The 72,089-nt window shown below is 39.1% G+C and overlaps 1 protein-coding gene across 3 annotated transcripts; it reads left to right on the top strand.

Moving 5' to 3' along the window:
* Positions 1-29,262: 29,262 nt before the first annotated feature.
* On the top strand, positions 29,263-70,907 carry PPP2R2A (protein phosphatase 2 regulatory subunit Balpha). Of its 3 annotated transcripts, none has more exons than XM_067312242.1 (10): positions 29,263-29,346; positions 31,882-31,956; positions 60,226-60,323; positions 65,081-65,246; positions 65,865-65,977; positions 66,374-66,551; positions 67,539-67,703; positions 68,288-68,457; positions 69,339-69,430; positions 69,814-70,907. In XM_067312242.1, exons 1-10 carry the CDS (start codon positions 29,340-29,342, stop codon positions 70,091-70,093), a joined length of 1,344 nt encoding a protein of 447 aa, XP_067168343.1. In that variant the 5' UTR covers positions 29,263-29,339; the 3' UTR covers positions 70,094-70,907. The 3 variants fall into 3 exon arrangements, with proteins under 3 accessions (XP_067168343.1, XP_013809979.1, XP_067168344.1); XM_013954525.2 differs by lacking the exon at positions 29,263-29,346 and adding an exon at positions 31,136-31,196; XM_067312243.1 differs by lacking the exons at positions 29,263-29,346; positions 31,882-31,956 and adding an exon at positions 59,773-59,809.
* Positions 70,908-72,089: the final 1,182 nt, after the last annotated feature.

The following is a 72,089-nucleotide window of genomic DNA, read 5'->3' as shown; positions in this document are numbered from 1 at the left end:
ATATGCAACTGCCAAAGCTCAGAACAAGGACACAGCTTGGGAAGCTGGACATTGAAATCACTACCAGTATTATTATCCCTTGTTCAGTTCTGAAGAAGAATGTTGCAAGAAATACATTTGCAAGATGAAGTAAGAAAAGAAGACATAAACAAGAATTTTTGTGTGTCATTAGTCTTGTATAGCTTGCAGCTTAACAAGATTTGTCCAGTTGTTAAGGACACACATTTCAGAGAAAAAAAAAATTTCCACTGTCTCCACTACCACTCAATTTTGTACCAGATAGGGTAAGCAGTATAAGACCACACCAATTAGTTGCAATACTTTCTATAAACCAATAAGCTCTCTTAATAAAGATTTCCTATTTCATACCTCCAAATTAAAATAGCAAGAAACAGGTTTTCTTCAGTGCTTAGTCCAATTGGAGTGAGTGCTTATTGAAGGACTGACCCAGACATTTTGTTTTTCCTCATATTTCCATTTTTCATTTCCTGATTTTTTCTGTGCAAGTGTTGACCACTGCAAACTAGTTTCCATAAAAGTACAATACAGTGATAGTCAAATCAGATGTTTCTTCATTACTCAAATTCAAGTTGACAAAACCCATTATAATGAATAACCAAGTATAACAAACACTTTTCCAGCTACCCTATAGGCGTTTGTTAGAGTGGTTAGCCTGTACACCTAATGCCTTCAGTCAAAGCATCAAGAAGCACTACAAGGTGGGTGGAGGAGACCACCTCCCCCATACACCTGCATTAGGTAAGTGCTATTGTATTATTCCTATTCACTGATAGAGGAAGCAGGAGCACATAGAAGTCAAAGTTGCAACAGGTCAGCTGCAAAGATGGGATTAGATCTCAGGAGCTCCTGGATTCTGGGACAATGATATCCATGAATATGTGAAAGTATTTCCCCAAAGCTCAATTATTGGCACAGTTGCCACATACCCTGCAAAACAATAACATTTAAGAAGTAAATCTGCAACAGCCAAGACACAAACATCTGTTTTAAGGAACATTCTGTGAGCTGGGAACAAGACAACCTTTGCCTTTCCACCAAGAAGTGGTTCAATGAGCCAAATACACTCATTTGTATTTGCAGTATTATCTAAAAACAACTTGAATTTGAAACACATAAAAGCTTTAACATATATACCGTATGCATGAACATATGTGCATTTATAATGTATATAAAATTATATATGCTTAGCTTGCCACTAGAGGTAAGACTTAAAATATTGAGAAAATGTTATTATAGAGTTCTACAATATTATTCAACAGTTGGAAATTTTCCACTTCCACACTTCTTTTTAAAATGGGGAATATAGTTTACAAGTCTTAATATTTAACAGAACTGCTGTTTTACACCTGGTCTTATTATTTTATAAGATAGGAACCAGATATCTGATCATTTGACATGTTTCAACATCTGCACCGATTCCCTTTCCCCTAGTGTCTTAGGTACATTTGTTGTTCATAATTACAGCAGATACAGAATTAGGAAACTGGACCAGCTGTGAAAGTTTTGCCATCAGTTTCAGTCATAGCCAAGCTGCTCTTGGACATCTGCTCGCTGACTTCACCACACACACCAGTCTTGTGCTTTCTGTCACAGTGGAACCCCTGACATAAGACCAGGTCTCTCTTGTGTAAGGTGCTACACAGTCAGGTCCAAAAATAAAGCCTGTGTATCCAAGAATTCATAACCTGTGTGCAAGTCAAACACCAGTTAGAGGAGATAAAAAGGTGTGTTCTTGTAGGTTAAATGTAAAAGCAACACTTAGAAAAGCAAGAGTACTTATTGATCATTCAGTTGACAGATGCCAGCCATAAAATATAGATTTTTTTTTTTTTTTTAATTCTTCAAGTCAAGATAATGTGGTTCAAAGATCCTCACAACACAAATCAGATAATTCTGCCCTGTGTCTTTTTCAGGAAGCTTACCATCTGAGCAAGCTAGAGAATCCCTATCTGAAAGGAAAAAGAAAAGAGATTATTGATCTTGTTTTAAAGTTCCAAAGTCTGAGGAGTTTGGCAGGCAACTTTCTCCTCAGACACCAACAGATGATCTAGATGTAAGAGTGTGTGCAGGGAGGGGGAGAGTGGAACTAAACCTACATCACTGTCAGGGTAAAGGTGATGGCAAACAGGCTGATAAAACAGCACTTCTGATACCACTGGAGAAAGTCTCTAAGAAGCAATGGAAAGATCTTGTGGAGAGGGAGGACTGACTGAGGCATACAAGAAAGAGGCAGTGTAGTTGAACTGATGACCCAAGATGATCCTGCTAGCAGCACTTTCAATGGGCCTGGAGAGATTGCATGGTAGCTGTCATCAAGCCCACAGAAGCAGGAGATTCCAGTTCTAGAGCAAAAGCCTTAACAGTTTGGGTAGACAGACAAGAGCCAGATCTTCAAAATACTATTGAAGTGAGAGTAGCAAGGCTTAACTGCAGTACAAGTCAACAGGTCAAAGAACAGGGCTCAAGCCCTGATCTCAGTATGGGTTGCCCATTGGTGAGCATCTGCAGTGAGCCCCTTTCATTTAATTATTGTTAATGAACCAGTACAAATGATGAGTTGAGTGAAAGATGCTACAGTGTTGCATATCTTAAAAAATTTGGAAAGATTACAGGAGTACTTTATATACTCAAGAAGAGACAGGATGCTAGTCAGTTAGGTTCTATACATACATGCTAAGAGCTGTGCCTAAAGAGGCTGCACTGGATATAAGATGAGATTAGAAGAAATAACTACTATATTCTCAATTTACAGATTGGAAACAGAGGTCTGCAGAGATTAAACCGCTTGCCTGAAATCACACAGGAACCTGGGAACTGAACCCTACTCTCCAAATTCCCAGAGCTGTTTTCCAGAGCACATCGATATTTGTAATACTCTTGCAGGACAGGTAAATGACATTCAGATTGCTTAATAACTGGGATTGGGGGAAGCAGGAGAAAAGGCATTCTAATAAAAAAAAGAGAGAGAAAAGAGTAAAAACTTTATATATAAAACAATGATAGCCCTTCCATCAAAAACAGTATTTTACACTCCTGGTTAGCTATGTGACAGATTAAAATACTAAACTTTTGATTTCCTTTCCCAAAGCAAAGCTAGCTAGCACACAGGACAAACTCTCAGCTCAGAACAAAAAAAAAAAAAAAAACCCAAGGTATTGCATGTACCATTTACCTGTGTAATGCCACCACCTTGTGGTCTGTATAGTCACAACACTACTGGAATCTTAATTTCTCCAATAGTAAATAAACCTAATCCCCTTTTGCTGTTTTCTTTCAAAAGAACTTTGCTTAGAGTTAATCCATGAACAAACTGAATAGCTTTACTTGCCTGGTACATCCTGATGGAATTTAACAATGCATTATTATTTACTTATTGTTATTACGAAGTTGAGGCCCATTCTCAATACAGTTAATTAAATAGAGAAACACTGAGTGAATATTACACCTCCTACTTATATATCCTGAAAAAAGTCTTCACAGCAATGCTATTCTGGTAAAGATGCTTTTTCTGTCTTTGAACCATATTGTACTTCAACAGACTTTCCCCTATAAAGTTTTCCTTCTTTCTTTCTTACAGCATCTAAGTTCAAACTGATGCCTAGAAAATGGAGAGCTGCAAGACTAAGTAGTGCATGTATTTGCTCCTCAAATAACATTTCACAGAAGAAGCATTTGTTTGCTCGGTCTCTATGTTCAAAGCAGAGATGGTGCAATATTTTCTCTCCCATTATTCTCTTTGTCTGGCATTACTGAGGAACAACGTTGTCTTTTGTTCAAGAGAGTAGAATATTTCCTGCCATGCCACATTGATAGATACAGGAGAGCATTTCTGTGCACATACCCCGCGGAATTACTTTAGCACAAGAGGCATAGGGTCAGATAATTAGCACCACAAAAATCAATCCTCCACAAACTGAAAATACTGCAACTTCCAGCCTGTTTCATAATTGTCGCAGAACTCTGGTGCCACCACCTGTTAGTCAACCACTATGTGCAGATAGTAAGCACTTTGTTAGCTGCCAGCCTTGAAAGCAACTGGCAACTTACAGTCTGTCTTGCCCACTGACACCTGCGAGCAAGATGCGACATTCTAATGGCAACCTCTCTGCAAAATGTAAGGCACATCTTTTGTCACTAAAACTACGGACCTGCTGTTTCAAGTATTATCTAATTTACAATGAGCATTTTCTCTAGAGGACAAAGTGTCAGGATCAGCAGTAACATTCTTTATAACATACATGAAAATTCAGCAGGTTAGATGGACTGCTTTTATCCCAACATGAAAGTGCTGTAGGTCAACGGGGGCAACCTTGCCAGTCACTGGAGAAGGATCCCAATTTCATGGCACTAATAGGGAACTTTGCTGACACACAGATGACCTCAGTCAAATCTAAATTCCATAGTGGTCACTGCATAAAAAGATGCTTTCCTCTCCACTGAGCCTCTTTGCCCCTCCAAACACAAATGGCAGTGGAGACTTGAAGTTATGCTACGTACAGAAGCAAGAGGAGGCACTAATCACCCAAAAGCACTTCTGGGTGAGGCAGAATTACCTTCTGGATTAGATTCAACTCAGAAAGTAGACCACATTATTAACAGGTTTGAGCAAGAAATGGAGGATCAACAATCCCAGGCTTTGATATTGAGTTACTCTGCAGCTTGAAACATGTCTGCCTCCATTTCCTCATCTGCTAAATGGGCATAACGTGCCTTTGCATGTGACTGAGGATCCGCAAATGATGAGGAAAAAAATAAACAAAAAAACCCCAGCGGACAATGATGTCAAAATTCTCATGTCTGGCCACAGTGGAGAAAAGTGAGTATATATTACAAAACTACGTTCTACTCTGACAAGAAAAATTTATCTGAAACTTCCATAAAGAAATAAAAATACTATGGATATCTGCTACTGATATAATCAAGGCATCCTGTATGATGCAAATCTGGGCTGCTTTCCAGGATACTAGCACACAAGCATTTACAGCAATTCTTCCTGTGATGACCAACACAGAACTGGTTCAGGGTAATGTTAAAGCCAAGAATAAACCTTCCAAGAATGGATGTTGAGGAGGGTACTGCAGACTGTCAGAGTCAGAATTATATCCTCCACTTGCACTACAACTTCTTGATGCAAGGCATACTACTTTGCTGGCTTTATACCCTTTTTAAAAATTAATTTTGCAGCTCCAGTACTTGGTTTAGTTTACAATTTCCAAGTAGTCAGGGACCTCAGAGATCGAAACCTTGTTGGACTCATTCCAAAATATCAGAAGCTACTACCTTCTCTTCTTCTTTTACTTTTTGCTGCTTTTAGGGCCATGTGGGGTGGCTACAGAACTCTGCTGGTGAAATTACAGAGGCCACAAAATTCCAAGGGGAAGAATGACTGGAATTCATTACAGAATCATTCATTTTAGAATAGCTCTTTTTCCTCCAAAGCAGATTAAGAAAAATAGGAGTTCTGGACTAGCAATATCTGTTTAGGGAAGGATTAAGAACAGTTATGGAGTCATTCCAGTCAATATTCTCACTCAGCTAAACTCCAAGGTCCAATTTCTATAGGCATTTGAGCACCCAAGTCCCTTGAGGTCCTTCGAAGATTTTAGTCCATAAGATCTTTTTCCCCAAAAGCCCACTAACATTTGCTACATTCACCCACTACATTTTATCTCTTAATCTAAATTACAAACACTGTAGTCTCTTTACAGCATTCATAGCACATTTCACACAATAGGATCCTTATTGTCAATATGCATTTCTGCAATTATTAGCAAAAATAATGTTTTTATTTGGGAAAACAATTAAGTGTTCTATTTGAAACATGTCTCATTTGCCAGTATTGTAAATATTTGGCAGAAATAGGAGCCACAGAGAGAAATATTTTAAAGAATGCAACACAGGAAACAACATATATACTACATATTTTACTATATACCTACACTTGTTATATTTGTCTAGGTCTATTCAAAGTGCCCAGAAAAAGAAACCACAACTTGCATAATATATGTCTGTGATAACAATGATAACAAACTGCCCAAGCCTCCAATAGTCTAGGAAATTCACCAAATAGGTATCAGTCTTGCAGAAACCCAGGAGCACAGAAGCATTAGCCTCAGACCACATCATGCATTCAGATGACAGTCTATCTGAAGACTCCTGCCCTCTACTATTTCATCACACAGTGCAGCTAAACAAAGTGTATAATCCTTAGGTTAAAAAGGCTGACTCATTAGTGTATGTTTTCATAGCCAATAATCACTAGACTGGCTACATGACAATCTGCGAGATGGGTCAAGCTGTGCACGTGCGTGTGTGTGAACTGTGTAATTCTTGTTACAGTCTGACATTGGGAATGAAGCCTAGTTTTGTGGACTATTACACAAATGCATCATTTTTCTCCCAGTGGAAGACCTCATAGCATCAAGGTACTACTCCACTGAGGCTTTGAGATTGCTGCCTCTGTTTTGTTGGAAGAGAAGAGGAGGCCCCTAAAGATGCAGGGTGTATGAGTTGCTTTCCCTGGACCTGCCTTGAGCTGGAGTTGAGAGGGAATACAGTAAAGAAAGAATAGCTTTACCAAAAAAAAAAAAAAAAGTCTTGCCAGTGCCCCAGATATCAGGTCATGGCAGATGCTTTGGGAATTAGCACAAAGTTCTGTGATGAGCAGTAAGATCATAATATTTGCATACTACAGAATAAAAGCCTGGGCCTCAGCACACAGCTGTATGCCACATAGTGGATGAGGTGTGCTCAGCATGTATTCCATGTCTACCACTTATGTTTGATGCACAGTGGCACATGCTGCTATTGCTTCTGATTACAGGATCCATTTCTTTATCTCAAGCAGAGGGCACCACTCTTGATGTTCAAGACATTCAGACCTGTAACACCTCCTCTTCAGAAATACGCCTTGCTCCATTCCAAAGAGAAACAGAAACATCCCATTCAAAGTCAAAACAGCCTTAGTTAGCCTCCAGCCCCTGCAGAGCACAGACTTCCCGCTGAGACTGGTCAGATCACCTGACAACACTTGGAAATACCACACACATCCCTCAGGCAGTCCTTGCAGCAAGCATGAAATAAACATTTTCTTGGCTGCAATAAGGCTAAGACATCAAGACATGAAGACAAATGACAACTGTGCTCATTGCATCTTTGATGTTAAAGGGTTATCTTTTCCACATCCTTCAGAAAGGGGCTGATAACTTCTGACTGAGCAGTAGCATACTTGAAGATGAGCTCAGGTATGAGTTTGATGTTTCAAAACAAACAAACAAAAAAACCCCCACATAATTCATAGCAGCACCAAACTAGGTCAATATAACAGCTTATTCTGATTTTCAAATCTAGTTCCATTATACCATAGCACCAAAGAAACTTCAGCAGGAACCAGAACCCTCTTGTGTTTGGGGCAGTACAAGCATAACACAGACTGACATTTCCAACAAAGACGTTTTACCACTTTGTTACTTTTTGTTTGGACACTTCTTGCATTCAGCTTGACACTATGTTGAAAGCTCAACATAATATTGCCCATTTTTGTTACCTACCTTCATATCCTTTGGCTCAGCAGTGCCCTGATTTTTGCTCAAGAGCCTCAGGTGGTGCATAATATAGGACAGCTTGGATTATTATCTTTTTAACTAGAAACTACTTAGTCTGGGTAAGTCTTTAACTTCTTCTAATGAAAGGCTAAGAAAAAGAGTAATCACTTTGCAAACCAAGCTATGCCTTATAATAAAAGGGAGACATCAGTTATGATAACATTTCTGTATAACACATTATACTTCAGGAATACTTGTCTTGATAAATAAGTTGCTTAAAATATTTCAATGTGCAAAAGCGGAACATATGGGACAACCACCCTCTTTGAAATACACTTATGAGTCAGACAGAATTAGGTCACAGCCATACTGCAACATACTCAGTTAAGGATAGTTCAGCCTCTTTCACTTTTATCCTGCCTTTTTTAAGGGTTTAAAAAGGTTGGAAGTATTTAAGTCCCAATAAAATCCTGTTTTTCTGAGGGATGGGGAGAGGAAAGGAAAGACATTTTAAAGGATTTGTCCAAGTCACCCATAAGTGCAGGAATATTACCTACATGTTGCAAACCCCAGTCTGTCTTGCCCAAAGCAACAACTGAGTGCTAGATTTTTAAGTCGACACAAAGGCCTGCACTGGTGATTGCTGAACCTTGTCTTAAGGGCACCACCTGGGTATCAGGACCTTTGCCTCTTGCTCAGCTCTTACTACTGGGCAATGCAACAGCAATGCCCTCATTAATACCAGATTGGACTTTCCTGTGTTCCTCTTCACATTGCCTCCTGTGCTTAAAGCAACAGTGCTCCACAGGATGAGCCAGAGAACAGCCAAAGCACAAGCTATTGAGTGCCTAGTTCAGGAAACACGAAACAGCTTGCAGGATTAAGGCCACCATAAATATTTTCCTTTCAAGAGAGTCCAAAAAGGTATCATTACATATGCACAGTTATCATTTTATACCTCCATTTTCTACTTTTCCCTCCATCATCTACACACATGCAGGTGGGAAGGCAAGAACTTAAGTGCCAAGATTGCTCACAAAAAACTCACCAAATGTGTGGGGAAGGGGGATTTGCTTTTTCAAAATGAGAAGTGGGTTAAAACAAAAAAACTTTATGCTCTGGACTCCACTGTGCCTACCACATTTCCACAGAGCATCCAAAATTCTGTACCTGCTGTTAAAGAAAACCACAGTACAGCTTCACTACTTTTATGTTTTAATTCTCCATGTGCTAACACCCTTCTTTCTTGGCATTGGCAGAGCAAGAAAGATGACCTACCCATGTTACTAGAGTCTCAAAACCATTCCAGCACAACACCCCTTATCCTAGCACTAGCTTATTAGCTAGAAAGGAAAAAACAGAAAAGAAATTGTAGAAAAAATGACTTATCCACAATAAGACGTTAATTGGGGCTTAGATAGATAGGAATGTGAAGCACAATGGCTATACTGAGACACCACACTTCTTTCTGTAGCACCAGTACCTTATTCACTAAGTTAAGCTAAACCTGAACACCCATGAACAAATCTTTGGCAAGCTTTGGTATGTTTGCATTAAGTTATCTATACATACGGTTTGGAGCAGCTTTCACTACTGATTATTTTACTATTACATCACTCACAGTAGACCCAGCTGAACTGGGAATCCTACCATGCAAGAGCCCACAAAGGGAAGAGAACAGCCATTACTGCAGAGCAGAAGGGGCTCCCCAGCCCCACGCAGCCCTTCCCAAACCATTTCTGAAGGAAACACTGCCATTTATACCAGTTTGCAGACTGCAACCATCAAAAAAAACCAATAATAATAATAATAATTCAGGCACCACAGAAAGAGAGCTATATCCTACCCACCCATCCCTCTCCACACTGCCACAGCTAATTAGGCCAGCTCCTACCTGCTATAGGGCTTCACATGCTTGGTTTTTAACAGGGAAAAACACCCAAAGCAGCGAGGACCACAGCGTGGGAGAGGGAGCGCGGCATTACCTCAGCGGGGCCAACGGCCGCTCTGGGTTCTGGAAGGTTCCGCCAGCCCCTCTCAGGGCTCCCCTCAGCAATCAGCCCTCAGTGACGTCACCTGGGGGGTGGGGGGGGAGCTCGCTCCTTCCTCCCCTCACAGGCTTTCGCCCAGCCACCCTGCCTTTCGCTGCACCGCAGAAATAAGGTGAAGCGAAGGGATAGCAGGCTTTCCCCCTCTAAATTCTCCGCTCCGGCCCAGGGCTGCGTGCAGGTATTGGGGGGCCAAGCCGTGCTTCCCCTCTGGGGGAACGGCTCGTGAGGGCGCAGCGCTGCCTCGAGCCTTCGGGGTTGGCTCCCGCCGCCTGCCCGCACCAGAGAAGGGCATTTTCAGCGCTGTGCCGCGCGCACCGGCCGTCCCAGGGCAGCACGTGTGGTTGCAACTCCGAAACACGCCTTTAGACTGCAGAGCCTGCGCCCACAGCCTTGCCCACCCACTTCTCCCCCTGCTCCTCACGCCTAAAATGGGGCCTTTTCTCATGACGGTACCCGATGCACAACTCTCCTGGCAGGGCGCCATTTTGTGAGTGAAAGTGGAAACGAGTCCAGGGCAAGGCTCCGCTGCAGCCTCCGGTGCCATCATGTGCGCACAAACATATCACGTACGTGCAGCAAGTCCAGTGTCTCCCCGAAGCACCAAGTTTTCCTTACGCCTTTGTCGATAGTGGCAGGAAAGAGGGCTGGAAATGCCGCCCAGCACCAGCTCTTTCTGAAGTTTGCGCAGCACTTAGCATAATGGGCCAGTGGTATTTTTACATGGGGGCCTTGAGGTGCCAGTGTCAAGCAAAAATATTGCCTTAAGGACCAATTTCCGGAAGCAATTTCAATTTCAAAACTGATTTATTTGGAAGGAAGAGAATTTGAGCCACCTCGCGTCTAGATTAACAAAGACCTAATAAAAAAACATGGAGTTATATCTGCAGATCAGCGGGGCCTGTTCAAATCCTGTTTTCACAGCTGCACATGTATGAGCTGGATTGCAAAGGTCAGGTCTCGAAATTTTCCATAGGTGGCAGCATTACTGCAGTGTTTCGGCAAGGAGCTGGAGACGAGCAGTATTGCTGCTTCAGCAGCAGCAGCAACCTCGCTTATGGGAAAAGCCTTCTAGGAATGACTTACTTTATACTGCTGTCACCCAGCACAGGCAGCCCTACAAACCTCGAGGAGGAATTAAAAAAAATACCCAATAGAAAGGCTGTAATTGCATCTGAAATGGACTTTATGATGAACTCGATATGAGTATCACTACTTTATAGCTTTGGGTAGGCCTGTTATTGCTAATAAAAGCAGCCCTTACTTTCAGAGCTTTGTTAAGTTTCTATTAAGAGTTAGTATGAGACCCTTGTGAAGGGGCATATTTTTGCCATACCTGTTGTCTTTGGGCTTTCTTTGCCTTTGGAAGGATCTGATTCTTTCCAATGGTAGCTGTTATGTGAAACATATATGGAAAAGCCCACAGGTATGAAGCAATTTGGTAATTCTCACACCCTTGTGTTATATGCCTATATTGTATTTATGGGCTGTTTAAAGTGATTCGCGTAAGCCCCATGAGAAGCTATTAGCAACCATCATCAAATCAGGGTTCATGCAAAGTATTGGCTTAACCACAGCCTAAAGCTCCCTGCTTATATCCATAGAGCATGTAACAACAGAGCAAACTGCCTCAGATCACCTTGCTAGCATATCCCACACCATGCTCTATGGAAAAGATAGCATCTTCCATATGCTTAGGAATAAAATTCTCAGATGTTGGGGGAAGAGAAGAGATCAACTGGGCCATGTTTATACACAGCTGTTTCACATATAATAAACCTTACCTGACCCAAAAATGTCTTGACACGCCACAGTAGTATGCCAATACTCTCAAAAACATCAGTCCAACAATCAGACAGTATTCTTAGAGCCAAATAAAACTGCACTGTGGATTGGATTTGACTGAAGAGCTATGGGTTGAACAGCCCTTTTTTAGGGATCATCTCCCAGAAAGGATTTCCAGGGCTCACTCATTAATTCATTCATTAGTCTTTCCGATGTCTCTAGGAATAAAAAGTATCAGCCAGCATGACAGCTTTTAGTTTCAAGGACACCTGTCCTCTAGGAATTAGACTAAAACCCAGAAAAAGCTCATTCCTTACAGGCCAGTAAACAGTTAATAGATGGCAACAATTCAGTTGTCTCCAGTTTGGGCTAGATTTGGACTGTCAATCTGGAAGTGAAAGATTACATATGCCACTTCTAAACTCCTGAACACTCCTTGTCCCTGAAAAAAATATGGGAGAGATACATGGTGGGGAGGAGGGGAAGGTATATATCATTTCAATCATCATCTTTCAGCTGCTTGAAAGATAACTATCAGTGGATATATTTCATTGCAAGTCTAATGGGAGAGCATAAGGTAACATTATCATTTTTATGGGTCAGAAGACCTCTTGGGACGGGGGGGAGCTAAGCAGTATATATGTCTTTTCTCAGCTGGAAAAGTGACACTTATATATAACATTTTCTACCCAAAATTGAAAGGGTAGCAATAAAATCGCAGCTGAGTCATGAATCTAGCTCTGATTTAGAAGTTAAGCCAGCAATCTGATTGAAGAACTCTGTAAAGAGAAGGAAAAAAATGCTAAAATGCTTTTTCTACTCTTCCTCTCACCTTTGCCAGCCAACTTCATTTCCTATAGGATAGGTTAGCACAGAAGCTTACCTGAAATACAAGAACTTCTGAAGTGAATCTTTTCACAGCATCGGAGAAAAGTCCTGAAAGGTGCCAACCTCACTGGAATCAAGATCACAGTTTGCAGTACTTTAAACCAGTTAAATAGTCATTTTGAGTTTCAGCGTTGCAAGTATCTGCTATGTGTTCTTAAGATCCATATAATAGGCATTAAATTGCCCTGAATTTTATAATCAGTTGTCGCACAGTTCCACTGGTGAGTATTAAACAGGAGTTACTTACATTTTAATAACTGAATATCAACTTCAGAAATGTATCCCCTAGCTTCTTCAAAAACCTTACAAAAGTATCTTTTCAGATTAGCAAGCAAATTAGAGGTAAATTCTGGGATTATGGAGTCTGCTGGGAAAATATCCTGCCAATAACAAATTCTGGCCTCCAAGGCTAGGGTCATCTTTTTACTGTGTTACCAATATAGCTGCTCTCACCAGGCACCCTTAATCAAACTTTCCTGCTTTTTTACAAAAGGAGCATGATATTTTTTCTTTCAACACGAATTAGGTGAATAAAAGCCCTAACACCAATGTAACTGCAGTATCACAACACATGCCTTAAACTGGTACAACTTATTTTGCATTGTGAGACTTGGATTGACTGGATGGCATGCGCACATTTTCAGTGGTATGGCTTATTATAGATGGAGAGAAATGAAGAAAACTAGGGGATACTCCCCTACACCAGCACACCTAAAACTTAACTTTTAACTGTAGACAAAACCAGTGTCCCACTGTAACTCACATGGCAGTAGCAGAAGACTACAAATCAATTTTCCTGAGCTATCCAGTTCTCTGTTTAATCAGCTTCATATGTGCACATGATCCAGAATTCCTGCTTACCCTTTCGCATCTTATATTTAGGATCCTGGTGAAAAAAAAAAAAAAAACGTCCCAAAGGAAGCTGCCTATTATCTCACTGCTGTTGTTTCACATCTGCCTCATCCGTCTGATCCAATTATGCTGTTGCTTCCCTCTCCTGGCTGATTTCATCCTAAAAAAACAAGGGAAAAAATGCAAAAGTATAAACCATTACCTTTAGAGAAGGCTGAGAAGAGGAGACATTCTCTGTTCTACGTGCCATGTTGGCTCACCATTTGACAACTAAGATTTAGAATAGAAATTAACCGTAATTTATGAGCTCCCATCTCACAGTTCCTTGCCCTTCCAATATAGCTAATGCTCTGTCCACGCATCAAATGTTAACCTTAGGCACATCAAGGACAAATACCCTGAGTTGCTCTGAAGAACTTGGAAGTATTCTTGGATCTTAGTATTAACTGAAATGCTACACACCTTTGTGAAAATATAAATGTGAGAGACCTGACCAAGCCTGTCTAGGATTTATTTTTCTTAGAGACCCAAAGGATATTCAACAAAGGAGAAAGAATTGGTTGTTTTTCCACTGAACTTTTCATTTGAAGCATTTTGAGAATTTTGTCAACTGCCTCCCCCCAAAATCACAATAATTAGCAGATAAAATTTAACATAAACTGGAAACTTCACATACAAATTTCCCATTTTGTCAAGTATTTTATACTTTTGTCACACAGATCTGAATGAAAGTTATAATTTCTCTAGGCTTCATGCCCATTTCATAGCATTTTAGCCAACAGACCACATTTCCACGAAAAATTTTTCTTTTAGAGATTCCTGAACATTTACAAATTTCCTGATTCTCCATCATCTTCATTCCACCAAGATTTTCCCTGTTACCAACCAGTCTTCCCCCACCTCAGCCATTACATGGAGACTCACTCTTTTAAAAACTGACCTGAAAGGCATCGCCATTCCTATTTTAGTACATTTTCCTAGTCTATGCTAAATATACTCTTCCTAGAGCATGGGAATCTCTTCTGGCATGACCCATTAAAGGGCAGCTAGTCTATGTCACATTGATTAGATCAGTGCTCTGGGAGGTAAGCAAAATTTGGGGAATGATGATGAATTGATTTTTCTTTTCTTAGAACAAATTGAAAAATGCAATGAGCTCTTAATTAATTGTTCTATCTGGTCCACACAGTGAGCTTAATTAACTATTTAATTAAGCAATGAATTAACACTGTTGTTAACAAAACGTGATATGGGTCATCCCATCCAGTCTTCCTCCTCTTTGCCTCCCTCCTCCACGCCCCCACTCAAGCTCTGTATCCCCAGCGAAACAGAAGCCGCTCTTTGTTACGGCTGCAACACTAGCGTCATTGACCAAAGTGCTCATGCGGCCAAAAATAACCGAGCAAGTGTCCATTCTCTCTGGAGCCATCCAGCATCGTGTCCTCGCGCTTGGCACATCAGCCGAAATTCTACACCTTCTCAGATAGCAGTCAAAAAACAAGGTCCTGACTACTTGCATACATTTAAAGGGATGGTGAGTTTGTTTTCCTCCCCATGTCAAGGATTTTTAAAGAGCTTACAATACCTGCCTATCTTAGCGACGATTGCTCAGAGAGTTATTTTCTGTGTTCTTGGCCAAATTCCACCAAGGGTAATTACTCTCTACCTTGAATTTCCCAGGCAGTTTTATCTGATGTTTTCCTTTTGTTTTCTTTTACAATTTTTCTGACATCACATAAAATCTTATTCAGCATACATTTTACACATAAATCCAAAGGAATTTCAGCTCTTACTTAGTAAATAACAATTACAGTGTCATTCATGTAGCATTAACAGGTACCAAAAGAAGTCAGGCCACCTAATGTTAGGTGCAGTGAGAGAAATATCTGCCTTGAACCCAGATATACAAGTCTAATGAAGTCATTAATGTCCCCGCTTTTACAAAAAAGGAAAGAAGAAATTAGATGATTTGCCTAGCTCATGCAATGAATGTGAAACTGAATTGGGAACAAAATCCAGATCCCTCAAGTTCCTTGTCAGTCTTCTAATTAAGAACTCACCCTTCTTTTTTGTAAAGAAAATGAATAGGATCAGTCCCTTTTTGATCCATGCTGTAATCTTATGCACTACCTAACAGATTCCAAAATCTACCCTAGAAAAGGGTGCATTTCAGTACTACGTAAAGTAGATCCTACATCCATACAACTCATTAATCAAATAAGTCAATCTCAGCTTAAAAAGCATTATATAAACATTGGGATTGCATATTGTGAGGGAATGAAGCTACATTTGTATTCAACTCTTGAGTGGTTTCTGACAAGATGCAAGTGGAAACCTCAGCTCAGGTTGCTTTGTTTTGTTGATGTGTATCAGCACAGAATGAGGAACAACAACATTTAATAGTGCATGTAGCTGCACCCTCTTCAGGAGTCCTAGAAACATCACACGCTGAGAAAGCAAAGCTCTGGTGGTTTATTGTTGCTCTCCACAGGAGTCCCAGATGGGTTGGAATGCTCCTCGTGGAGATCGTGATTTGAGTTGTCCCATGGCCAAAGCCATGTTTCTAAATGCAGGGAGCAGCACTGGGTAAACACAAGACTGGTTCATGCAAACTTACAGCTGTCAGAGTGGGCTCTGTGGACGATATTTTCCAATTCACTCTGCGCTCCTTCCCTGCCCTCCCCCTCAAGGCCAACGTCACCCCAGTTGCAGCAGAATTCGGCAATGAGTCCAGAATTAACTCATTTTAGAATTCACCCATGGTGACAGTGCCTTCCTGGTAAATAAAACACCCATTACAGTCACAACAAAAGCGAGATATTTATTCCACAGTGGCTCCATTTTGTATAGAGCACTCTTTGGATCATATAATCCATGCTGTGTGGGTGGCAAACACAAAACTAAAACCGGTGGCTCGCCTATGACTTGGGAGGGAAGGAGGGGCCTGGCTCTGTGAAGCTGCAAATTTGGCAACATCAGATGAAACTTGTACTACACACTGGCTGCTGCAACAGTTATGCTGATGCTGGCACTACGCAGAGGAGAAACGTCAGAAGGATCTATTTCAAGCTGCTACAGAAAATACCTCGGCAGGTTAACACTGCAGCTTCATTTCTGTGATAACTGTTCTGATTTCTTGTGACAGATCCCAGCCTCAGTTGCCTCATACTCATTACTGCTCTATAAAAGGACAATAGAGATACAGCGTGTTAAGCAAACAATTGCCTCCTTATGTAATGTTCAATTTAATGCAAGGAGAGGAACACTGAGCAAAAACATGACTGAGAAATGAGTAAACAGGAAAATGAAACAGGGTAAATGGAGTAGTTAAGAAGCAAAAGGATCATTTTGAGCAAGAAAACAGGGAGACAGAGGTGCAAAAGATGGGGAAGGAATACACACACTATGATCTATTCTTGCCTCTGCCACAAACTACCGAAGTGATTTGGGTGGTCACAGACAGATTTTCAAGTGCTCAAAACCTGCAGCTGAAGTCAGATCAAGGAATGATTTCCCGAAACACCCAGCACTTTGTAGCTCAGCTGACCTCAGTGGGAACTCCTGAGTATTAAGCAGCTTTGAAAATCTGCAAATCTCTATCTTCTCTGGCTTTGTAGGTAGGACACTAGAAAGCAAACCCAGAAGACTTTGCTTTCCAGCTCTGTCACTGATCTGCTGAATGACCTTTGGCAAGTCATTGGGGCTGTTTGTGCTTCAGTTCACATGTGGATAAAGAAGATTTTATAAGAATGGGGTATTGGGAAAAGAAAGTTTCTATTTCTGAAAGTTTTCCAGGTTTCAAAATGCATTTTCCTTCCAGTGCAGAGGAAAACCAAGGCCTTTCAAAAACCTTTTGTTGTGGTTGCTGTTTTGCAAAGTACAAAGAAGAAAGAAAGGCAGACAGACAAACAAACAGACAGACGGATTCTTTGCTGAAAATGGCCTGCAACAAATTTGTTTAGGGCACTGGTTTGTAATGTGCCAGACCAATTTCAAGATCTTGGACAGAATCAGGCAGAGCAAGAACTTGAATTTCAGTCTCTTGTAGGAAAAATTCACTAGGAAAAAATCACATGAGAACACCGTACCTAGCCTTCTATCGTGGATCGTTTCATGGACGTTACATCCTTTCTTTAAATAAAATGTTATAATTAGCTTTGTCTCTGCATATAACACAATTGCCAACAATGTCTTTGAATAAGCTCACTAACTTAACCATTGTGTTCAGTGTATTGATAAGAACTGCGCAACCATATTCTGAGAGCAGCAAATGAACTTTGCTGAGACCCAAACGCTCCAGCCGCAGCAACGCAGCAGGCCATGGCTCCTTGAACATTCATGCTTTGCCTGTCAATGGTTTGTTGCTCCTGCCCTTGCACCCTTCCTCGCTGTGGGCCCCTCTAACTGTAGGACTGGTTTGTGAACCAGAGCACTGAAGCTTGCTACCAAGAGAAACATTCATGCATTCACAGCCTCCCTTCTGCCGAATCCAAGGACTTCTAGTGGACTGCTCAGGACTGCTCCAAAGAACCAGAGGTTTGTTTCTAAAGGGTCTGGGGAGAAGGGAGGGTCTGAGTCCTTTGGCAAAGAGTCTGTACCTGGTTTAGTTTGGTTTGGAGACATAGGTCATAAAGGTTCATGGTATTTGATAGCACTACAGTTCTCCTGGCAGGTTTGCAGGAAGTCAGATCATGGGAACCCCCTGCAGTCGCTCTCTGAATTGATGTTCTTGGTAATTTCCTGCCCGCTATTGGAAACACGAGTGATAAGCTTGTTGCTTTCTCAGAGCCCCTGCAGAGTCCAGGGAACTTCTCATTTGTGGGAAATTAAAAATATTTGTAGTTGCTGTCCAATTTGGATTGAAACCAAGTTTTGGAAAGATGAAATTTCTCTCAAACCAGAAAACCCATGAGTTCTTTTTTTCTTTTTGCATAGAAGGTAAGTTTCTAGCACTGATTACTTAAACATATATTATTACATGCACTGCTTTGTGGTCCAGGTTTGCCTGGAGAACAGCTCTATGTTTTCAAAGAGTATCTCTGATTTGCCATACTGTCATTTTATTCCTCTAACTTTTTACAATTATGATAAAGAAAACATGGAATATGATGATCTGTTTGATTTGCTCTAATCTTGCAGCTCTCTGCCTCCAGGCTGCTCAGCCTTGGATTCAATGTCACCACCAAGAGCCAAGCAGAGGAGGCTCTGCGCACAGCAGCAGCTGAACCAAGCAGCTCTGTGAGCAGCGGAACTTGTAAAGTCTGGTTTCTTAAACACATATAGCTTACAGCTGGAGTCTCTGGTGTCTAGTAACATGCAATTTTTGATTAAGGCTTTTCCCCCACATGTGAAGCATTTTAAAACCACTTTTCCAGTATGGATTCTCTGGAGTCTTATGAGGTCCAAACGCAGCCTCTTTGTCAAGGCAGGTAAAAATTGGAGCTGTATCTCTCTATATCACATTTTCTTGAAATTTGTAAGTAGTCCAATATCCTTGAAACACCTGTTACTACAAAACCTAATTGGAATTGGTCATTGAGTCAAAAGCTCCTATGGGGAAATGGACACAGAGCATGAATATGTAAGCCTCATTTTGGTTTGGGCAGAGGGGATGGGAGAAGACTACTTTTTACTTCACTAAAAATGCAGCTATAACAATGAAACTGCAAACCCCAGCTTCACAAAGTGGTCTGGCTTAGTGCTAGGAATAATTCTTCCAGCTCCGTGCCAGCTCTAAGGCTATTGTTAAGCAAAGTAACAGGGGTTAACCTGAACCTCTTTTAGTAACTGAGCCCTTCGCTAGTGGTTTAGATGAACTCGTTTCACTTTGCATGCAACATACTAGGCAAATGTATGTGACTAATTACTGCATCTCAGTGCAGTGACTTGTCAGAGATATCAACTGGATCTCGTGTGCTCATGTGACCATGCTCTAAATTCCACACAGTTTATAGAGGCGGCTCGTTTCAAGGATATCTGCATGCCTTCTGGATCTATCTGTGCCTATTTACTATGCTTCTCATCCTTATATAGATATGCCATGCAAATATTAAAATCTTTATATTTTTTACCAGAAGACAAATGGATGCATATACCCATGTATGTATGACCATGACCAGGATTTCCCTCTTTGTGCTTGAGCAAAACATCCTATTTACCCATCAACATCTGATTTTAAAGGTTTCAGCATTTTGGCAGTGGGATCTGTACCCAAGCCTGAACTATGTGTCACTGAAACCAAAGATGATCTCTCTATACTGACTTCCGTGAGAGTAGGCAAAGGGCTCTAAGACAAAAGGTACAACATACTTATAAATTACTATTATTTTGTGTGCTACTTATGTGATAACATTTTTGGTCCAAGCCATGAAAATAACTTTATTACACATTCACCTTTAATTGAACACTGCAATAGTGACCTTATCAACAAAATTTCTCTTTCAGCTTCATCTGTCTCATCTTTGCTTGTACCAGAGTAGGCAGCAGCCCCCCTTAGAGGAGTCTGAAATCAGTGTTTGATGACAGAATGATGAGAAGGTGGGAGTCTAATTATAGATCATAAAAAGCTGAGGTGCCCCAATGCCAAAAGGTCTCAGGGTTGTGCGTGGTCACTCTCGGAAGCTTATCCTCCAGGAGGGACTGGAGCACGTATCTGCTGTGTTGTTCAGCTGGGGGAACCAACAGCTAAACAGGGAGTAGTGAGACACAAGCAAAAAGATTTTGAGAAAATATTACTGCCTTATGGGGGAAAAAGCTACATTTCCACTTGTTTCTCCTGCTTACTATTTAAACTCCTTGTGTACCAGGAGAAATAAGCTCTAGGTCTACACTGAATATTAGAAATGAGAACCGATGCATTATTTGGAAGGCCTAGCTATCAGCTAAAACAATTAGTGCTTTTACATTATGTTTAATATACCCTTTTGAGAGTATATTGGTTTTAATCAAATAGAAAATAAAAATAGGACATAAACAATACAAATGGACAATTCAACCTGATGACTTAGAAGAGAGAAGTTCTAGTATTCTTTCTAATATTCTTCAAGAACAAGCTTCACGTAGTTTAAATGAACTGATATGCAAGTGCCAGTAAAGGTCCCCCATCTCTTGTAGAGTCTCTTACAGAGTAAATTGTGATTAAAAAATATACATATATATTTTTTCTGTGATATAAATACAGAGATACCTCTGTTTACAGGCAGAGAAAAAGGAAGTAACAGGATCTTTTCAAAAAATGTATGTACAGGGAACCACAAAAGGAAAACCTGTTCTACTCCAGGTACTGAAACAAGTGCGACGAGGACAGAGGCACTACAAAGGAAAGGGAAGAAAGTCAAGAACCAGAATAATTCAGGGCTTAGTGTTGCCTAGGATTCTTAAATAGTCCCTAGGGTAGGCCAATTAAGTGCCACTGTTAAACAACTTGCCCTTTCCATATTTCTCAGGGGTTCTCTCTACACAGCTACTTTAAGCCCTGTCTTCTTCTGAAGAACTCGAATACATTGTAGCTCTGGGATTTGTGAAGCAAGTGACACATTTTCCTCCTGGAAGGCAGCAATTGTATGTGGCAGCAATCCGGAGATTTACTGGCAGGCTTAATTCCAAATCTCTCTTTCACCAGTTTCTTGTGAATAGCTCCCCATTTGCCAAGCTGAGAATGGCTCTGTCTAAAGCATAAGCATGTAATTCAGAGAGCTGAGTTCCGATCCCCAAAGTCTCATGAGAGTCCCTAGGTCATTTGTACAGATTGGCACCTCCATGCAGAGTAACTTGCAGGGGTGGGGACAAAGTGAAAAGAAAATTACTGGGCCTGCAGTAACTTTTGTTCTTTTTTTGCTTCTATGAGGGTAAAAACCTCAGTTTGGATTTTGAAGGGGAGAGATGAAGGAAAAAATGGGAGGGAGGGAAGAAAGCGGAGTAGGGGAATAGGTTGAAAAGAGGAAAGAATGAATGGAGAAGCAGGGAAAAAGCAAATCCTGCAAACTCTGGAACATATCTTGGACTAAGTAGGAAGATTCCCACCAGAGAGGTGAATTCTCACAACTAAAAGAGGAGAGATTTTTGTATTTGAAGCAATATTGGTAAGTTAGTAGCTCTGAGCTGAGAGAAAAACAGATCCCAGGAAGCATAATAGAAGATAATTGAGTTTCTGTGAATCTAAAACTTTGTGGCTGAATTCAGGATAGCATATCAAGCTCAGGACAAATGATATGCAAACCAGGACCCAGTTTCTTTAGGTTCTCAAAATTAGATGTCTCTCAAGCTAAACCGAGTTTACAAAGGTGCTCACAGAAAGTATTAAATGGGTTTTTAAATAAAAGTATTTACAAATAAGAACATTGAGAGATTTCTTCTCTAAATTTCAGCAGCATTTCTTAGCAGTTTTGACAAGTCAAAATGCTTGCAGCTAAATGAAAAGTCAAGAAAGTTTGATAAATAACACTGATAGATGTTCAACGAGTTTCCCTTATCTAATTATCCGACGGAAGAAAATCAGCTCTCAGAACTAGAAACATTTCTATGGGCTCCTCTGCACTAGCATGAGTTGTGTACACTCAGTACCTTTGAAAATTAAGCATAAGCACTAGTTATAGAAAAACAGAGAAACCTGAGATAAGGCATACTTTTTAGGAGTCTGGATGTTCCCCTTTCCACGCTGCTGTCACTAGACAGTGTTACCACAGGTTCTTCCCACTTAAAGCAGGATGATAATGATGCAAGTCTGATTCATCATCCACGCAGTCATTTACATCTGCGCAGAGAATCAGCAATGACAAATCAGAACCATTGCCCAGGCGTCGCACGGGGCTGTCACGTCTCCGGTCTCTGTGCTTCTCCAGCGTTCCCAACCCAGCACCACCACCTCCCACGCCGGGACCCCTCCCGTCAGGCACAGCTCAGTGGCTTGCCAGGCAGCTGCAGCGGGTACGCGGGGTCTCAGGGCGCAAGGGGCTGCCATGCTGCTCAGCAACCACAGCGTCTGTGGGCTTGACACACAGAAGAGACCTCCTGAAAAACGTACTCTTCTCAGCCACAATCCCTTCTCACACGTCCTCCCTCGCAGGGGTGCTCCCCGCAGGCCAAGGAAGAAAAGGTTAAGATGCCTGTTTACACCGGGGCTAAACGCAGCTACAGGCTGTACTAAGGACGGCCGAGCAGACTGCCCAAGCATGAATCACACCGCACAATGGCTAATGGTGGCGGGGCTACGTTTCCTCATGTCCCTGGTAAAGCATCTGCTCTGCATTGTTCTACGCGAGAAAAACAAAGCCTATCCATTGACACGGGTGACTTGGGCCCCCGAATGTCCCTAGTCCTCACAGCAGTGTAAGGGACAACGAGCCAAGCTAATTTCAAGCCTCCATGTGCCACATGCTATTTTCAAAGTATGTTACCAATCTTTTAACTGAAGGAGCTGCTTTTATGAGCTTGTTAAGTGCTATCATCCCCAATTTATTTCCAATGAAAAAACAGCAGAAAGCGTTTGCTCAGGGTCTCCAAGGGAATCAACAGCACAGCGAGGATTAGAACTAAGGATTTCCTGTCCAATCTGCAAACCCCACCTCTCTCCTGTTTACAGTGTTAACTTATTCCCTAGCAGAAAAGCCATGTGAATGGAACAATTCACTTTGCTATTTCGGCCTCCCTTCCTTCCCTTCTCAGTTCATTCCTGGCATTACCTTCAGACCCTTACAAACCTGTTACCAGAAGAACTGTGTGACAAAGGAAAGCAAGCAAAGAATGTTTCAGAACAATTTCAGTAGCGAATACCTGAATATTCCCTATTTGCTAAATTGAAGAAAGTTTGAAAAACTTTAAAAATGCCCTAGAAATACTGTGCTGCTAATAATGAAAATAAAAATGAAACCAAAAGGTAAACAAACTCATGTATCAAGGGATAAACTAATGAATGACCCAGAACAATCATGCTAGTTACCCGCACATGTCATTTTTTGCATGCAGAAGTCTAGCAATACTAGGGTAATAGTATTGCTACTCAGAGTCATCCTCCCTCTTACAGTACAGCTAAGAATCAAGAGAGTTTTAAAGAAGAATATCTTGAGGCTCTTTGCATTTGTTCCCCCCCCCTTTTTTTTTTTTAGAAATTACATTTTGACATTTCTCTCTGGAGTCACAGATCCTTGATAAGTTCACACACCCTGCTAGCAGCAGACAGAGATAGCAATTAACTTTCTTACTGTGAAATCCCTCTAAAGCTACAGACTTCAAAGCACAAATCATGATTCCAAAGAGCTGATTGTGCTCTTTTCTTTTAGATCAGTTGGCTTATATATACATATTTTATTAACAATGGCTTCAGTGCTATAGAGAGGACAGCTACAGCACTTGAGCCAAGATACTTACATTTTCATACACCTTTTGAAATAAATCTCCGCAAGCATAATTCTTCCGATGCACAGTAGAAGATAATAGCTTTTTAATTAATGCATAAAAGTACTTGGCTGTAGTGAGAACCTCAAATGGAAGACACTAAACCCCACTACTAAAAAATAACAGGGAAATCCTATAAAAGGAAATGGTTTTAACATGCTTGCTTTCAGCTTCCTGCTTTTGTTAAGCAAACTCCTTTCCTAAAGGTCTCTGAGGCTACTCTTTCACCTATTTAGATCACCTGATTCCTCTACAGTAGGTTTATTAGCAGGGAAATAGGAACATTTCTATTCCCTCAATAACACTGCAACCCTTACCCAGAAAGAAACATTTTTGTGTATAGACCATGACAGTCTGGACAGAAAAAAAAGTATTCAAGGTTGTGTACCTCAGCTCCTCCCCTTCCTGCAAGGTGTCTCATAAAGACGGTGGTGGCCAGGGCTCCTCTCACCTGTGAGTTACTCTGCGCTTCTCAGAGATGCAGCATGTTATCAGTTAAGTCTATTGCATGAAGTGTTGTTTCTCCCCAAGGCAACTTTTTGTTGTGATTATTGATGTTGCTGTTATGTTCCTTCCATTGATCTCAATGTACTTAAAGAGCCTGAGGAATGTTAATTATCCCCTTCCTAAAGATTAACAGGGGAAAGAAATCTGGTATATTTTAAAGTATTCTCTGATTTATCAGTCTTGGAGCATCCTGACCTTGACTGTGTTACTGGTGAAAAGAACCTGCATTTTCAAGCTGAGGAATGTGGGTTCCCTGTTGCAGAATGGTAAAAACCATCTCTTACTAAGGACTAAGCCATCCCTTACCCTTAGGCAGGAGCAGCTCTACTTAGTTTATTCCCAGTAGGTGGTTATCTAATCTGCTCTTAAAAATGTCTGGTAGTGGATGTGCTGCAGCCTTTTTTTGACAATCTAGTCTAGTGTTTAATTATTCTTATGGGGAGAAGAAAAAAAAAAAGGAGGGGGGGGTTCTGCCATCTGTTCCTGGTGCTTAGTTTAGGGTCACTGGCTTTGGGGTTTGTTTTCTACTGCTAGCAGGTTTCAGAGCTCTCAAAGTTATGTCTGAATAGCCTGAGGTGGGAGATTCAAAGTCAGAGGTCCCAGGTTATTCTGAACTTTGTGCTTTATTAATCTCAGCTACTAAGTTATAGTGAGGATTAAATCCAGGTCTTGTGGCTCCCATCTTGTTCCTCTGGCTGCATTTTTAGGTTTAACAGGGTTATGTTAGCTTCTGGTAACAGTTCTCTTATCTTTTAGTCAGATTCATCCCCCCATAGAACAAACTACACTTTATCAAATATAACAAGAGATTTTAAGATATTAAAAGCATAGTTTTTTTATAGGTATCTCAAGTTATTTCTCAGTTTGACTTCAAAAAAATACTTAACTACAAAATACTGGGATACCTCCTACCCTCCCAACCACCTCCCCCGACTGAAAAATACTCGTTTTCCTCCCTCCAAACAGGTGCTTCCTGTCTGCATCCAAGACCTTTTTTCTTCTTTTCCAGAAGCCTCACTTTCCCTGTATCCTTGCATGTATTTTTGCACTCACTTTAAAGTGGAACTCCTGCCAAAATTCAGGTGTATGAATTCTATACAAACTGTGCTTAAATAATCCATTAAACTAATGTTTTGCAAATTGTGGTTTCAATCATTGTAATTTAGACCTGCTCTAAACAGATCAACTTTGGAGCTGGTTTTAAACCTGTCTTGCAAACTACTACTTTAATGAATATATGAAAATCTTTTCAAGCCTAATTAGTTCTTCTGTTTGCTTGCACCAGGCTAAAGTAAGGGCAGGGAAAAAGCCTTAATTCCTGAAAGATAACGTTGAGGCTTCCCCTCATACTAGCAGAGCTTAAATCCAATGAACTTTACACTTTTGAGGTGACACAAGCTGCTTGTCTACCTAAGCTAGTGAGCTCTTTTTGCATGCTCAGTGATGAGTAGTTTAGCGCACTCAGTTACAGAACCATTAGATGTTATTGTTAAATTGTTTTGCTTGGGAAAGGGCTTTCTAGAAAATTGCTGGCAGTTGCACAGTGAACTGAAAGTAATGTACCATCCTTGTCTGTTTTTTACCAGTGGTAATACTTAAACTAAACTGTTCAGGAGAAGATTCAATTTTTACCCCTCTTTGGAGTACTTCCTCAATAGTTTCAATTCTCAGAACTACTAGAAACTCTAATTTCAGTTTGCCCTTTCCAAAAATAAGCCAGTGACTTCAGTGGACCTTACTCACTAGGGCAGTTTCAATATATGCCTTTGTAGTGCTCAGGTTTAGGAGGGTGAGGCAGGACTGTAAATGCTTAAATCTCTGTTTATACCTCGGTTATGGCTGAATTTCTCTGGCCCCTGGCAAGAGATTTCTGGGACTATACAAGTGGCATCTGCTCAAAGTGAACTCAGGTCAAGTGAAGCCTGACTGACAGAAAAAGCAAATGGAAGCTCCATATGTCCGCGGAAGGCTTCGTGGCACGCTAGTTGGCTCACTGCAAATAACATTAAGGGCCTACCTGCTCGAGGGAGGTTGGCGATGGTGCAACTCAGAGGTTAGACGGGTTGGGACTTGCACCAAATGCAGTTCACCCTGCGAGTCTGCCTGCCTAAAACTCGTTACAGGTTCAGGGTCGGTCTGACCTTTTGTTAAGCATGAACTTCCATCTGGCAGTATTAAGACATGACTCAGCACTGTTTTGATAATAGTTCTTAATTAAGTGGCTACATACATAGAGACCATTATGTGAAATTCACAGGGTGAATATTAGCAAACATTTTCTAAGAGTAAAGCCGGCTAGGCTGTGAAATGCTCTTTCCCAAAAAGCAGTGGAAATCTCTTTTGCTGAGATACTTCAAGCTAGATAGTATGAAGTGCAGAAGAGTATGCCCTAGGGAATTACATTGCACTGATGTTAACCTTCATGTGGCCTAAGATGGCTCAGCTATTACTAACTTCTAGTGATAATTTTGGTGATAATTACTCCCTTTATTTCTAAACTGAATTGTTGTAATTCATTATAATCTTGCCTAACAGGTCAAATTACTAGGAAACTAAAGCAGATATAAAATGAGTTGCTGATAAAGAGTTTTTTCTCGGGCCTCAATTGTTTGATCAGTGATTCAACATTAATATATTTTTATCGGCTACAAGTTGCATTTTACATTTTGATTTAGGTTGTTCTAACTTCTACAGCTCCTGATTTACACTGCTGTGAACTGACCACTCACTAGCCTTTTAACAAATACACCAGAAATGCTATTCTGTGGATCCTTGTCCCTATATTATTTTCATCTCCTAGTGATTCGCCTTACTCTGAGCTGAACAGTCTGTAGAGCAGGAATTTGTGATTAGCACATAATTGGAATAGAGAAGTGTTTAGCAAAGCTTTGTGCTGTTGGTGGTTGTGTATAAATTTAAAATATTACAGTTACTATCTCCCCAGAGCACCTAAATAAATGCTTAAAATCTGGTGAAATGAAAGGGATGCAGGTATGTGCTTACAAACTTTTTTGAATCAGAGCTGCAAAATACACTTGCTAATTTGCACTAACCATTAATACTAGTGTGAATACTTGCGTTGTTGGAATTAGCAAATAAGTGAACACCCAGGCAAAGATCATGATTTCCAAGATGTTTCACTAATTACCATGGCTGTGATTTAATGTTAATTATTTATTATACTTCATTATATTCCATAGCTCAGCTTGTTCAAAACAAAACCCTGAAATGCTGGAATTATGAGCCTTCATTCCGGCACCATGATATTAAATCTTTTCTAAGAGGGATTTTGTTCTAATTATAAGGTATATACTAAAGCCTCATTAATTTATATTACAGAACTAACTGTAAGCTTTCTTTTTCGCAACAGAAGTTCTTGAAAGAATGTTCATTCTATTAGGAGGGCCAAATTGTGGAGTAATAGCACAGAAGGCAATGGATTAATTTCCCTGTTTGCAAATTTTCCTGCTAAAAGGTTGCAGGACATTTCTGTTTAGGGCTGAGAAGGATGTTCTTAAGGAATCCTGAAACAAGAAGACTACCAGCTTTTATTCAAAATTTGAGATTGACTAAATTTGGCCAAAAACTTGTAGAATTGAGTGAGCGTGTTCCTGAGCTTTGGGAAATGTGCACCTGGCTGTTAAGGGAAGGCTCTTAACACTGTAGTGATCAAAAACCAGCCTGTCTTGCTTATGAATGTTTTCAAACTTCCAGTGTATTAGCTTTTAGATTTTTTCTGGATTGCTCTCAAAATGGACTAAGCAAAATACTTGGTTGCAGATATCCCCGAATTTAGGGGAGTTGCCATTTTTTAGAATGCCCCATTATGTTTTGAGTGCTTTTCAAACATTACTTTATCATCGTTTCCAAGAATTATTTTATTCACATATGCAGTCCTTTGAGGAATGTAGAGATAAAGCTGCGTTTGTCTGAAGTGGCCTTTAGTCTGGGGCAGTTCTGGGTTCCTGGTATTTACTCTCCAACACGGGGAGGCTGACTGTATCTGTGTGTTTGTACAGAGGTGCTCGGTTCCCACAGCGCTGTGTTTTGTGCTGTACTGACTAGGAATTGAATGGTCTTGCATTTTAAGAAAAGCAGCCTCTTAGGTGTTCTGAGCTGGAAATGCAAAATTAGTGTACGTGATGACTTAGGAGACCTGTCTGAAGGCACATTGCGAGTTTGTGGCTGTGCTGGGTTTGCAGTATGAGCTCATGAATCTCAAAGTGAAATCTGGATTAGCGAGCCCTACCCTGCCGGAGAAGAAAGAAAACGTTTGCACAAACGTCTGGCGAAGGGAAACTGATGACTTTCACAAGATCCTAAATAGATTGCGCCGAATGAATCAATTGCCCGAGTCCTGTATGTTAACTGCAGCTGAGACTTTAACTGGGACCGGTTGAGCTGAAAAGGCGCCTTCATCCTTTCGGAGCCAGCAGGAGTTGTGCCAAGCCGGGCTCGGCTGGAAGTCTTCCTTTGTAGATCTTGCTGGCTGTCAACGTGAAAGGTGGATGGAGGCTAAAAATGGCTCAGAAGCACGGCTGGGTGCACGCGGGGAACAGCGACGAGAGCGGCGAAGAGGCACTTGGGTTCTCAAGCGAAATCGGAGAGCGAGCGTGCAGACAAAATGGAAAGCGTCCAAGAGGGCGGAAAATGTGCCTCGAACAGGTTGTGTGGCTACGGCGGCGGAACTGCTGGACGGGGAAACGTCACGAGGAGGAAGCAAGGGAGTGGAGGGAAGGAAGGAAAAGAAGGGAAAAAGAGGAAAAAAAAAAAAAAGAAAAAAGGGCCAGGCACCACGGGGAGAAGCAACGGAAGAGCAGAAGGCAGGGCGAGCCTGGAAAGCGTCCCGACGGGTGACTGGGGCCTGCGAGGGCAGCTCCCCGCCGCGGGCCACGGAGCCCAGGAAAGGCCCTGGCGGCGCCGCCCGAGCGCGCCGGTCCCCCGGCCGCCGGCTGCCCCCGCGCCGCGCCGCGCCGCTCTACGGGGGGCAGCGAGGGACCTGCCGCCCCGCCCCCTCCGGAGCTCCGCCCCGCCCCGCGCCGCCCCGCGCCGCTCGCCCGCTCGCCCCCCCGCCGGGTGACGTCACCCCCAGCTCCGCCGGCGCCATTTTGAAAGTGGAGCCGTTGGGGGGGGGCCGGAGCGAGGCGCGGAGCGGGGGCAGCCCCAGGAGCGGAGCCGGCCGCACCCCCGCCGCCATCCGCCGCCATCCGCCCCCCGCGGCCGCCCCCCGCCCGCCGCCGGCGGCGCCGCCGCGCAGCGCCGAGACCGCCCGACCCGCCGCGGCCGCTATCGCGAGCCCAACATGGCAGGTAAGGGGAGGCTGCCCCCGCGGGGCACCGGCCCCTGCCGCCGCCGCCGCCGCCGCCGGGCGGGGGGCGCAGGTGAGGCTGCGGCAGCGGCCTGGCGGGGCGGCGGGCGGCGGGCAGCGCCGCCTCCCTCCCTCCGCGCCTCGCCCGGCTTCCTGCCCGGCGCGGGCTGCGCCTGGCGCCCTGCGCTGCCGGCCCCGCCGCGGCCGCCGGCGCGCCGACCTGCCGCGGCTCGCTCGCCGCCTCTGGCCGCGCTGCCAGGCCGCCTCGCCTGCCGCCTCGGGGCTTTTCCCCCTTCTTCTGGGGAATCGGCGTTCCTCCCGCCCAGCCCTGCTTCCTTCTCCTCTCCTATGGCCCAAAAAAAAAAAAAAAATTGCATGGAAGAGGCAAGCTGGAGGGGCTTGGATGGGGGGAGCGGTGTATTTTGAAGTTCAGCGTGCAGGAGGCTTGCAGACAGGGTGGGTCTTCTGCCATATCAATATATATATATATAAATATATATTATATATAAATAAAATACAGGTTTCTGAATTTGCAAACGCCCTGGTATGTTGCATTTCTTTCTCAGGTGGAGTTAGGACCGGGCAGAGAAGTGCTGCTGTGCACGGAGGGTTGTTGCAGGGTGCAGACGTGCTTGTGTCGAGAGTACAATTGCCCCCTTCTGCAGGGCGCAGCTTTTAAATCATCTGCAAATGAGTGGAAAATGGGGGGCAGGATGCAATTAGATAATACAAGTCTTTCTCTGTTTTCTTTCTCATTCCTTTCTGTGCTTGTTCCCCATTTTGCATCCTGCTTTATTTTGCATCCTGGAGTGATCTTGGTAGGGTAGAAGTGTGTATGCATAAGGTATCTTTTCGTTCTTACTTTCCGTTTTAATCTCCTCCTTCGGAGATGTATTCATCCCCCTCCTCTGCAAATGAGTTGCCTTTTCAGTGCTTTGCATTTGGAGGAGCAAGCGTGGGGGCTGTGGTAGGTTTATGCTTTGCCTTTTCCCTCTACACCACACGCCTGTGCTCCACCCTCTTTTTGTTTTAGTCAAAAAATGCGGACTTAAATCAAGTAAACTGTATAAAAAATAAATGTTTAGTCTTACGTAGAAAGAGCCATGATTTTTTTTTTCTTGTAAGCTGTCCCCTTTAAATGCTTCCATGGTGTCAACTGCTAAATGACAAATAAAGAGGGTAGGGAGGGGAAAGAAAATAGGTTGCACAAGTTTAGAGGAATGGTAGAGAAATGCGTGGTATACCTTCCAGTGCATCTGCAAAAAGCTTTTTGACTTCTCTTGCATGGCTGCATGCTTGTACTTCCCTTCACCTTGTCAGGTTACATAGTTTGCTTGTCTGTAATCTTTCAGAAAAGAAACTGAGGCAAGCAAAAAAATGCAAGCCACAGTCTGATTGTATTCTGCTGCTCCTCTTGCCATTGTGGCGTTTGGTCTTCTGTGGAAAGATTATTTTATGGCTTCTGATTTCCATGTCTTTTTTTTTTCCCCTCAAGTTAGTGTAGAAGAGGGAAGAAGTATCTTCTGTATTCTGTATTTTTACCCCCAAGCGATGATAAACTTCTGGATTAATGTGTAAATGCCATCTGTTGCTCAGCCTCTTTGCGTTGTTTTGTGTCGAGAAAAAGTTCCATTTTGACAGGAGCTTTCCAAAAAAAAAAAAAAAAAAGAGGCAAGTCCATTTCGGTCTCTTCCTGTATGTACTCAGCCCAGCAGTGATTTGCTCAGAATGAAATGCAAAAGAAATGGGTGGTGGTTTTTTGTGTGTTTTGGTGGCAGGGTTCAAATGAATCACTGCCTTCCGCTGAGGCAGTAATGTTCCTGAAGTTTTCTCTTCGATCCGTTTTCTATGGTAGTAGAACTTGTTAACATGAGATTGTTTGTTTGCTTTTCTGCTCAACTTGCTGCTTTTTTTTTCCCCTCTTTTTTTTCTTTTAAGGCTGATAATTACTTTCATTACTTCTGCGAAGAGACTTTAAAATTGTGGTAAAATTTTTCTTTTTTTAGCCTTTAGTACATAGGTCCAGTTAAATATTTTTGTTTAAGAAGAAAATGAATAATGTGCTTGGCTTATATTGATTAAAAGATTGAGATGTTGCAAAAAATGTAGAGCTGTTCTGGCAGTTACTGTTTAAGTTGTTTGTGTTTGTCTATAGAGAGTTCTGCTCTCTCGAATAGGAAGAAGCTTCCTGTGAGATAGGATGTTGATGCACTTGCATTTTTAATGCGCAGTTTAAGTTAGCACCAGCAGTGTAATGTAGTTTTGCAAGCTTTCAGTGACTGAGGCTTTTATCATTCTTACTGCTTATGCTGTTTTTGACAAATGTTGCCTTGGCCGCTGGCAAGCGATTAATGACAAAAACAATATCTGTAAAGGAAAAAGGTGGGGAGGGGCAATTCGCAATTGTGCCGACAGCACAGCTGAGGAAGTAGGTGTGTACGATGTTGCCTGAACACTTCAGCTGGTAACTAGCAGTGTGTTCTTTGTGTTGCTGTGGGGGTCTCATGTTTTTTCTTTTTTTGATTGTGTTTTTTAGGAGCTGGAGGAGGAAATGACATTCAGTGGTGTTTTTCTCAGGTGAAAGGCGCTGTAGATGATGATGTAGCAGAAGGTAAGAACAATTTTTATTACTGCTAATTTTTTTCCTGACTTCCTTATCGCTACTCCTTAGGCAGGAAGATTTGAATGCAGTCTTGCTAAAATATCTCAGTTCTGTTGAATGTAACCTTAGCAATGTAAGTAGACAGACATTTAATGTACGTTTGTATACCTAAAGCCAGGATCAAACTCTGATGGTTTGAGAGTAATGTTTTGTACACTTTTAGCAGGGCTGAATTCAGGCTTCCTGAGTATTTTGCTGGAAATGTTTGTTTCCCCAAATTATTGGTCAGATTTTCCTGTCACTCAGCTTTTGGTTTGTGTTTTTTCCTAATCTGCAAAATGGGAAATGTAATACTTGCATTCCACAGGGAGGTGTTGTGAGAATTAATTAATGTTTGTACTCTTTGAAGATCTAAGTACTAGATAAAGATCAAGTAATTTTCCCAATCTTTCTAGCTTCCATTAACCAGAAGAGGAAGAAATCTGAATATTTGTGCATGTTTACTCATTAAAAAAGAGGGTTTTGTGTCTGAGGAGATATTGGAAACTGCATAAAAATTTTGTAAGCTAGGGCTCCTAATGCTGGCAGTGACAAATGTCATCAAGATGGCTGCCTCTGATTGTGACTGCAAAAATTCTACTTGTTGTGGTGGTTTTTTTTTTTTTTTTTTTTTTTTTTTTTTACTTGGCTAAGGCATCATTAGAGGAGTCATACTTTCTCTCTATATTGCTCAGGTGGCTGTGCTAGAGAACAAAATTTTCTCTAATCTTTTTTTGGGAAAGTCCCACTGACTTCTAAATTTCTTTGGCCATAAGGACCTGTTTGCACAATGTAGCCTGTAAGATCATGAGTTAAAGTTTTTCTTTTGCAAGCAGTGGGCTTTGTCCCATGCAATTTTGGAGAGGGTGGAGGTTATACATATCCTGAACGCTTGTACAGACAAGTGAGATTTATGTTGTACTTGGAAAAGCGGTAATGAGAGTTCCCATTATTTTCACATTTGACGTGTGGTTCAGATTAACTTCTAAAGGCCAAAAACTCAGTATAAACATAAGTGTCTTGTTTTTGTTTATGAGCTACAGCATGTGGAAAATGATGCGCTCTCAAAGACTGTCATTTACAAACTGAAAGATGGATTTTGGAAGCAAGCAAGCTGTAACAATTTTTTTTTTCCTTAAGGATGGATTAATCTTAAATTGCTCAGGAAGTATATTTTAAAGCTTGAACTCAAAACTACTATCAAATGCAGTATATTTTTTTTCCCTGCCAGATTTTAAATTTTATAATTTTTATTTTAATTGTATAACAACTTAAGTCCTTGAGTACAAAAATTGAGGAAACTGGCTGGTGCTTGCAAATAATTCTTCATTGAAGTAGACATGTGACGTGCATGTAATAGCGATGGGTGTTTTTACATATATGTTTGTGATATACTGGCTTTTACAGGGATCTAAAAATCCAGAAGTTGGGAAATGTCTGCCCTGAACACTGTTAGCTGTTCTGAAGTATTGTAGTTTGCACTCTGAAAGAAGACTTGCTAGCCTTATGCTTTCTGACACGGTTTAGCAGCTGCACTATGTATTGGTGGAGTTCAGGGAAGCCTTCACTGAATTAACTAGCTTCAGTTTCAGCAAGCCAGTCACAGAATGGTTTACAAAAAAATGTAAGAATGTCCACTTTTGATCATATGGGAGATGTAGACTTCTGACTTTGCAACCCAAAGAACAAAGAAAAATCTGGCCTAGTAGTCAGCTATGATTGACTTAGGATGAGTGCTAAGGCACAAACCCAAAAGCCTCAATATACTGCATGATGTTTTGAAATTTAAATCCCTAGAACCTGGTGTGAGGTCCCTAAAAAGGTATTATACTTGGTTGTAATGAATTTGTTGAGCTGAAATTCTCTCCTTTTTCTGTGTATTTGGCTCTCACAGTGCATGCTGGAAACTGTTGAAAACCAGCTGTCTAAATCAAAATGCGTCTTTTAGCTTCCATGAGATCCTTAGAGTTCCTGTTATGCTTTATAATGTCTCCCTGTAATACTTTTGAAATGGTTGATAATGTATCAAGCTGAGACTCTTGCATATTTTCTTTTATTGGCTATGTTTCTGGCTTTAAGTGTCCCTTTACTGAAATGAAGCCTTTTGTAGGGTTTTGTTTGCTTTTTACAAAATTGGAATAGCAGTTTTGCATACTTCTGGTCCTCCTCCTTCAAAATGCCCAAGGACAAGTTTACAGTGGTTCTACGTCTAGTCTGACCTTTTTTCTCCCTGCCTTTCTTGGCTTCTTTCTTGTGGCTGGCACCATGGGGAAAGCAAAAGAAAATCTCGCTGTCTGAAACTTAGGTGATTCTTTTAACTGCTGTGGTCTGCAAGCTAGCATGTGTGGACTCTAATCGGATGTCTGTGACTACTGAGGATAACACCAATTTATGTAGGGTAGTATCTAGGGCATGGAGTTGGGTTTTTTAAATGAATGGAGAGCTCAAATTAAAAATTGTGGAATACTGAAACTTCACTGAAAACAAGTTGAAGAAAACAAGGCTGAAAGACAAGGGAGAGGCATGTTTCATTTTCTGTCTTCTTCCTATTAGTAGTGCAATATTGCAGTATTTATATTGGAAGCTCTTCTTTATACAAAAACAGTCTCAGTTAAACCCAGGCTATCTTCAGTTTTACCATGCTGATTAAACTTTGTGGGTAAACTTTTTCTTTGTTTAAATCCAGCTTACTGATTTATTTTGTACCTGTGCATAAACTAAACTAGTATGTGTCAGCCAGGAAAATGGCATCAATTTAATTGCATTAATCAATGTAATGTAAAACCAGTAATGTCTCTACAATGTTGCCTATAACACAGCCCAATGGAGGATAATTCTTTTAATAAAAATAATAATAATAACAGCAGCAATTTTTAGTGTGGTAAGAATGCTCGTGCACAGCTGCCAGTAGATTTGAGGTCAGATTTGGCCTTGTCACCTTCATGTGTAATATGTACAACCTATAATTCTTAAGATATTTAGACTAGAATGGCTGTCTACTAGAAAGTCAGTATTTGGTGGTTTAGATGGCTGAACCATAAACTTTTTTTTCCTGGCTTTATAAGCACTGTGTGGTAGATGGATGTGATAAAATGTTTCTTTTATTGCTAATGCGGATGGAAGAGAAAGAGCTGTTACTGAAGCTTGAGAAGAAAAGATGGCAGTGACTTTACATTCAGGGCCTGCCTGTCATTATAGCAAAGCTTTGCTAACTTGAGGAATATGGATGTGAGAGGAATAAAGAATTGGCCTCTCTTTAGTATAGACAGAGTTTCTCCTTGGTTGTAAGCTGTGGCCTGGCCCTATCGGATCACGGAAATCAAGTTATAAACTGAATTTTGAGTGTCAGCTTAATATGACTGGGGTCCTTTATTTTAACTGATGGCGAAAGGTTGGGCTTTTGTCCTGTAGCCGACTGTCCCTTGTGTAAGGGCAGTGTGGGTGTGCCTTGTACTGCCTTTGTTTCTGGAGTGGCTGATTCTTTGCATGCTTAGCAGAAGTTTTCCTCCATCCTCAACTTTACGGTTGTCTGGCTGGAACCCAATCTTGCAACATTTCTGTGCTCAACTTGTAGGTTCCATCTACCCTGGAGAGTTCAGAACCAGGACGCTAGATTAGACAAGACTTCTCCAGTGGAGAAAATGCAGAAAGTCACTGTCCTTGATAAGTTCAATGATCAGGGTATAAAAAGCATCTGTAAACTGTTAATTTCCTTCCTTTTTTTGTGCCATCATTGTTTCTGTGCAAGTAGGACTTAACTGTCCAGAAATGCTCTAGAGCTGATACTACCATGTTTTTTTAGAAACTTCCTCTATAGGATGACTGCAGAAAATGATTACAGAGATTTTCTACAGTTCCTTTGTTTTGGGGGTTGTTTTGGTTGTGTGTGTGTGGGGGGGGGCGGGAGGGTTGGTTTTTTGCTGTTATATTCTCTAAGATGTGGCAACTCCAATTGGAAACAACCAAGAGCTGTGAATTTAAACTGTCTCTGAAAACTAGACACTTGCTTAATGGAACAACTTTGTTCTTCAAAACAAATTAAGTCAAATTTGTTTAATTACTTGGCAGAAGGAAAAGAACCAAGCTGCTGTATCTAAATGCTCTTTCAAGTATAATCTAAAGATATGTAAAAGTCTGATAGATTGTGTCCAAGGCTGGGAGCCAGGAACTTAAGCCCTAAGCTTCAACCCTGAGTGGTTACCCCTCATCTTCGACAAGTTTTTTTAACTATTTCATGCCTGAATTACTTCCGAATGAGGCATTAAAGTATTTACTGTGGGTGCTGGTAACTGATTTAAAGTACTATACTTAAAACCATTCCATGCTTTTTGTCACTAAGGTACCACTTGTTTCATGTTTACTAATTTATAGTCAAAACATTGCTATAGTCTGTTTCACAGTTTCTGCAGATTATGAACAGATGAAGCCTTTTACATTTCTCTCTAGCCAAATTGTGTTTGTGGTCAGAGAAATAAACTAGACCTGACTTTTTTCTTATTCAGGAGTGTTTTCTGTATTTGATTCTAGGCATATTATATCTTTTGAATGTGGTTTCATGTTTATTTTTGGCAGACTTTAAAATTGCAAAGCAGCTATGGGAACCGTTGTTGGTTCACTAATAGCAGTTTGTCTTCAATGCACCAAAACAGTTATCTGAGCTACAATACGGAAAACTGAAGACAGGAAAAGGACCGCCACAAAGAGCGGTTTATCTCTGTCTGAAGTTTGCCACCTTCTCTTGCTTTATCAGAAAGCTTTCTGTTTGTCAGGTAACATCTATCTGTACTAGTGGGTTAGAGTTCTGAGCCTCCTTGCAGAAGGATGGTTATCTCTGTCCTGTCACACTTACTCCTGACTCGTCGCACAGCCTGTTCTCTAGGCTGACCAACAGTTGAAGGTAAAGCTCCTAGGAGTCTGGATGGAGGGATGTTGCTGGGATTGATTGGGAAGGAGGGCTCGTACCCGGCTGTTTTTTTGGGTAGGAGTCACAGAAGAGAACAATGTCATTATTATAGAAGTCACTGATAGGCTTTCTTTCTTTGTAATGGGAGCAGATACAGTAGGAGGCGAGAAAAGTAGTGAAGGCATGAAGTGAGAGGCTGGGATAATAATGTTGAAGAAAGATTGGGGGGTAGTTATGGGAGGGAGCTTAATTTGGATTTTTGAGGGCTGCAGTTACCTTGTGTATGATTACTTAATAACATCAGTTAAAAGGAGCAACTTGAGGACTAGTAGCAAGTTTGTTAAAGGGACAGTTTGAAATATTATTGAAAAATATAAAGACCCAAAGTCATAATCCTATTCTGTATTCTTAAATCTGCTTGTATATTTTAGCTTTTTTATCTTTAGCCATTTGTAGAATGGCTGTCTGTATCTAGGAGGAGAAATAGGCTACTGTATTCTAGGAACCGCTGGTCTAAATCAACTAAAGCATGCATTTATGTGAAGTCCCCCAAAACAAAGAGCATTTAGCAAATAGCTAAATAGTAGGAGGCTGTTTATCTCCCTAGAAGTTATTTAGTCCTCTCTCTCGACATTAGTTTGGTAGCGCACTTCAGCTTGTCAGTCATGCTGACCACTACTGTTTTCCCTATGATGCTTTGCTGTTATCTTTGTACTTGAATTACAAAAACCCAGTCCTTGTCCCAGCTAATTTTTATCTTAAAAATGGACGTGATAGTGACCAGGCATAAGACTCCAACCATACAAATAAACGTAGCTCCAGGGTAGCACAGCTATAATTGAAAATCCTGGTGGATTATAGCTCTTGGTCTGCTTTGAAAAACTTTGTAGTTTTCAATTTTAAAGATTCTGTTTTGGGTGGCTGCATCATCATAGAATGTTTTGGAAGAGCTAAAATGAAGAAAACTCCCACTGGATGCAGTGCTGAAGTAAGAGTTAAGAGCTGGGTGTTCCTAGTTGTACTGTTTGCATCTTTTTTTTCCTGCTCTCTTCTGACTTGCCTATTTAGGCCATGGCTACATGTTTGGCAGCATTTCTGCTTAAAGAGGCACTCCTTTCCACTTTGCTGGCATAAGTGTTCATGTAACTGCACAATGAACTGGTTTGGGAAGCTGATCTAGCTGAAAAATACTTAAAATTGTGGGTTTCACTGGGTTATTTTTCAGCTGAATTGAACCCTGATCTGGTTCTCTGTGCTGTGTGTGTGCTTGTGCCAGCACAGTGTGAGGAGTGTGATCAAGTGGCTGAGGGGAACATGAGGAACTCTGGAAGATGGTCTGTCTTTTTATAGGACTTTATGTACAGTCTAGCACAACAAGACCCTGACCTCTAAGTGCTAAGCTAATACAAATGGTAAAATAAACTAAGAAAATAAAGAACTTAAACTTTGCTGTTCAAGATGTACTTTGAGCATGTGCTGTCTGAAGGCCAGCAATACAATATATCTAATATCAAAATTGTAAGGTAATCTTAAGAGACCAAACTGAAATATTGGCCAAATAAGAGTTTGGTATGGTACAGTAATGAATGACAGATATCCTGCATCACTGCTGATTCTTTTTTTAGGTGTTAAGACTTAAGTTAGCTGAAATTGGGATAAGTCTGTGCTGTCACTGAAAACAAATATATTGTGTAAAGAGGAGGTGGTGATGTGCACTGAGGGCAGGTGGGGGATCCAGAACTGCTCTATTTGGTCGCAGCACAGATTTAGGTAGGTATAAGCCAGTTGTGAGACTGCTTCTCAGTGTGACAGTTCTGGAGGGTTTTTTAAGTTAGATTTTTTTGCATGCGCGTGCACACACATGAATGTCAGTTATCACTAGGTTATAAATAATCTTTTTGACATTTTTCTGCAGCAGAACTAGTACACATGAAATAGTTTAATTTCTCTAGTGTCTGCACAAGCAATATGTGGGAATGACAAACTTGCTATTTGTTTAATGTTAGCTGTGTTTGTATCAGTACAGTGATAGTTTCTTGCAAGTTATTGAAAAGAATACCACTTAATTGGGAGATGTACTACTGACTGCTCTACTGTAAGGTTTACAAAGAGAGTCTAGCAAATGGTAGTTTTCTCTTACCCTCTTAGTATGATTTGAAAAATTGATCCCTTGTTTGGGCTTTTTACTTCACCTAAACTAATGTATTGTCTTGCATTAGATGCTATAGAATGAGGCCTTCTTTGTATTAGATGCTGTGCGAGTGTGTGCATGCAATTAAAACGTTCTCTGCTATGTACTGTATCTCCTGTAGTAAGAACATCAATTAATGATGGTACCAAATTAAGGCTACCATGTGTTCATACCTCTTTAGGAAACACTGTGCTCCCAAAACGATTCTGTTAGTATAAGTTTATTTTGTTACTGCCTTAAGAGTGTTTTTCAGATCTTTTTTTCCATATTTATTCAACGCACTGTAATATGTAGTATGATAACTTAGGCTACAATATTTGGAGCAAGGAGGCTTGTACAAGTCACAAGTGGTCAGTAATTAATTATGTGAAACTCAGGTTTTCCCTTTAAAAAAAAAAATTTCTGACATAGGTAGAGTGTGAGTAGAGACAACAGCTATCATATTTCTGTGAAAGCAGAAGGAGAAGAGAAATACAGGAAAGAATACTTGAGCCAAACAAATCTGGAATAATCTCTTTCATGAAGCACTGGTAGGTCTAAAAAAGTAAAAACAAGATTACATCTGTTGGATAGTTTTCTAGATTTTAAACTTCCCAGTGGTGTGTATATATATAATGTAATTTCATTATATTGTTTTATAGCTCAGTTATACTCCTAAAGCATGCACTATCTAAATGTTACTCCCATAGGGTTATTATGTAAATAAGCTGGAAACGCAAAGGCTGTTGTCATTCATTTACCCTGTTATATGAGCCTTTGTGGAAATGGGGAGAGAAAAACTGTGAACTGTTTTCTTTCCATAGAGGAGACAGTGTAAAAAGATGCCTTTTGTCTTAAAAGAGGTAAAGCATTGATATTTTATGTCTGTGTTTTTGTGCTATGATTTTATATAGCAGGGCTTCCTTTATTAAACATACAATTGTTTGTCTTCTGGCTACCCAGTCATTCTAGACTGCTTTAGGGCGTTGCTCTGGGCAGCATGTAGTGCTACATGATGGTCATCTTGCCTTGTTCTTTTCTGGGACTGGAAGCTTTCAGACTGTTTAATTTGCCTTTAAAATGCAGATGCTGGCTAATAAGACCTCAGGTAGGGTGCTACTGTTGTGAGTTTACAATATTACTGAAAACAATTATTTGAGGTTTCTGTGCAGGACAAATTTGGCTACGCAAGTAGAAGTGGCTGCAAGCTTCTCTTAACTTATCATGCTTTTGTTAAGCACTGGAGGAGAAATTATTAATTTCGTCAGACATTCTTTATAAAAATGTATTTTCCCCTTAGCAAGCCACAAGTGATAGCACCATTAAGAAAACCAGCCTATTTGCTTCACATGTTAAACCCCTTAGGCAATTACGCTTGCATCTAATTTTGGAACAGTAGGAAGAAATTTTAGGGTCATGAAGAGAGGATTTAAAAAGAGTCGTATTGTAAGAAAGGTTGATTTCTAAGGTATGTAGAATACATTTTGTGTGTCAGTGTTTCTCTTTGCATTTTCAAATGTAGTTCTTGAATGAATGCTCTAGGAAAAATGTGATCTCCAAACAAACACAGAATTAGTGCTTGATGTTTTTTGAGAAGTTGAGAAAAAATAATTGCATATATTCAGGAACAGTTAAGGTAATTGAGACTTCAGACTATATTAGCTTATTTAAAACTTAAAATCATTTCTAATTTGTTCTTGTCTATTAAGTGCTAATAAGTATGCTTTCCTCTTTTCCCTGAGTGTCAAATGTTTTTCAGGGACCATTATTTGATTCTTAAAAGTAGTGACTGCAGCCAGTCTTTCTAATGTTAGTAGAAAAAGGTTAGAAGATTCACATAAATTGTGACCTATGTTTGCTTGTGTACAGTGCTTATGAATTCAGTACAAAGGGCTTACTTTAAACATGTAAGGTATTTGGAAAAAATAAACTGGCCCAGCAGACAAGAACTACTTATTGAAATCTGTCTTTAGTGTGAACCCTCATAAAATGTATAATGACTTTCAAAGATTCTTTTTTTGAGTGTTCCTGTACATTTGTTCAATGGAAGTGCACAACAAGAAATGAATATTGTACCTATTTCTCACGTACTGATCTTAGTGCATCATGTAAGGATTCATTAATAAGAATACTGATAGAATTAAAAATAAAAATCTTGGATTATCTTGGATTTAATAATTGCCCTGTTTGGCTTGTTTTGAAGTGAAATGTGATCTGGGTATAGAATGAGGAATTAGAATTCAAATTGCATCCTGACATGTCTGTAGGTTCCTTGTCACTTCAAGTAACTGCTGCTTCTGAAAGAGTTAGTCCTTCCTTGTACCTGTACCAGCTCCTGCTTTGTGCTGGCACAAATGCTTATGTAGCTGCATAGTGATAACTTTGGGGAATTGACCTGAATGAAAATTAAATGTCTTTTGTTGTTGTCAGATGAACTTCATCCTGAGTTAGTTCCCCGATCTAATTTGTGACATTGTAATGGATGATTGTGGCCGGGTAGGAGTGGAGGTGGCACAGAAATGGAACAAGAGATGTGATGGGTGAATGGATGGATTGCTTCTCTTGGAGTTGTGATAATGGTTTTAGGGTACCATATGAAACTAAGGCATTGTGAACAACTTGCTCAACCTCTTCCTCAGCCTTTTTGTGCTTACAGTTGATAAATCATATGGAAAACTCCAGTGAATTGGGAATTAAGTTTGACACCTCTTCTAAAACAGCAATATAAACAAACATAAACAGCAGTTGAAGAAGTTGAAGCATATAATTTTTTTCCTCATATGGTCTGGCAGTGAGAAAGGGGCACTGCTTTATAGAGGTAATAGGGAAACATCCATAAACTATCAGGACAGAATGTGGAACTGGCAGTGGTTTTTAAGCTTTTCGACCAAAATTTTACAGATTTTCTATATAGAACTTCTGCTTTTCTCTTTGTCTGTTCTTCTTGTAGCTTCATGCATTGGTTGTCCAAGTTGAATCTTTATTTACTTCATCTTTCTTTTCAAGAAATGTCCAGGATCTTTGTTTACTCCAGTCCCTTTCAAAAGTGATAACCCACCCTTAGAGTGGTGAGGGCTGGTAACGCATCAGTCCTGTTACTTGATCAGACATGTGCTGTGCTTGACCCAGCAATTTTGCCTCTGACAGCATTTAGATGCCTCAGAGGAAAGTGCAGTAAGAAGATGGTTGCTTTTTTATGCTCCCTAAGATTGTGCACGTGAAGTTGTTAACTCCCTGGAGCTTGTGGATTCTTTTCCTTGTTTTGACCTGAGGAAACTCAAGTATCAGACTTTGGAATAACAGGCACCTACTTGTTTCTGTAGCACTTTCATCATTCTGCTGCTTCTGGGAATGAGTTAAGTATGATCTAAATCATCTACAACTGTGCTACTAGGTCTCATCTCTGTTCTGTTGCTCAGGGTTCCTGTTCCTGTGCAACAATTAAGTGTGTATGTTGGTAGAAAAAAAACCTCATTAATGAGAGACTGCATCCTGTGTAGGAGCACTTCTGGCTTAATCTTTCTTCCTTGCTGGTTGCTGTCATCTCAAAGAAGTCATCAACATAAGATCATGTACACAGGCCTCTTTTGTCATGTAAGCTTGTTTATGCATGTGTGGAAATTCTTTTTCCAGAAGTTGTACAATTATATAACATTCAACTGGGAAGTTGTTTGGCACCTTCCAGTTCATATTTTCTCTAACCAGTGTCGTTTGAATGAGGTTCAAGCTTTTTTTTTTTATATAGCTGTTATTACTTATCTATTTTTACCAAGTTTGAAGTTACTAAACTTAAATTTAATCATCTTGAGGGGTGAACTCACAAAAAGGAAGGCTAGAAATGAAGATAATTGAAAATAATCATCCTGAGTCAAGTTTTATCTGCTATTGGAAGGTCAGTAAGGCATTTAACCCCTCCGTGCTTTGCTTTCCTTATCTGTAAAAACTAGTATGCCTGTTTCCCAAAATGAGGTTCAAAAACTTTTAAAAGTTATTGCAAGGCACTTTGAGATCTTTTCATGATAATAATTTTACTAAATACTTTGTCTGGCTTTCAGCACTTAAATAACTCTAAGATCCAAAGAAAGGGTCTTAATCTCCTAATCTATAGCTTAGGGAAGCTGAGAGAGAAGTAAAATGATTTACTTATGGATACGGTCAGTATCTAGCTCGACTTGCAGGGTTTGGTTTTGTTTTTAACATGTGCTCCAGTTATAAGGGTCTGCTTTACAGAGGTGCCAAGATTTGTATGTTTCCTTATGCGTGTTTAGAGAAATGAGTGTTAAGAAACTCTGGAAATCTAGGCCACAGAGTAGTATTATCCTCTGAGAAGAAAACTGTTTAAAAGAAGCTGAGACATGTATGCTTGGGCTAGAATAGAAACACAGGAAAATACTTGCCAAGTGGACAAAACAATTGGTAAAGGAAAAGCTATTTTCCATCTTCCAGGTGGGACTGGAAAAAAAAAATAGATTAAGTATTAAAATGAACTAGTAAAGGAGTGGATGTCCATGGTGAGTAAAATAATATGAAGCTTTTATGCTGCATTCATTTTAATAGTCAGAACTGTGTATTCATCTCTGTTGGAAACTCAAGTTGTACTTGTGACCTTCACAGGCGCTGTGCTCTCCGGCAAGCTGCCTGAAATCCTGCTAGTGAGTGTGCCTCCCTCCCTCCCCCCTCCCTTCCTTCCATTATGGTAGGTAAGAGTGATTTTGCTTTCATTTTGATTCCTTTGAAGGAGGCACATGGAGAATGTGACTGAGGGGCAGCGGTTGCTTGCATTTTACCGCCTGATATTTGAGGACTAAAAGCCTTAAAGTTTTGGCCTTAGCTTTTGCATCTGAAATAAGAGTTTTGGTCAAAGAATGTCTGAGAAGAGGCTGAAACTGTGCGATAGTTTCCAGGGTATGTTTTCATATGCGTGCGTGTGTGTGTAAATATATGTATATATATACACACACACATATGTATGTGTGTGTATCTATGTATGTACAGCAGAAAAGCACGCCAAGCCACAGGATTCTAGTAGCTGATTTTGAAAGGCATTGCCAAATTATATTTTTCTAAAATCCTGTTAATAGTTCTTAATTTGCAGTGTATGTTTTGGAATAGCTTCAGCAAAAAGGGAAAATCAAGATGTTCTAGTGCTCTTGATCTGTAATGTTCGCAGTGACAAATCAAGAAAGGCATTGCCTAAAGGCTTCTGTTATGTACATGTAAAACAATAACAAAGAACATTATTTCCACATATATTATCATTTGCAAACAGAAAACTAACCACTGGCTTTTCTGTGCTGTGTAGCCCATTGAAATTCTGGTTGTGGTTTCAGCTGAGCTTTTTCCATAAATAGCTCTGTACTGCTTTGGAACACAAACAGGCCTCCTGAAAAGATCTAAAGTAAGGTCTTCTGAGGACTGTTCAGTCTATATTATTTATGTGTACTTCAGTGTATATACTGTGGTGGGATGAGGAATGTTTTTATAGATTGAGGTGGGGGGCTGTCACAAGGAATTGAAGAGTAAATAGTTATTGATTTAAATTAAATTCAGGGACTCATGAATGATCTGATTGGAGCATAGAAAAAAGGATAATGAAATAATGCACAAATGGAAGCAGAAGCAGGTATGTTTTCTTTGTTAGTATTGAAGAGCTTATTTTTGAAAAGCCATGTGGTAAGTAAATACAACTTGCAGTGGAGATTATTTATGCTTTAATCTGGCTGCTCACTGAAAGAATCCTTTCAACATTTGTACTGATTGAATGCTTGGTTATGTGAATTAGTACATAGCTAATTTTGCAGTGAATATTTTTTTCAGTGCTGTCTAGGAGAACATACTTAATCTTGAATAAGTAAAACAGGGCCAGCTTTTATGTCAATATGTTTAGATATTATTTGATGTAAGGTATCTTGACTAAGATATTTTATTGTCTTGATGAGAAGCTCAGAAACATTCTGTGATCTAGGAGAGGCAACAGAGTGCACACTTCTATGGTTCACCTAGTTCACAGGGCTGATTTTTCTCTAGACTTGTTGCTCCTAAACATTTTTTGACAAAGCAGAAATCCTCTTCTAAAGGGAGTCAAAGGGCATGAAAATAACTTTGGCATTTGTGAAAGCCACGCTCTGAGTGGTAGCCTCTTCAGTGCTCTGCTGAGCTCCTGGTTATCAACGAATGTGTTTATCAGCTGTCACAACAGAATGAGGGTGGTATCACAGAAAATAGGGCTGACAAGACCTTGGGAGCTTGTTAGTCTGTTCTCTAAATCCAAAGCTTTCAACTATACATGTTATTCTCAATGGATGTTTATTTAAAAAAAAAAAAAACAACAAAAAACCCCCACTTCAGCTATGGAGATTTTATAGTCTCAGAAGCATATACTTCAGAGCTTAGCTACCCATATTGTTGAATGATTTTTTTTTTCTTTTCCTTAATATCTAAAATCACATTGGAAATTTCTTACCAGTGTGGTAATTGCACACTGGTTTTGGATGGAAATTAGCCCAAAATCCACACAAGGCAGGGACTTCCTACTAGTAATTGGATATAGCTTAGTGGGAAGAATAGCTTAACCCTAATGGTGTTTTTGTTGTTGTGTTTTTTGTTTTTTTTAACCTAGATGATATTTCTGAGTTTGGGATTTTTCAAGAACATTTTTTCAGCCTTCCCAGGCAAATTGAGAACAGTTTCCTAAGAAAACAAAAGTATAAATAAAACAGCTTGACAATACGGAAAAGCACTTCTGCTACCAGGGATAATTAGCCTGTTTGTGTGTGGGGTTCTTTTTGTTGTTGTTTTTGGAAAATAGATACATGGCTAGAATGTTTTGTCATAGTGAGAAGAAATAAAGCCTAAATAAAACTTTATCTAATTCTTTTAGTGTGTTTTTTAGGAATCGTGATACTTAGTATAATGTGCATTTCTTCAGTGTGTTTCATGTGAGAATTCTGGAGCACTTTTGTAAACATTATGTATAAATCCTGAAACAGCCTAGTAAGTATTTACTGTTATTGTGATTTTTAGCTACAAGACTCCAGGTTTTCCATAGAGAGCAGTGGTTTGAAATGGAATCCTTCTGATCTGAATCTTTACTCTTCATATAGCTAACAGGATGCTCTTTATCTGCAGGTTAGCAAGAATGTTTTCAGAAGGGGGTCAGAAATGGCAGAGCTGTTTTCTTCTGAACAGAGGTTATTCCACTTTTCTGTTCTAGCATAAAGATTACTCTGGAAAATGTGTAATCCTGAATTTCTGTCCTTAGCAGTATTAGCATTGAAAACTCTTGCTGTCCTGGAAATTAGGTATGCAGAAACAGTTTTGCTGTAGCTTTGTAGCTTTATTACTGATGTATTGTAAAACTGCAGACAGAAAATATGTTGGAACAAGTCATGTAGCAGAGTACTAAGGCTAGACAAATGCTGTGGTAGAGCCGAAGCAATCAAATTTGTTATTTATAAGCCTGTTTGTCTCAGTTCTCTTGATACTGCTCAGTAAATCCCTCAGTTTTGTGCGTGATGGTGACAGAACCTAAGGGGATCTTGCATGAAGCTAGTTCCTGCTTGAGTTAATTTTGTTCCCCTATAATTAGATGTGATCTGTATGCAATTGTATGATGGACAAAAATGACCAGTAACTCACTAAATTTTATACAATACGCATATAATTTAACCCTTATGTCATCTTTCTCCAGGAAAACTTCTTACAAATCAATGTAGGTTTTGCTGAATGGACAGTGTTTCCATAATAATTGGAAATGTAACTAATGTGGACTGTGCATCATACTGTTTTGTACAATTACTTATAAAGGAGTAAGGTATGCTTGAACGGCACAAAATCTCTGTGATATTAAATGCATGAAATGGGAAAATTCAGAGTGGAGGATGCCCTTTCTTTCTGGTGTTGTTTAATCAAATTAGTACTTCAGCTGCAAGAAAACTTATAATGCTTCCTCGATAGTATACACTGTAGATCTAGAGGCAGCCACTGACATTGCCAGATTCCCCCTTCAGGCAAACCATAAACTTCATATTCTACTGCGCTCATATTTTAGCTAAGACTTCACTTTGGCTTTAAAAAAAAAGTTTTTAGGCAGAATTTTACTGCTGCAGCACCAAAGAACTATATAGTTTTTTGTTTGTTTTGTTTTTTTTGTGGGGGGGGGGGAAATGTATGTAAACCATTCATGAAAGGCTTGGTTATATGACTGTTCTGGGTTGTTGCAAACTTTGTTTTATATGTGGGATATGTTGTTGCCATAATGATGGCCACTGTCGCTTTTTCAGTCTGTAATGTTTGCCATAATTGTGTGGCATTTGAAGCCTAAGTTTTGGGGCTTCTTTATCTGCATCTAAACAGGGATATTTTTTCCAGGTTAAGTAGAACTGATGCATGCTGTGACAGGAATGGGCACATATATACCTAGGCCAGATATCTAAAATGTCAGATGGCTTTTTATTTAGTAGGTGTTTTCAAAAGGAGTAAGTTACTAACTGTAATATATATATATATATATATATATATATATATATTTTAAAATCACAGCTGTTTCTTAGGTGGCATATTTTCTCTATTATGTTTTTGTTCTCCTCCTTTTTATTTCACATCACAAACATGTTTTCTGGTGAAGTGTTAGGCAGTAACTTAATCCAGGGGTACCCAGCTTCTGAAGATCATGCTATCCAGAGGTTGATGATTACTGTTTATAATCTTTCTGATAAGCCTTGAGTGGGGTTGAGTTCCCATTTCAGTGGAAAGGGGATTGATGCAAAACTAAATGTGACACCGATCCTTGGAGGGGGAGTGGACTCTCTTTCCCCATCTGAAAGTGGATTTAAGCTTCCCATGTTGGAAGCTCTCAACAGTTGAGTTTCATGATAATTAGAAAACTGAATCCCACTATGGCATTCACATTCATCAGCTGGCTGGCATTTAAAAATACAGAGATACTGGATTTGGCTTTGATTACTTGTTTGTTAAAAGCACAGCAATACTACTGGTTGGCGAGAAGAAAGCTTGTGGACAAACTTCAAGTATTTGGGGGGTTTATATATTATTGCAGCCAAGGCAAAGAACAGGCTCGAGGAGAAGCTGTGACCTTTAACTACTTGTTCCTAATTTTGAATAAGTGTTGTAGTTTTACAATCTGTGAGATTATTCACCCACCTTTCTAAAGTTATTTAAGACAAGTACCAGGAGTGGGTCTGGATTTCTGCCACTTATGCCTCTTATGTTTATGATATTAATAAACTGGTGTCAAATGTCCTGGGAACGGGTGATGTAGGTTGAAAGACCTTTGTTTCAACCAACAATAGAACTGAAATAGTGTGAATAGGAAAAGCAAATAGGCACTTCCTGTCATATTTTAAGGAAGATCTTAGTATGGGGGAGCGTGTGTATTAAGAGATTTAAACTAAATGCATTAGAAAATTGCTCATCATTTGTCAGCACTTTTTTCCAGTAAACTGTTTCCTCTGTGTGTGTGTGTGTGTGTGTGTGTGTGTGTGTGTATATGCATATATAAGTCTTCCTAAATATATCCACAATACTAATAAAACAGTGAGTGAATGAATACTGTTTGTTTGAATAGATTCTTTAGGGTATTCTTCAGGGGCAAAATTATAAACCTAAGTACATGAGAATCTGAAGATGATATGTCAAGTTAAAACTTGGAGGCCTTTTGCAAAGATTTGAGAGTATTTGAACTTAAAAAAAAAAAAAAAAAAATCTGGGTAGAGCTTCAGACCACCTTGATGTTCATCTGGCATTCACAGAGTATTGTAAAAGCCCAGAACAATGTCATTTTGCTCTTTTCAGAGATACAGTAGTCTAATATTCATGAGATTCATCAGGATTCACACCCACAGACTAAAGAGGAGAGTCTTACTCAGCATAGTAGGTTCTTGCTAGTTCAGTGCCATAAAATGGCTTTCTCCAAGTGGAAAACCTGTTTGTGTCTTGTTGCTGTTTCAAGGCAGGAGATGCCTTTCGAGACCCGAAAGAATGCTTGTCAAGGTATTAAACAACCCCTTATCACTGAGTTTGAGGTATTTTCAGGCTGATCTAGCTTGTGTTGAAGCAAAGTTGGAAAAGGCTCTGTCTTGAGCTGGTAACTTATCTGCATTTCAGTAACTTGCAAATTGAATTATTTGAACAGTGATAGTTTTCCAGAACTGCTTTTGTCCTCATGCCTTTAAGGACTATACAAAGGTTTTTCTTCTCCACAGTTCTTGGGACAGGAAATTATAGGATATGTCAACTTAGGTGGATGCATGAAATACACCCTCAGAGGTCCTAGTGGTACATAGGTGAAGGCAGTGCCTATGATGATGTGCTTCAGGAATTCCAGAGCGTATCATGCTTTCACAACTCTCACTGGAGCTAAGCTAACCTTATTATTTAAATATACAGTGCCTGAGACAAAGGCAACCAAGTCTAGCAGTAGTTCTTTGTGGTGTTTGCCCCTGGACTGATCATCTGGACTTAATTTTCTGCTTCTTTAAGTGTAACTAGACAAACTGCTTCTTACTCTGTTCTCCCAACTGGATGATGTTTAGCATGGAGGGCGGGTGGAGAGGGGAAGAGAAGGGTATAGGAATCTCCACTGGTCTGCAGTTTTTTGTGGGGAAAAAAGGTACTGCTGTGGTCCATTTATTTTCTGTTTTCACCTAGTGGAAGAAGGGAGTTTGCCTATTGGCTTCCTATGCATGTGTTCTGAAAGGAACTGCAGTAATGTCCTTTCTCAAGCTTTAAAAATAGAAAGTAATTAATCAGGGTGATGAGGGTTAATGGTTTCTATCCAGAAACCAAGCAGCTTTGCATTTGTTTATATGGAGAGAACATGTTTGTATCTGCTGTTGTTATGAGTTTAATATGAGAGGAAATTTCATAGTAATTTCTGAAGCACTTTAGTTTATAAACTAATTTGGGGTTAAAAACCCCCCGCTATTTAATTCTTTAATCAGTTGAAATGGTTTCAAGGCAACGGTTCAAGAATCTTTTCAGCCAACAGATCCTCGTCCTTTTTTTTTTTTTTTTTTTTTTTTCTCTGTAAGTTTGCAGTGAACTTTGTATTCATAAAAGGAGTTAAAGAATGCAGCCCTAGATCTGGTGAGCAGGTGTAATGTTAACTTTACAGTCAGGTATAGCCCAGGCAGTGGTTGCTATAATTGTGGTACAGCTAATGCTTTGCTAGTTCCATAGTGGATCGCAGTCTTAAATCAATCTAAGGTTGGAAAGTTCTTTCCCAAAACTCATAGTAATTTTTAATTTAAATGCTTTAACCCCTTTCCCAAAGCTCAGACTTTAAAGATTCTCTATATCCTTTTAAGTGATTAAGTACTGAGCAATCAGTTTACGTTGGTGTACATCACATCTGTTTTCAGAGTGTTTCGACTTGCTGCTGTTTGTCATCTGTTTTCTCTATGCCACCACAGGTGTCTTGGAGTCATATACAGGAGACTTTGCATTTCCTACTGTAGATGGATACAGGAAGTTAGTGGTCTGAGAGGTTTAAGTCCATTTCCTTTCCCTTCTAGAAAAGTCAAATTCTGACCTTGTTCAGGGAACTGTTTTAAATGTAAGCTTGTGGAGACTGTGTACTTACAGACAGAAATGCATTTAATTGGCATTTCGGTTGTGGACAGATATCCTTTTGCATTTTCAACTGTGCTGTCCAGAGAAGTGATCACTCCCTAGTCTCCCCTCATCCCCCAAAGTTGGTCATATAATCCCTTGTTCAGTTCAGCTCAATGAACCAAGTTAGGTTAGCAGAGAGTCACTTTTTAATCTGCTTAATCTGTGTTAGGGATCGCTCACATGAGCCTGGGATGGTGGTAATGTCTGCCAGAGAGGTGATGGGTAGTGTTCCCTGTAGTGATTTCTAGTAGTACTGAGAGCGTTGCTGTTTTAGAACATTTGTTCTTTGGCCTCTTGCCTAGATCCAAAAAAACTGGAGGAAAAGGGTGATAAATTTGATGGTGGAAACTTGAACTGAATTGAGATACTGAAACTTATCTAATGTTGACCCATAAACAGCAATTGCACAGTGAGGCTTAGCAATTCCTTAACAAACCCAAGGAGTAAAATGCTCTATGTGCCAATCTCTATACCACTTAAAAATTATAATATTGAACTTAAGGTGCGTTTTTTATCAGTTATGTTCAAATGGGAAAGTTACTTTATCACAATCTAAGATCACTTGAAAAGATATCTGGATGTTTAAAGAGTTAATTTCCAGATGAGAGGCACTGTATTTTGGTTGGTGATTCTGTTCCCAGTTTTACTACAATCTTCTAGATAAAACATTTCACCTGCATATTCATTATTATCACAACTTCATAAATGGTATTTTTTTGTGAAGGGTTTTGAAATTGCCCATCCTGCAAAGTTTGCCATCTTTTTTTCCTACAAAGATGGGAAAGATTGGGGAGAGAGGGGGAGAAGAAACAATGAATGAGAGAAGAAATATGAATATAGGAAAGTCCAAGAAATGGGGAAAATATAACATTTCTAGGACTCTTTGACAAGGTTTATTTTTAGTTACTTAAGTGTGGGTACTTTGCACTGCAAACTTCACTATTTTGAGACTGTGCTGTCTTGTGTGTGTATTTGTGTACATATGTATACATTTAAATAGGCCTGGGAGAATCTCAACACTTACAAAATATCTCTTTACCAAACAGGACCAGAATACTTAAAAAAAAAAAAAAAAAAAAAAAAAAAAAAAAAAAAAGTGGGGGGGGAGGAGGGAGGGAATTACAGGATCATTAGTGGTGATTGCACAATTTTACTTTCTGCATCACAGGACCTGGAGGATTTGAGCAGAACATGGGATGATAGAAAATATTCTGTAATCTTTCTCCCTGTGTGTAGATTTCTGATTTGCACAAGCCAGTGAAACCAACTTAATTATTGTCCTTTGCCTGGATCGTTTCTCTGGCTCATGCTTGTTTGTGTTCTAATACTGGCAGGGCCAGCAGCATGAAGCTATTTGGAGATCATACAAATCCCACTCCCCTCTGCGTTATGGTGCTTTGTGCGCTCCGTGTGCGCAGCACTGTCACAGGACTGGTACTTAGGAGAGAAGGAGTAACCAGCTGGCTCTTGCAATACTGATGGCACAGGAGTGAAAAGTTGTGCCACAGAAAGACAGCCGCTTTCTCTCCTTCTGTCCTTCTCACATATACATGAATGCAGGATGAAGTATCTGAAGAAATAATATATTTTTAATGCCTTCTCCTAGCAAAGAAGAGGTCTATTAAAGGGCTTCCTGAGAAGTAAATTGAACAGTAGGAATGCCTTATCCTAGCTGCCTTTGGTTTCGTTGCCTAGTCACTTCAGAGAGATGGAGTGAATGCAGAGAATCATCTTGAAAGTGAATGAAGAAAAGGGAAATGAAGTCAATAGTAAAACTGGTCATGGTAACTTTAAAGTATACAATCCCTGTGTTCCCTTCCCCCTTTCTACATACATAAATTATGGATGAGGCTGGAATGCAGAAGGCTTCTTTCCTTTTATACTATCAGTACTAAATAGTGCTTGTCATTTTGCTTTCTGCTCTTTCCATAGTGTGTATAGTTGTGGTGTCCTGTGTCTTGGGAGCTCTCTTCCACAAACACGTATACATAGGCACTCTTTCTTAATCTTATTTAAACAGCCTTTCCTGTTCACTTCAAGATTAACACTTTACTGTCTGGCTTCTGAGACTTAATGCACCATGTATTAGGACTCTTGGTAAGTGTGATAAATCAGAATCATGCAAATAATGGGGTGCTGTTGGGATGATTTAGACATGCAGAGAATATTATGCAGCTTCTTTAAAATATTTGAAGCTTTGGATGAATTTATTTTAGAACTATCCTGCTTTGGTTTTCTCTCTAGCTTTTTTTTTTCCTCCCCCAACAATGACGTACGTGACTCCAGTGTAACATCATTAGTGGAAATGAAAAAATCCAGTTAAAAATGTTACAATTTTCTGTCATTAACTATGACTTTTGAGAGTTTTAGGAAGTCACATCTATTTAGTAGTCTGAAAAGAGGCAGGAGGGTTTTGCTTTGCCCTGGATTAGAAAAGAATAAAAAATTTACAAGTGCTTTTCAATCAAAAAAACCCCACCTGAATTATAACTCAATTCTTTCTTTTCATCTCCCACTTTTTTGGGCTCCTTCATTTTAGTGTCTTAGGGTCTCCAGGTTCTCCTGGGCAGGTGCTCTTGAACACTTTTGAGCTCATTGACTTTATCTTTTTAAATAAACTTGGAGGAATGGCTCAGGTATGCTCAGTAATTGTGCCACTTGAATTCAAGAACTTTATGCCTCGTGACATTATCTATCCCTGTGCTTATTCCTCAACTTGAGGCTTTTTTTGAGCTTCCTTGGATTTTAGTAATGATCCTAATTGGTGTCTTGAAGTTTTCCCAATCCAGGCAGTTCCCGAAATCTTCATGGGATGATCAGTTGATGTTTATTTTGTTCAGAATAGTTTCTTACATACTGAAGGCTGGCAAACTGAGAAAGTGGCATCCACATCAGGTCAGTGGATAGTTTATTTTTTACTCCTACTTCTTAAAAGAGAATTATCAACCTATAAGAAATCTGCTATACATTATGGAAGGGATTTGTTTCAGTTGCTTTTTTAGAAAATTCCAGAAATGGTAATTTGAGCCACTGGGAAGGTGTATAAACAATGAAGAAGAACCAAAATGTTTTCAAATACTATGATTCTTTGTTCAGTCCTTGGAAACATCAGATTACTCCACTTGTGTAAACATACTGATTTACTTACTCTCTGCTTAGGCAGCAGATCAACATGATTCCAAAAACTTGCACAGAAACCTTTTAGGTCTGGTGAAATAAAGACACTCTTTGTTAACTGCCATGATTGACTTATTGCTGTAGAGTAGGTGACATGTTTTGCTTACCAAGACTGTTTTATAAGCAAAGTTTATATAAAGTTCATTGTACATTAAAATAGATAGGTTTCTCCACTAATAAAATACATTTTATTCTATTATTAGAAACAAATTTAATATAGAATTGCATTTCAGGTTCACAGTAGGCCTTCTGGAACTAAGTCATTGAATTAAAGTATTCTTTGCTTGTTTGGACTGATAAAGCTGTTTCATTCCCATTTTCCATAGGCTTGTCAACAGGGGGAAAACTTCAGCACAACCCGTTCTCTAATTATTTCTGAAAATTTACTCGTGATTTTTGCATGTGTGATTCTTGTTCAGCATTCATACATTCACTGAAAAGTGTGGAAGGCCCCCAGAATGTGAAAATTTTTTTCAGCGTCTGTCAGTGAGTTTTGTATTTCAAGCAGCATTTTGCTTTAGAGGGAAAAAAGCAGTTCAGGTGTGTCAGAGGCATTTATTGACCATTCTCTGAACAGCGTAGTCTGCCTGTTCTCATCGAAATCAGTCATCTCATCCTCTGGCCCAGAGCCTCTGTTTTTCATATCATCTGAATTCTGCCTGACATGGTGACCTTTCTACAGAGGATCTTGGAGTTGCTTTTGGGATTATTTTAGATTTTAAGTACCTTTTACATGTCAAGAAGCAGCTGTTCTGTTATCAAACCAACCAAGACTGTGAATGGTTATACTTTCTGGGGGTGCATCTTGATGCTTCAGAGATGTTATAGCTTTGGTGGATGTATCTTACGGGACTGGAAGCACAGCAAAATGCAAGTTCCAGGTGGTGTTATTGCCACAGAAGCCATTTTTTATGCTTAAACCCTTATGTGCACTTACTACTAAAATGAAATATATTAATAAAACAACTGTAAAAGAATAAATTTCCTAGGTAACAAGAATTGCAGCTTTTTCTGCATTGGTGATGATCATGTTGATATTTGTCCCTCTTGAAGACATTTAAAACTTTTGAGACTATTAAAAAATACTTCCAATAATGGTAAAAGAAAAAAAATCTGCACAACCCAAAGTCCATTTATTTTTGTTGTGCATGTATGTCTAGTGAAAGTGTTTTCCAGCGGGTGAATCAAACACAGAACTACATCAGAGCTGTACCACTACTTCAAAGAAACAAAAGAGTACAGCTGAACGGAGCCAATGATCTTAAATATCCTATAGAACCATAAAAAGAGGCTTCTGGGCACTGACCTATTTCCACATGTGAACAGGGCAGAGTCTGCTCTCCCAGGAGTCCTCAAAACCTCCAGACAGTTCTCCCAGATACAGAAGCTACATGCTAGTTTCTTGCAACTGCTTTCAAGTTTGCTTTTTCTTATAAACATAATCTTTACTTTTAAAAGTTGCTCTGAGCTTGTTATGTATTGTTTTAATGATGCATCTTCACTTTTAAGTGCTTAAATAGAAATCAAGACTACCTCAGGGTCATAACAACACTATCTTCACTAGATTCAAGACAGACTAGTTTTTCCATAGTAAGCATGGAGAGACAGGAACCTGAAGCTCTCCTTTTACTGCAAAATCAGAGAGAATTCTAGTTTCTAAAAAGTAAACTATCATTTTGTTCTCTGTCTGGAGCTGCTGAGCTATGGTGACCTCTGTTAGATTTTCTTCAGCTCAGGTGTTTGTTTTGACTCTCTACTGACAGAGTTCATTTCGGCAAGCTTTATTTCTCTAGTTACTTAAAACTGCTATTTCTCATTACCCCCAAAAGACTCTCTAAAATTGTCAGCTCTTCTTCCATTTTGATTTTTTTTCCCTATCAGTAATGCTTACATGATAATGGAAATGTTGATAGAACATGTTATCCTTCCTGTACTTGATTCCATGTGACTTTGATGTATAAGCAATGGAAATTATCTATTACAGACATTGGAATATAAAAATTATGCTGTCTTTGATAAGTTCTCCTAATAATCCAGTTTGAATTGTTATGTTGTAGTGTATTAACATAATGTCCTAATTCAGTATATCTGCATAGTAAAACTATGAAGTTTTTAATAGAAACTTGCCTGTGAGCATATCTGTTTGGAAAGGTTATAGTAGTTTTACTCCAGAGAAGAGCCTACTTACAGGGAGTAAAAGCTCTTCAAGAAAGGAAGGGATTTCTGTTACTTTGAGATGTCAGATGCTGCTTGGTGTCAAAGGATCAAGCTGCCCTGTGGGCAAGACACAAAATCAGGTTTCAGAAAAATTAAGTTAATGATCTCTAAAGAAACCTTTTTAAAGTTGCGTTTTTTTCTTCTTCTTCTTATTTTGGTTTCCCCATCTGTAGGAGTGATTAAATTTAGTATTCCAGTAGTCTCTATAGGAGTACTATTAAGTATATAAGTACTCTACAGGAATGTAGATGTACATTTCCATACATCCTGTTTTATTTTTTTGCCAGACTGGTCTTCATCATGTGTCTGATGTTGCACTGTAGTGTTTTAAAATCTTGGTGCTTTGAAATGTCAAACTTCATCATCTTGGTGTCAAAGATGTTTCAAGACACTTGAGGGGAGAGAGAGATCTGGTTTCTCAAGGCATGGGTACTGCATATTCATTCAGTAACTTTGTGCAAGTCTGTTAACAGGTAATGCTGATCTAACCATATCCTGTGAGGGGTATGGTTATCAGATAAGGTTCTGATGGTTGCTTATCTCCAACACTGGTGCTTGAAGAGGAGGGCATTGAAATGAACTCTGCAGTAAATATTAGAATGCCTCATATTTCTTAAAGCCACTGGCATTAGTGACAATAGATCACCTATTATCTGCTGCTTGCTCAGATATTCCTCCCTCGTGCTGTTTGCTTATGGAAGGTATCGTTCACTGCTCCTGGGCAGTGAGAGCAGCCCTCTGTGTTTGCAAGGCTCCCACCTAGAGACTGTAGCAAAAAATAGCATGCACAAAAGGGAGGAGGCAGAGAGAAGGCAGTGCATTCTATAGATGCTCTTTTGCCCGTTGCAGCACTGAAGGACTAAAATCACCCTACGTGTACTTATCACTGGAATTCTAGTTACCATTTGAAGGAAAAGGCTAACATTCATTTTATTTGGCAACAAGAGTGTTAATACAGATGAGAATAAACAAGCGAATCAGTGCACTGCGGAAGATGAAATGCTTCCCCTGTCAATTCTCAAACACTATTAAATCCGCCCAGTTGAACACCAGTGCCTTGATGTCTGTCTCTTTCTTTGACCAAGGTATGGGAATACAATATTTTTAATGGTGAGTTATTGGATTTAAAATGTTTGGTTGCTTTGCTTTCTGTACTGATTTTGTATAAAATATGCATCTCAACCCTATATTGAGATTAGTTAATAAGAAAGCATTTTTCTGCCTATTTTTTAGCACACTTATTTTGTCCTTGGAGAAGGAGCTGTTAAGGCTTACAGTATAGAAGGCACACTAGGATCTATAGATGCATCTTTAGTTTAAAAATGAAATAGTAATTTTCTGATGTGATTGCTAAAAAGGAATGCATTTTTTAATTTAAAATAAAATCAGTCCAAGTACTTGAAATTATCTTCTAGATAGCTGATCAGGCATTGAAGAGTTTAAGTCCCTTGCTACCTCTAACTGAGCATGCTGTTTTTATCTTGGAGGTGTGGGGATGTTAGTGCTGAAAGTTCATTCACTGATGGAGGTTCATGCAGCTAAGGTACAAAAACAGGAGCTGCATCAACTTACAGATCACTGATATCGAGCTTTGTGCATATGTACAAGCCACTGAAGTATTAGAAATAAAAATCAAGGTGAGAGAGCATTTGGACTGGAAGGCCTACTTCAGGCTGAATGAAATACAGTGTTTAAGGAGTGATTTTGAAAGTTAAAATAAAAATGCAAAAAACAAGACTGTCTAGAACTGTTGAGGAAAAGTTGGCAAGTGGTTAGCTTTCTGCTATATAAGAGACTTGTGTAACTATTAAATACAGAATATATTAAATCAGCAGACTTCAGAAAATTGACTATTTATTCCTTAATGTAAAATTTCTTTGCTGTTGCTGTGTATTGCAGTAATTAGGCTTCACGCCTAAGGCTTCTGACATTATAAAACTTTTGAGTGACTTTCATCAATCAAATGAGTACTATGATGAATTTATCCATCTATTCTGTGTTTAGATTTTTATGGCCAGTTCTTCTTTGCTGCCCTCCCCCCCCCCCCACACACACACTGCTTAGATCTGCTGATGAATTGCCCTGTTATCTCCATTCTAAGACTGGCTTAGCTTGCAGTGTTACCTTTCTGAACATGTTTTTAAAATAGTTATTTTGCTGTAAACTTCTCACTATTGAAAGATGATTTATCTTGTTTTTCTTAAATTATTTGATAACTCTCTCAAGGCCTCCTGTCATAGGATTACAACAACATGGCTTGCATTGTATGGAACAGTCAAAATTAGGCTGCTTGGTTTGCACTTTTGTTGTATGTATGTTGTATATTGAATTTGTTTACTTGTATGTTGTGTCTATACTGTGTTCACCTGTGAAAGGTACGCATTGAATGCCATATCTTCATCTAAATGGTCTGCATTTTAAATCTTATAGATGTGAGAGAGAAATCATTTCATCTTCACAAATATGTGAATGAATGTACGAAGCAACAGTAATTTTCCAGGGGGAAAAAATGTATGTTTAAGTGCACTCGGAGACTGAGGTTTTCTATGTGTGATCTGGACACTGGTATATTTGCACACAAGCTTACATGATATTTATGCACTTAACACTATGTTCTTCGAGAAATTTCAGCCTGTTTGTGTTTCTGCAGTTCTGTATAATCATGATAGGCTTGACTGTGATAGGATAAACTCGTATCTGTCCTCTGTTCTGTGGCTGTCTATACTGTGTATTAAAAAACAGAACTAAGCTGTATATAACTATTCATGCCAAGAATCTGACTCTGCATCTTTTGCCTCTGAGGATTTTGCAGCAGAGTTTGGCCTGCTTGTCTAGGCTGTCTTTGCATTGTGCAGTTTTGAGACAGACATTTGTGCTTCTAGCTGCTGTGTAATGCAGTTACTGGAAAAGAACAGCTTGCTAATGTCATTGGAGGCCACCGCCCATGTTTGGGACAGCCCAAGAATGATGTAAACTTCACTGTGGTATTTAAATAAATAAGAGGAAAACTTACTTGTATCACTTCAAAATGAAATAACTCTACTGCTATCTATAATAAGATGCTTTCCTGATATGCTGCAGAGTAGTACCTGTTTAAGTTCAGACAGTGTCTTTTGTTTAGTAGTAGCTTTCAGTTTGTAGAGCAAGTACTGGACTCGCTTTTTTTTGAACTCTAAAAAAAGGGAATGAAGAAACCATCCAACAGAAAACTTAGATATGTTGCTTATCTGCATTGGTCTAAGAATGAAGGCAAAATAGCCTGGACTTGCATGTGTAAAAATCTTAGGTACTTCCTCCTCCTGAAAATTAGATTTTTATAGATGTTCTTGCAAGAACAATTACAATTTGATGAAGCTGGTGCTCAAAGAATGGTCCTTCTTCTGATGTGAATATCTGAAAGCATGAGGTATATGTTTGAAAACGTAAATTGGTGTGCTTGAGCTGAATGTCATTTGTCCTTTTTATCTTGCAAAATCCATTTTCACTGTATAAACAGATCAATTTGTTATTAGACATGACTGTTTTTTTTGTATATATATTCACATTTAGTATAAACACTCATATAAAAATATTTGTAGTAACATAAACCTTCCTCATCCAGAAAAAATGGTACTGAAGGTTTTTTTGGAGTCAGTCTGAACTCAAATTCTAATTTTTTGTAGCTGTTTCTGTTCCACCTCCTTGCATTCCTTAGACAGTGATGTCTGAACATCTCCACCCTAGTAAGTTTTGCCTAAGTTCTCAAATGTGTATAGAGCCCTTAAAGGGTGGGGGGAGGGCACACACCACCTTTGAGATCAGATGGGTAATGAGCATGTGTCCAGTTCTATCGAGAAAGAACAGAGAAAACCAAGGTACAATACGTGTGCGTACACACACACAAACCCTCCAAAATAATTCAGTGAACAAACTGAACTTGTAACTCTTTCTGGTGCCGCAAACTGGTAATTGATTTTTCAGATGTATATCATTTTAAAATGCTCCATGTTTTTAGAGAAACTTCTGTTTGTGTTTTATAATGCAAGTACTTTAAGGCAATTGAAGTATTAATTTTCTTTTTACTTAATCATAACTTTCTTGGTCATTTAATATTTAGAAGGAGAATTAACTTGTGGTGTTTATCCTTGTTCCTGTGCAGCGGATATAATTTCTACGGTAGAATTTAACCATTCTGGAGAGTTACTAGCAACAGGAGACAAAGGAGGTAGAGTTGTCATCTTTCAACAGGAGCAGGAGGTGAGTGCTAAGTACTTAAAGTATATTAAATATTTTCCTCTGTTCCCATTCATTTTCTGTTTAAAGATGAAGATGATTTTATTTTATAACAAATTTTACAAAAACTGTATGCCTGTGTAATGAGTGACTAAAATTCTAAAATTAAAATAAATTAATTATTGAAAACTTGGTGACATTGTTAGAAATGACTTCAGTTGTAAGATGCCAGCCTTTAAGCAATGTCTAGACCACAGCTAAAGTGAAAATAAAAATGGGGGTGCGATGGGACACCTGAAGACCTCGGGAAGGCTATAAGTGGTTATTTAATGACACTTTACTTGGCAGTGATTATTATTTCAGATTTCTCTGTAGTTGGGAGAACTGGCCTTACATGAGTATGTAACTGTGCCCTAAGATGTCCTTTTCCATCCTGAGATAAATTGGGTAAAATAGTTTAAGGCTTTGTCAACATCGACTCCTTTAAAGGATCTAAGATTTTTCTGCTAGTTAAAATGTATCACATGCAAGTCATAGTGCTAGGGGGAGTTGTCTTTAAAAATTATAGGACTGCATCCTTCATGCTGTTTTTGAGGAGGAGCTGGAGTTTTTCTTTGTGTTCGCACTCCTTGTGCTCATATTTGAAGTTAACATTCAAACTAGCTACTACTAACTGCTTTGTCTTTTATACAGAAGAGTATTTGTTGGTAGTATTATTTAGTACATAATTCTAACTACAGCAGTGAAAAACATTGAAGGAAAGTAATTTTCAGTATAGAGGAGTCAAAACTAGTAAACATCAGTGCCTTCACAAATCTTTCCCTCTTCCCCTGCTTCCCTGAAAGTACGTTTGTGGAATGGGTCTGCATCCCTTTGTAGTGAATATAAACAGTTTGAATTGCTGCATTCAATGTATTTACTTTTAATTTATGCTGTAAATATACTAACTGATTACAGCTTTTGTCCCCCATGAGATCTGCATTTCTCTGATGCATCCCATCTCTGCATCAGGTACAGAATTCCTCCATCTCTTGTTCTAGAAAGTAAACTTGTTTTTCTGCACACTTGCTGACCTGGCTTTCATGTTTACATGTATGTTTACACAAGTAGTGCATTTTCCTCAAAACTGAATTAGAAATGACTGTCCAATAAAATAGGCTTATTTCTGTTCCTCAGCAAAATACAGCATCTCTTGCTTTAATCTTTTGTTCAGACTTCAGAGGATAAAACAGGTCACTATCTATTGTGTCTTTAGATGGTTTTAATACTGGAAGCTACTGTGTTCATATTAAAATAGCAATCAATATTAGTATTTGTGTATAAGCGATAGCAAGGCTTATTATTAATCTGACTGACAACCAAAGCAATTTGTGTTTTTTATCGTGAGAAATTACTAAATATTTTCTGTTTTTTATTTTTGTGGGACACTTTGAGATGCAAGTTTGAAGCTATATTTTCTAATTCTTTATAGGATGTTTTATGCAATGAGTAGCTCAGCTAATACTAAAATCAGAGATAAAAGCTACTGAGAACTGAATCCATTTAGTATTATCTGTATGTGAACCAAAGATAAAATTTCAGGAAGAATTTAGGGAAGTTCTGAAGTCCATTTTAAGCTTTCTTGTTAGTTTCAGGGCATTTCAAGACATTGCAGTGCCAAAGGGAACTAGGAGCACAGCTTCCAAATGTGATGAAAACTATTGTAATCTTCTAAATCATGTGAGAATTTTTTAAAACTTTCCCTACTACAGCAAGCCAGTTAGGTTATAGTACTAAGGACATCTTTTCATTTTATACCTTTTTGTTCACTGCAGAATTTTACAGACAGCCTTCCTGATACCAGTGAAGGGTCTCTACTCCCACTTTAAAGGTGGGAAAGCTGAGATGGAGTGGTGGATTTAACTAAGGCCACATTTTAGAAGCAGACTTGATTAGAATTTATTTTAGAGAGAGGGTAAAAAGGCAATTTTGTCATCTCATTGCCTAGAAAAGTCATGCTGCTACTTCCTTCTTCAGTGTTTCATTTAGTCCAGATTCTAAAAATCCTAAACCACAAGAATTGCACAGTTCCCAGGAAGAGCTCCTTGGTACACTCTTCCTGCTTATGTAGCAGCAGCAACTTGTCCTTGCACATAAACCATTCTGGTCAGTTGGTGCCATCTAGTGGGGTTTGCCTGACTGACTAGCTTCACACAAAGTGTCTTTGGCTAGGCTTTGAGATTAACATAATATACATGGTATCTTTACTATTATCTTCCTAGTTTAAAATCAGGCACAACCTTTTGCTTTCTTAAATTCTGGGCTTTAGCTTGCCTCCTTTAAGGATCCTTTAAAGAATCATATACTTCTTAATTTAGCTAAAGGTTTAAATAGCTAATTGCATCTTTTCAAGTGGGTTGTCTTTTAATAACTGACTCCTCAAATTTTTGATGCATAACCCATGGCTCTTATGCTGTCTTCATCTGGGAATTTGGGTCTAGTAAGGACCATCTGGGTCCTCAGATTCAGTCTCACAATTGGTTTTGGCATAAATTGACCTCCTCAGTGTTTAGGGAATGAACCATGGGAACTGTATTCCCTCACTCATTAGGTGGTTGTGCCATAGGCATGACTATCTACAGCAACTTTTATGTGTAAAATTATCTACAAGGCTATCTATCTATCTATCTAAATAAATATATATTTTTTTTAGTATTTTGGGTGGATTCATGTACCACCTTCCATCATGTTGCATTCCAAAGTGCTTTGCAAGCTGTACATACAGGAAGAAAACCACTAAAATACAATTGCTCTTTATGTAGAGTTATACAAGCGTGTGTAACTTTACTCACTACTAAAATACTGCCACCTTTGGGGTGGAATGTGGCAGCTGTTCTGCAACGTAAAGCAAGTAACATTACATAAGACTAAGGCAGGAAATGAATACTGTATCTAATTGAAACTGAAGGAGGAATTTGCATACGCAGCCTGTAATTACCTAATTTGGAATTTAATGTAAGGTACTTGGGCCAACACCTCTTCTTGTTTTGATTTTTTTTGAGTCCCATAGGATGATCCAATGGCTTAAGTCTTGCTTTTCATCCCAGGGATGAATTTCATATATTATTGTACTGTCTAGTCCTGTATAGTTTTACTAGAATACACAAGAAGTATATTTAAGGCTGAATCATTATGGTGAGTGCTGAGTTGAAGGAAAGAACACTGAATCATGACCAGCATTTCCTAAAGCACAATAGATTTACTTTGGAAGTCTCCTATTCAATGTAGTGACCCTGCTTAACTTGTTAGGTCTTACTGAAACTCAGAACAAAGTTCCTTCCGTTCTCTAGGGTGGGAAAGTTGGTATAATTGATAGGTGTGGTACAATATTCTAGTGCCAAATTTTATTTCTAAGGCATTTTTCTTCCTTTCCCCTTCCCCTCCCCCACAGCTTATTGTAAAATGTATGAATTCCTGCCAGCCATTAATATAAGGGTGTGAAGCAAGAGAATATGATGCAAGGAATGTGACAAATGTGGGCTAGCAAGGATCATATCAAGAAGTATGTTTTAGTGAGGTATTAGGAGATGAAATGAATGGATGGATGGACGTGAGACATATAAAAGAAGGAATAAGGTCCCTCGTCAAGAATGTATCACAAGAAAGGCATCTGATGGTGCAACCTCTTGAAATGCATGGGACAGGAACATGTATCACACAATGAGGCTTGAAGCGATTTCAGTTGCACCTAGTGAGCAGTTTCAGAAATGGTTCCATTTTTTTTCTCTGTCACCATACCCGTTGGAGGGAATTTAAGGTTCATAGTCCCTGCAGTGCAATACTGGTGCTAGGAAGCCACTGCCTAAAGCACAGCTTTTAGAAAAAAGAGGAAATATGCAAGTTAGGGTGTTTTTTCACTTTTCCAAACAATTCTTCCATCCTTAGGTTAATTGCAGGTATGACTTCTAATGTCAAACATGTATTGAGCTGAGATGTGTTTCCCCCACCCCACCCCCTCATTTGCAGAATAAGAAGGAAGAAAGAAGGCTCCTTAAAAACAGATAAGAAATTTTCAGGGATTGAGGAGTTTACAAACTAGAATTGCATACTGCTTGTATAAACTTAGTGGTTACATGTGGGATTCCCATGGTGTGCCTAGCAACCTGGGCTTACCCACGGAGTAGGTTTGTCTTATGTGTGGCTATGTTTCTGTTGGAGAGTGTCTTCCTGAGGAAACTGAGATGAGATTAATTAAAGATGAGAGAATAATACAGATTTTGGGGTTTTAAACAACAACAACAAAAACACAGAACAAAAACCCCTTACCAAAACATTCATGCCTAGAATATTTAGGTGAAAAGTCAGTTTGTAATTTCAGCCGTTTTGAATTAATACAAGAAGGGAAAGTGAATGTGCTGTAGATGTGTGTGATAATTATTCATATGGCTGAGGGGAGTTTCTGGAAATTCTAGGAATCAAGAGCTGCCACAGTAACTGTTTCTTTGGTGCTTTCTTAACCAAAATAGTAGAAATTCTCATCAAGTTCTTGCAAAATAGATGATTCTTATTTTCTCTGTTCTGCAGGCTTTTAAAAATAAAGCAAGTTGTAAAACAAAGGATACTTGCAGTAAATCTGGCATAGGCAATAATAGAATTCAGAAGTCTAACATTTTTTTTATTCTAATTAGCCACCTGCCAATGTACATGCTGTGTAAATACCTAGTTCTGTCCTCTGCCTGCAGCCCTTGCAAAGTATTGTGTATACTGCATATAATATCCTGATCATTTAATTCTCTTTTTAGAACAAAACCCAGTCTCACAGTAGGGGAGAATACAATGTTTACAGTACCTTTCAAAGCCATGAACCAGAGTTTGACTACTTGAAAAGTTTAGAAATTGAAGAGAAGATCAACAAAATTAGGTGGTTACCCCAGAAAAATGCTGCTCAGTTTCTATTGTCTACAAACGGTAAGTTATGACTTAACCGTATGTGAATGTGCAAAATTTAATATTAACTAGGTTCGTTATTAGGAGTTTGTCTAATCCTTCCCTGTTCCAAAAGATTTGGTAACAAGTTATTTTTAAATGCAAGTATCTAAGGATTTGCCTACACGAGAGTCATGCTGTTTAAATATGCTGCTGTTCCTTCTAATATAGATACAAAATTCCTGCAACATGGAGCAGTATATTAGTGATTTCTTGATTTGATTGCTTTATAGCAAAGAAACGTAGCTGAACTGTCATTCAGTATCTTCATATGTGTATAACTGCATCTGTGAGAGCTTATAATGGTCATTTGTAATAATCCTGATTCTAACTGAAATTTGGTATAGTAGTTTTGTGGAGGAGGTCTCTTTAAAGTATTTTATCTTGTCCTGTTTTATTTTTGTAATTTTGAGATGAAGCAATATTTCTATCGAAATGAAGTTCGTATTTCCAAGCACTAGTTTTTCAGTTTTGTTTTGTTGGTACAAGTAGGTGGTCTTGTCTTGTTTGAAGGCTACGCATCAAAGAATATCAGTTGTGAAGACTAATAATGTTTTTGTTAGAGCTTTGATTTGAACCTGTGTGGCTGTTTCATTTCAGATAAAACAATAAAGTTATGGAAGATCAGTGAAAGGGACAAAAGACCAGAGGGTTATAATTTAAAGGAAGAAGATGGACGGTATAGGGATCCTACTACAGTTACAACACTACGGGTGAGTAGTTCATTCTGTGTGAATTAGCCATCACTGTTCCCATTTGAGGCCAGGTGAGTGAGTATTTTAGTGTGTGAAGAGTAAGCTGGACACACTCAAGTGATTTTTTTTCTTTTTTCTTTTCTTTCCTTTCCTTTCCTTTCCTCCCCCCCCTCCCCCTGAGGCACATAGGTTACCCTGTAGCTTAGTGGGAAACTTGTCTGGGTCCTGCCTCGCTAGGTGGTTAACTTCACATTTTCTGTGATGTAACCCAGAACCCCAGCTGACAGACATTTATTTGCATTGATTTTGAGATCTCTTCATCAGCTTGGTGTATTGTATGACTGATTCCATGAATGCGCATGTGTTTGTAGTACATTTGCATCTCAAACTTTCACATTGCTTTGTATTTTGCAGGTGCCAGTATTCAGGCCCATGGACCTCATGGTTGAAGCTAGTCCACGAAGAATATTTGCCAATGCTCACACGTATCACATCAATTCCATCTCCATTAATAGTGATTATGAAACATACTTATCTGCAGATGACTTGCGGATTAATCTGTGGCACCTAGAAATTACAGACAGAAGTTTTAGTATCTTTTTTGCATTGTTTTATGATGGAAACATTGGGTCACAAAAAAAGCCTGCTGGATTTTTTTTTCTTTCATGAGTTTTTGTATAGCATGTTTCTCCATTTCCTGGTTATTTCTCAGTAGCAGTTCTAATGACTTTTACTTCTGGAATGGGAGCTCAGCACGATTCCTTTAGGCAATATAAGCAGAACTGGTTATTTGCATGTTGAAAAAACATGTTGTTTCACAGCATGGATTTTTAAAGTGGAAAAGTTTAAGGTTTCACGTTAGACGAGCAGTTTTGGAAGGCAACATTACAGTAAACTGTCTTGAGAAAATGGTCTTGACTTTCAGTAAGAAACAAGTCTGACAGAAGCAGTGCCCTCCCTTATCCTTATCTCAACTTAGTATCTGTAACACTTTCATTCCTTTTTATGTTCTAACCTTTAACCTCGTCCCCTCTCATCTGTGCCCCTTAGAATGTTGTAGGCTGTAGGATTACAGTAATATGTATTCAGCCCCATTACTGGGAACAAAGATTTGTGAACAAATAAATCATTAGGATCCTGAGCAAATATCACACATGCCTTCTTTATAATCTAGTAATAAAATTAAAATTTAAGCAAAATAAGGTTCTACCTGGCAAAATTTGGGTGACGTACTACTACAGAATTACTTAGTGCTGAAGTGTAGCAAAATATTTAGCTTGCTTATTAAAAGCAAGCTTTGGCTGTTGTAAGAATTAACTTTAAATTGATACGGAATGCAATGTTTCAGTTTTGCATTCTAGATAAATTGTGGGACTTCAGTTTCTGTCCAGTTTGTGACTGGGCCACACAGTCTTTGACACAAGAAGTGTTGTCCTGCTTCCAAATTTCAAAATTTTTTTTAATTCTCTTTGGCTATTTCAGATATTTTGGTGATTTGGAGAAGCATTACGGAATACATTTATAAAGCTGAGAAATGTGTTGTGAAAACTGGAGAAAATTTCTTAACAAAATGCTGTAGATATTGTAGATATTAAGCCTGCCAACATGGAAGAGCTGACAGAGGTGATAACAGCTGCAGAGTTCCACCCAAACAGCTGTAACACATTTGTATACAGCAGCAGTAAAGGAACGATTCGACTCTGTGACATGAGAGCATCAGCGCTCTGTGACAGACATTCAAAATGTGAGTTCTGCCTTCCAGCGTTCATTCTTTTGTGGAATTTGATATTTTACTGTTAGATGGAACTAAGCAACCCATAAAGTGTATACTAAAATATTAAACAGAAAATTGTATATATATTGTGTTTCTTTTGTATATTAAATAGATCTAAAACCTAGCTAAGAAGTTAGATTCATATTTTTCCAGAGTAAGAGTAGTGATTAACCTGGTAAGCAATTTAAATGGGGGAGTCTGCCTAGACAATAGGACTAGGAATGGCTTCCTGCAGACTTTAACTGGTAGAACACTAGTTTGGTTTAATGCTTGATCTGTACCTCTGCTGGAAGTCTTACATATATGAATGAAGCCTCAAAATGTTAGCAAGTACTGCATTTATTTAGTAGGTGACGTGGTTTACTGTTAAAACAAAACATTTCAGAGTATGGCAATTGTATCAAGTCTTTCACTCTGAGAGGTATTGTATGTAGCATAGGAAGACTAGCCCACCATGGCAAATTTATTGTAAACTTTTTCACTTTTTTAGGTGTGTCTTGTATTGGAAGAGACTTGAACATACCTCTTCACATGCCTATCTTATTTCTATACAGTGTTTGAAGAACCAGAAGATCCTAGCAACAGATCATTCTTCTCTGAAATCATCTCCTCCATATCTGATGTCAAATTTAGCCATAGTGGTCGATATATGATGACTAGAGATTATCTATCAGTGAAGATCTGGGATTTAAATATGGAAAACAGACCTGTGGAAACATACCAGGTATTCAGTGAAAATGTTAAAATGTTATAGGCTAGAAATGCAAACTTCTGAAGAGGCTGAGTCTTGCTAATAATCTTGATCCAGCAATTGAATCTTTGTCTATAGACCACTGTGTCCAGGCAAAGCATCAGTAAGATGACTGGGTTCCACACTATGCCAGGGGGTCTTGCTATTTGCAGGTGGCTTGCAGAACCAAAACCTGTGTTTGGGTATGTAAAGTCTCCCTCTTAGATGATGGGAATTTGTAAAGGTATTCTTCAGCCATAAGATAGCATGTTTGTTTTAGAGGCTTCAGCTGACTTCATATTCACCTGTTCTTTCCTGGAGAAATGGGAAGCAAAAAATTTCCTTTGCAAGAGATGTTTGGTTTTCAGCTGACACTGAAAATTGCTGTGGTGGTGTTCAAGTGAGTTAATAAGAAAATTTCTGAAGGTTTCTTCACCATCCATAGGAAGATGATTAGTCACTGCACCATGATTTTTATAAAGAAGTAAATTTAGAAGTCTTAAAGTGTCTATCAAAAAGAGTAATAAGAAGGCTGCCTAGCATGAAGCAAATAACATGTATTATGACAGAGGGGGGAAAGCTCAGAGAGGGAAAGCATTCAGAAGAGTTGCCAAGTTCTGGAGATGCATTTTTCCCCACCCCAAGTGATATATATACCCCAAGTATATATTCTGTGGAGCAGAATATATTAATTCATGCATCTGTTAATTTTGCTCTTTATCCATACAGTCAAAGGAGGGAGCTGTGTATGCTCCTCTGAGTAAGGGGATAAACATGGTTGTGTCAGTTGTATAACTATTTTGGAACAGAATGTATCAAGGTTATTTTACAAATATGTCATGTTTGTAATTTATCCAACTAATTTTTTTTTCCAGGTGCACGAATACCTCAGAAGTAAACTTTGCTCACTGTATGAGAATGATTGCATTTTTGACAAGTTTGAATGCTGTTGGAATGGATCAGACAGGCAAGTTTAATTCTTCTCTGTATTCATTTAAGTCTTTTTAATTTGGGGAGGAAAAGACCTTTCAAATTTTGCCTATTTTGAGAAGCATGGCCTCAAATATCTGTCTCTTTATTCTTGGACTAGCTTGGATCATAATAGTACTTCAGGACATGAGCATGTGTATATTAGCCCAAAATTATAATTGTAGTTTAGGATTATAGAGAATTGCTTTAGTACACTAAATAGATGTAGAACTTGACTAGAAATTAGAGATTCATCACTTTGCTAGAGTGAAAATATTAAACAAATGTTACAGCCACTTAAAAACTGAAGAGAGTGGTGAGGTTATTTTCAAATGCAGTGTTGTTACTTTCTTCCTTTCTTTTCCCCTCTTTCATCTGCAGCATTGTCATGACAGGATCTTACAACAATTTCTTCAGAATGTTTGACAGAAACACAAAGCGAGACATCACCTTAGAGGCATCACGGGAAAACAATAAACCCCGTACGGTTTTGAAGCCACGTAAAGTTTGTGCAAGTGGTAAGCGAAAGAAGGATGAAATTAGTGTCGACAGCCTAGACTTCAACAAGAAGATTCTACACACAGCCTGGCATCCTAAGGAAAATATCATTGCTGTAGCTACTACAAACAACTTGTATATATTTCAAGACAAAATGAATTAGGTTTGGCATTCCTAACTGAAGAGTCCACTTCCTGCATAGTTGAAATAGTTGAATCTAGCATTTGTACCTGTAAACGAAAGAGAATGAGAGAGGTCCATTATGGCACCCCTTTCCAGTGTTTAAAAATGTGCCATATGACAACACATTTTTATAGCTACATGGAGAAAGCTCTGTTGATCTGTCACTGTGTTCTTCTCCATGTCTGCTAGCCATTTAGGTGAGGATAGGGCACTTTTTAATTTAAATGACTACTTGCACCATCTTGCCTAATGGACTAGATTGGACTGTATCAACATTGGTTTACTCCACTTTTTATGCCTTCCATTGTGATGACGTCAAACACAAGGAAAGCCTTCAATCATGCTATGGGATTTAATTGTGTAACCTCATTACTGTATCATTTGTGGCCCCCTTTTTTATTAAATACAGCTCATTCTTGCTGTGGCTTGTAGCATTCCTCCTCCTTCTGGCCTCCTGGACTCCCCCTTTCCCTTTTATCCCCCTCCACCTAGCCCTGGTGGTGGTGTATAGAAAAAAAAACAAAACAAAATAAAGCACATGAAATGGGTCCGTTTGGGGTCAGTGGTAAAGGGGGTCTGTGTTGCAACAAATGTTTTAATAAACAGTTGACTGTAATCACTCCTTGCCATGTCTGGCACCAAAAAAGAAAATAAGGAGAAAAACAAACTACTGAATAAAAGTGACAAAGAATGGAGAATCTGTTTTCTTTTTTTAATCTACCTCTTTATACAAATACTCTGTGTTTTACCTTAGATGCATGAAAATAAAAAGATGTTTTTTGTAATGATTTTAACCAGTATTAATTATTTTTCATGGGAATGAAGAGAGGGAGGGATTTCACAAGTATCTGCATTCATTCATTCATGAATGACAATAATACCAGCCTTAGTATGTGTTGACCACTTCCCTTGCAAAACCATAAACTGCTGTCAGATTTTGCCATAGTCTGAACTGGTCAGTTACTGTTCAAAATCCTTAAAGATTCTTTTTTCTTTTTTTCTCTTAACTATTGCTTAAGTTGGAATGGGAATAGAATTTGTAGGTTTAAAATCCATTTTATGGGACTATCTTTTTAATGCTTAGTTTCATCCTGATTTATTTAATGCCTTGTTTTAGGATACAATACCTTAAATGCCTCGTTTAGAATACGAAGTCCCACATAGCTTTTTAAAAAGTTGTTTGAATTCTTGTCTAGCAGTATGATGTTATGTAGTACAAGATATCAAGTGATTACATAGATAATTACTACAGTGCATTCTGAGATGCTCTATTTTCTGTATTTTATTGCTATCAGTAACTGAGTGGAAATGTAGTTTACCATGCAAGTGTTTCTCCTGGCTTTTGGCTTTGCAAAGTTATTGCACTTACAGAAACTTTAAAATGGTGCAATGATCAGAAAATACGTGGAGTACAGAAGCTGCATGAAATAAGTGTTCATAGTTATTTGAGCAATTTAAACTCTTAAGCAAATAAGGCTTATCCAAAGATGAACTAGATACTGATGCTTTATAAGGCTCATGAGTTTTTTTTTACCTCCAGGTGTTTTTGCTAATTGTGCTTTTCTGTTTACTTTTCCTTCAAGGAAATGTTCAGAATGGAGTTTTAAGTCATAGTGAACTTAACTTGACTGGGAAGATTTTCACTTTTCAGTTAACTACATTTAAATTATCTGTGGCTTAGTTATAGGTAGTTATTATAATGCCTCCATTATTTGATCAACTAAGATACTGTTTCTGCTGTAAAATTATGGCTGGGTTAGGGATTGTTAACAAGACTACTATTGCAAACACTTTAATTTCATTAAGTTTTTGTGCTGTGGTTTGAAAAATGTAAAAATTCTAATATTTATTACATCTGGTTCTCTTAAATACGGTATCTGTCTTGTAACATGCATGCCTGACCATGAGCCTTTGTAAGGAATTTACCTTTTTTTCACCTGTTAGCCTTGCAAAAATTTAACAGCCCCCTTCCCCTC

This window comes from Apteryx mantelli, chromosome 29 (genome assembly GCF_036417845.1).
Source record: "Apteryx mantelli isolate bAptMan1 chromosome 29, bAptMan1.hap1, whole genome shotgun sequence".
NCBI lineage: Eukaryota > Metazoa > Chordata > Aves > Apterygiformes > Apterygidae > Apteryx > Apteryx mantelli.
Note: the sequence above shows the minus strand (reverse complement) of the source record. Positions and strands in the feature narration are given on the sequence as shown.

Excerpts from the sequence above, each read along its gene's own strand:
- PPP2R2A (XM_013954525.2), top strand. The coding sequence starts at position 31,160 with ATGTTCCTGAAGTTTTCTCTTCGATCCGTTTTCTATG. Across the intron at positions 60,324-65,080 it reads TCTTTCAACAGGAGCAGGAG|AACAAAACCCAGTCTCACAG; the intron begins GTGAGTGCTAAG and ends TTCTCTTTTTAG. Across the intron at positions 65,978-66,373 it reads CTACAGTTACAACACTACGG|GTGCCAGTATTCAGGCCCAT; the intron begins GTGAGTAGTTCA and ends TGTATTTTGCAG.